The sequence below is a fragment of the Haliotis asinina genome, chromosome 13, assembly GCF_037392515.1.
Source record: "Haliotis asinina isolate JCU_RB_2024 chromosome 13, JCU_Hal_asi_v2, whole genome shotgun sequence".
NCBI classification, from domain to species: domain Eukaryota; kingdom Metazoa; phylum Mollusca; class Gastropoda; order Lepetellida; family Haliotidae; genus Haliotis; species Haliotis asinina.
In genome coordinates, this window is record NC_090292.1 from 17,608,204 (window position 1) to 17,680,292 (window position 72,089).

Consider the following 72,089-nt stretch of genomic DNA (forward strand, 5'->3'; position numbering starts at 1 on the left):
CTTGCCATAAAAGGTGAATCTGCTTGTCGTAAGAGGCGACTAACGGGATCGGGTGGTCAGACTCGCTGACTTGGTTGACACATGTCATCGGTTCCCAATTACGCAGATCGATGGTCATGTTGTTGATCACTGGATTGTCTGGTCCAGACTCGATTATTTACAGACCACCGCCATACAGCTGGAATATTGCTGAGTGCGGCGTAAAACTCAACTCACTCACTCACTCACTATTCACAGTCTATTCCATATGAACAGCTCAGGTCACTGTGCCCAGACCAGTTCTTGCGCCTTTAAAACTTCAGATTCATACTGAGCCGGTACACTTTTCAGACTCTGTTCCATCTGAACAGCTCATGTCACTGTGCAGGGGTCCTCAAACACAAACTAGTTCTTGGGCCATTGACACTTGAAATTCATATACATCTCCTCAGACATCAGATCCTGCCTCTCATTAGGTATCTATGAGGAATGTTTGCTTGCAGATAAATCGGACAATTACATATCATAACTGGATATTAAGCATATTGACAACACCATGAATGTCGATCCGATTTTTTGTAGAATTTGATTCAAGCCAAAAAAGAAACATGAGTCCAAGCACAAGGTGATGAATCACAGTGAAGACAGCACGTGATGATCACAGTGAAGACAGCAAGTGATGACTCACAGTGGGGACACAAGGTGATGAATCACAGTTGGGACACAAGGTGATGACGCACAGCGGGGGCACCAGGTGATGACTGACAGTGGAGACACAAGGTGATGAATCACAGTGGGGACACCAGATGATGAATCATAGTGAAGTCACCAGGTGATGAATCACAGTGAAGACAGCAGATGACGACTCACAGTGGGGACACAAGGTGATGAATCACAGTGAGGACAGCACGTGATGATCACAGTGAAGACGGCAAGTGATGACTCACAGTGGGGACACAAGGTGATGAATCACAGTGAAGACAGCACGTGATGATCACAGTGAAGACAGCAAGTGATGACTCACAGTGGGGACACAAGGTGATGAATCACAGTTGGGACACAAGGGGATGACGCACAGCGGGGGCACCAGGTGATGACTGACAGTGGAGACACAAGGTGATGAATCACAGTGGGGACACCAGATGATGAATCATAGTGAAGTCACCAGGTGATGAATCAAAGTGAAGACAGCAGATGACGACTCACAGTGGGGACACAAGGTGATGAATCACAGTGAGGACAGCACGTGATGATCACAGTGAAGACAGCAGATGACGACTCACAGTGGGGACACAAGGTGATGAATCACAGTGAGGACAGCACGTGATGATCACAGTGAAGACGGCAAGTGATGACTCACAGTGGGGACACAAGGTGATGAATCACAGTGAAGACAGCACGTGATGATCACAGTGAAGACAGCAAGTGATGACTCACAGTGGGGACACAAGGTGATGAATCACAGTTGGGACACAAGGGGATGACGCACAGCGGGGGCACCAGGTGATGACTGACAGTGGAGACACAAGGTGATGAATCACAGTGGGGACACCAGATGATGAATCATAGTGAAGTCACCAGGTGATGAATCACAGTGAAGACAGCAGATGACGACTCACAGTGGGGACACAAGGTGATGAATCACAGTGAGGACAGCACGTGATGATCACAGTGAAGACAGCAAGTGATGACTCACAGTGGGGACACAAGGTGATGAATCACAGTGAAGACAGCACGTGATGATCACAGTGAAGACAGCAAGTGATGACTCACAGTGGGGACACAAGGTGATGAATCACAGTGAAGACAGCAGGTCACCATTATGACACCAGGTGATGAATCACAGTGAAGACAGCGGGTGATGGATCACTGTGATGACAGCAGGTGGTGAAGCACAGTGATTACAGCAGGTCACAGTTATGACACCAGGTGATGAATCACAGTGAAGACAGCAGGTCACAGTTATGACAACAGGTGATAAATCACAGTGATGACAGCTGGTGATGAATCACAGAGATAACAACAGGTCATGAATCACAGTTATGACACCAGGTCTTACCCACTTTGTTTGTAACACTAACATACTGTAAACATATAGGATCACTCACTTCTTTATCGCTGCATTACTTACGTAATTTGTAACACTAACATACTGATGCGCTCAAATAGAATTACTCATGTACTTACAACAAAGTACCACTTACTCTCTTACTTTCGCGCAGTTGAAATAAAACTTAACTCACTAACCCAGTGTTCACTTACTAATGGCCATGCAATACTGAACGAAAATATCTAATTAAGTTAAAACAGTACCACCCTCTCACTTCCCCGGCGCTGCACTTTTCTCTTCATAAAAAATCTCTTTCACTTCTTCACAGCTTCATTGCTCACTTACTTAAAACACAGCGCTATTCTGTTACCTCAAGCGGTATTTTACACTTAATGCTGCTTTACTCAATTACGCTCATTTAAACATACATTACACTTTTAAACCACAATATGACCCCATCACTTCACTCAACAAAACACACTCACAATGCTCAACATGACCCACTCACAATGTTCAAGAATCCTCCCTGACTTCGGAATTTACGTTTTCACCAGAGAATTCAGGTAAGAAAGTAAAGCACCAGACAGGGTGCTTCAAAGACTGTATTGTAGACTGAAATTAGCAGCAGAAACTGCACCGTGCCAAGTTACATGTTGTAAGAACATGTTATTGTGCATTCGCGCTGTTTTTTACGATACGTTTTAAAGATCAGATGCGCCACGTTACACGTTCTTACATATTTGTGTTGGCAAATTGCGGGTTTCTCTCACCTTGAGTTTCGACCTTGACAGGCCAAATTGTATCAGGCGTCTTTATGCGTTGTAGCATTTTCTCGGCTTCTATGTCAGAATGCAACATTCTTTAGACAAAACATAACTGATTTTACTATTTTATTGTGTCCAGTATACTTCAGCAATATTAAAGATGCGCCAGTATGAGAAGAAAGCAGAAATGTTGATAAGTACCATTGTTGTTCTGCGTGATTTTACATCAGTCATGGCGTCACGCTGCACGGAAACTTTGACAATTTCATATGAATTATCAAATCATTGTATTGTATCTATATTTTGATTTCCTAGCTACTATAATCTCGCCATGCATAATCGAAAGGTATTGAGCCATTACAAGCAACGATGTCGGAAAATTTCAGAAAATGGAACGAACTGTGAAATCGAATTTTTCTTTGTTTACATTTCAAACAAGCACATCCTTTCGAGCGCAGCGTTCGTTTTCACACACAATATCTTTCGTTTCATTTTATCTAGACAGTTGGTATTGGTGACAAAGACCTTTCGTAATTTGATTCTAAAGTATATGGGGGATTCATTTGAATAGCTGAATATGATAGATCTATATATGTGATGTAAATTGGCGTCTAAATACCGGCCTCCGCTAAACGTCAATTCATAAGGACGATCCAGCATGGCGGAAAGCGCATCTGGGCATTCATTTAAGTGTTTTTTCAAAAACATCCCAACCAATTCTGTGTTCAGAAACGTTTCAGGACCATCATTGGTGATTTCATGACAACCTAACATAAGTCATCATTAATGTGCCATTTTTTAAATTGAATATTTTGAGTAATAATCTGATTTTCACATTTAAAATCACACAACAAATAATGCTGTGAATAACGATTTCGTATTGTGTAAAAGATGGCGACATTTACTATGAAGGCTATTTTGGAAAGGTTATTTTTAGCACTTTAACTTTGCCTGAGTATCAAGAAACGTGGGAATTCCGCCAGAATTCAAAACCATGAAGCATATTTGCGTGCGTGATATGTTTAGAACTTTACTGGATGAAATGAGGGTTGAAGGGGAAGGATCTCTCTCTCTCTCTCTCTCTCTCTCTCTCTGTGTGTGTGTGTGACCCACATTTTCGTAGCTCTCTCACCCCTAAGAAGTGAATGTATGTCTCTCAGTCGTAAGTGAATGTTAATGTATAGTTAAGATCGTGCGCAGTTCACTATCCGAATAGTCTAGAATGTTTAAATCATAAGCACCATATACTTCCTCTTGTCCTTGGTTCTTGACGGTACGATGAACGCGGCGTTCGGTTGAATGACCAATGCCATTTAGCCGATGTAAACAACACGGTTAACTAAACTGCCAGGCAAAAGAAAGGTTTCACCCTAGTTTTTCCATAAAAATGGTTATAAGGGCTGATCCGGGTTTGATTCTTAGCAGGAATTTTTGGACTGTAGCACAGCTTTCGTAAACAGAAAACATTGTCTCAAATGCAGCAAATTGAATTATGCATTTGCAAGCACATGCAAAACGACCTTTTGAGGCATTGCTCGTGATGCACGTGCAGTACGGTTGCATATATACACCTGTTGGAAAGAGCAGACATTCAGCAGACAAAAAAACCCACACCAACAGTATGCCAAGACTTAGACAAGAGCAACGTGACCAAGCCATCGGTATGTCCACTATGGGGGCTTCTCAACGCCAAATTGCCAGAACCTTCAACTGCAGCCAAACCACCATCAGGAAGTTGCTGATACGGTACCAGCAGACAGGCCAGACAAAAGACAGACCAAGATCGGGAAGACCGAGGGTCAACAGCGGCGACGGCACTCGGCCATGCTGTGCGTTGCACGGCCGAGACTTTATTCACACAACTCCATCATATATTCGTTACATACGTCTGATCACAACATCTTGCTGCTGCCCGCCACGTAAAACCAGAGGAAAACAACTCTCTTGGAGAAAATACTCTGGAACCGTGTTCCCTCAACGAATGCAAACAGCAACTACCGGAGGGTTTACAGTATACATGTGATCTAAAAAAAAGGATTTCTACACATCAATGTCTTATGCACATTACACAAGTGACTACCATAGTGTACTAAACAAGTATATTTAAAAAAGCTACATCACTTAATCACATCACTGTTTGAACTGACAACAACATCCTTATTTAACAGCCTCCAGTCCAAATAATATATACTGACTGCACCTAAATGCCCTTCAAAGACTTGCACCTACAGCAGTTCACATTAGTATTATAACGGCTCTTCAGCCCAGACGACATACATCATCAATGACTGCACATACGGCAGTTTGCATTAGTATTATAACGGCTCTTCAGCCCAGACGACATACATCATCAATGACTGCACATACGGCAGTTTGCATTAGTATTATAACGGCTCTTCAGCCCAGACGACATACATCATCAATGACTGCACATACGGCAGTTTGCATTAGTATTATAACGGCTCTTCAGCCCAGACGACATACATCATCAATGACTGCACATACGGCAGTTTGCATTAGTATTATAACGGCTCTTCAGCCCAGACGACACATCATCAATGATTGCACATACAGCAGTTTTGCATTAGTACTATAAAGGCTCTTCAGCCCAGACAAAATACTTTATCGAATGACTGCACACACAGCAGTTTTGCATTTGTATTATAGCTGCTCTTCACCCCAAAGCAAGATACATTGTATGTCTGCAAATACTGCAGTTCACATTACACTTGCTCTTAACCTAGCGACAGCAACACGCCAGAGAATACAGCGGCTCTTAGTCCCACACTCACAAATCTGAAACATACAAAACAATGTTAAATACTGAAAACTACATAGTTACATAAGAATATGACGTGTTGGTCGTGCTTGCACTAGAGCGAGAATGAACAATTCAAATCTAAATCCCTTTCAATACCCCTGTCTAGCGCCACCTACCGGCGCAGACTACTCTACTTACAAAGCTCCACACCACTAGGAGAAATAAATTTCCTTCTTATTCATCCTTCAAACGAGAGAAATTACATTTCTCCTGTACCCAACCGTTACGCAACACAATAACACATTTGACAGTGGGACACGCTGTGCGTTGCACGGCCGAGAACTACAAAGAAAGTCAAAGTCCAAGAGCAAGAGAAACTCTCATTCTGTTCTCGATATTATGTTTAATATAACCGTCCTCAGCGTTCTCACTTTTCCATCTTCCGTGTCTCTTAAACATACGGTCTGGTATTCCATTGTTTGCTGCAGCTGTAGCACCACCACTACGCAGACTATGCAGTCCGTAACTGTTTAAATTTTCAACGAATGGAGACAATGCATCCAAGAACAGTTCCCTTAACCTTGTGTAAGATAGAGGATTGTTGCCTTTTCTTAACACATATCCAGATGCACATTTGCTGAGACTTCTGAAAACATACTGATCCGAATCTGATGGAATGCTTGCAAGTTTTAGATATCTTTCCAAGCAATCCACCGGACACAGTTTTGATTGAGTTCTGCTTATAATAAGCCAAGCTCCGTCTCTGTATACATCTGTTTTAGACTTTTCAATGAAAACAGCCATATGAGTTTTATGAAAAATTAAATCAGAACGAGAAATTTTAATCAACTCAGACGATCTTAAAAATCCAGCATAAGCCAACAAACACATAGCTAGTATTCTCAAATCAGACAAGGATGCATTTACAATTCTAGAATCATACAACTTCTCAAGAATAGCTACAGTAACTGGGTCCTTCTTAACCACTGGCTTTGCTAGTTTCCATTTAGCTGCTTCCAACACATTTTTTACAAGACTGTTTTCAGTCGGACTCTCAACTCCTACACTGCAATGTGCATGCCTTATACTATAGAAGGCTGAAAAGACAGGTGACACTGAATCACTCTGTTGGACAACAGATAAAAGATAAATGGCACAATGTAAGGGTGAAATAGGTAACACATCAGGCATATTATTTATTTTAGCCCACCTCTGCCAGGCAGCAAAACCGTAGACATACTTCCTCAAAGTGGACTCGGCTCTCGACTCCGACAATAAATCTGACAGACTACTAGCCAACTGGCGTACGGAAACAGGTAGTTGATCAAGTTCTTTCTTATATGTACACAGGAACACATCTGTAACAATGAAAACCTCAATCAGCGAAAATCAACAAGAAGAGCATGCATGTTGAAGTGCAGATCAGTTTCTCCAAACATTCCTCCTGGAATCCTACTTGCCGTATACGACTCTCTTGTGGGATAAACATTGAATTTGAACTTAATAAAGGCCAGAAGCAAGCAGAATGCCACTCAGGGACAACAAGCGTTCCAAACGCACCACACTGTACCAAATGCTTGATCGTCTGTGGAATCAGACATACAGGGGGAACAATCCAGTTCATTGTTCCTTTCCAGTTCACAGTGAAGCAGTCAACAGCTGCACAACCGGGATTGCTATAACGAGAGTTAAATACCTCTAATTTGGTATTGTAATACGTTGCAAAACTATCAACTTCATGAGGACCCCACTTGGCGTTTACATTGTCAAAGATGTTTTTAGCAATACCCCAATCATCATAGTCAACCATACGACTTAAGTAATCTGCTTTCTGGTTCTCGTAACGAGGGATCCACTGTAATTGTAGGTCAATCCCATTCTTCACACATAAGTCAAATATTTCCAAAACTAGGGACTGTAAGTGGTCCTTCATGCTACCTTTCTCAATAATCGTAGCAACATTTTTGTTGTCTGTAAACCACTTAATGCTCTGGTGTGATAGACTAGTCACAAAACTTTGCAAAACCATAAGCACTCCTTTCAGCTCCCGCCACGTCGAGCTGCACAATGCCTCATCCCTTGACCATTGTCCATGTGAAGGGACATTATCCAGGTCCACACAGTAACCACCGAATCCAGTATCACTGGCATCTGAATATACAAGTCTCTTCGCAAATGTTCTTTGAACTAGATACCTGGAACAATACTTATTTGTGCAGACTGACCAAAACTTCAGTTGTTTGATGCTCGAATCTGACAACTCAATAGAGCTCTGCCATGACGGGGCTGCAACCACGTCAATACTCAAAGATCTTGTCATCAGCTGGGAAACTGGACCCATCACAAGTTTCATAGATATTATCTGACCAACAACAGAAGCTATGTATTTGACAGGAAAACGCATATGCTTAGATTGCAATAATACAGTAATGTCCTTCAATACCTTATCCCTTTTTCTGTCTGGAACACTCATGGTCATGGCTACTGTATCAATACTAAAACCTAACCACTCAACTGACTGAGACGGCAACCAAAGAGACTTTTCAACCTTGGGAACAAAAACCTGATCTAAGTAAGTCCTGTTTAACAGGTGCACCTGACATTTGAGCTTCGTCCTGAGTAGAACCTGAAAGAATACCATCATCTAAGAAAGTTACTATTCTGTACCCCTCATATCTCCATTTCTTAACCAACTGTCTTGTAACTTTGGTGAACACATATGGAGCCGATGTTAACCCAGATGGGAGAACAAGGAATTTGTAGTAGCGAACGACTCCTGTATGATCAAACCATGAGAATCCGAGATAATCTGTGTGAGGGTAGAAAATATCTATGTGGTGATAAGCCGAATGGATATCAAATTTTATAAGCCAATCATTATTTCTGATGTAATTCAAAGCTGTATGCCAATCCTTGTATTTTACGCTCTGTTTGTACACATAGCAGTTAATTCTTTGAAGATCTATGATCAATCTCTTCTTCCCAGAAGACTGGACTGAAACAGACAATGGGCTGACAACAGTGGGAGGGGTATCACACTCACATATCAGACTTTTCTTCTTTAGTTCATCAGTCGCTTGAGTTACAAATGTTTTGTGTTTAAAAGCTGATTGATTGTTTCTTACAAACATTGGAGATGGCTGAAAGCAGAATGGGATTTTATAACCATTGGCAATCAAATCTACAACGAATTGTGAAGAACCAATGTCTATCCACAATTGCAAACTGTTTTTGAGGCGCCCTCTAACAATAATTTCAGAAGTACCCTGTTCATACTCATAATAATCATCTGTTAGAGTCTTGGAGAAACACAAATCATCAACAACATCATCATAATTACACTCAACTGACAAGCCTTGAGAACTATTGGTTCCCTTGTGTTGATTCTCCAACTGCAAACGTCGACACTCGCTGGGTTGACATATTTTGTGGACAGTCTCTCCTGAAGTGACTGAAGTCACCGCATGTGAAACACGCTCCTGTCTTCTGACCTTTGGCTCGAAAAAGCTGATTGGTGATTGGTTGAATATGCTGAACAGAAGCAGGTAAAACAGCAGCTTGCACGGGACGGGTGTAGGTTGCTGATCGTCTAGCTGGCCTATTTCCATAGGGCGTTTGACGTGCACGTTTCTGGCGTAATTTACGCACCGCCTTGCTGTCGGCCCTCGCAATTTTCCGATCATCATCGGAATCATCAGCCAGTTCGTTGGAAACATAGTTACGCACTGTTTCCCAGCCTCCCTCAGACGAGTCTGCTAATTTTATCAGTTTATTGCGTTTTTGAAGCCTTGTGATTTCCGACGTGACTAACGTTTCGCAGTCCTCGAATCGTTGATTTTGAATAGCTACCAGAATTTGATTTAGTGAATCTAATGTCTCTTCATTGAAATTATGTTGGATTTTGTTGCCCTCTCGACTCCAAGCATAGTTTTTTCAGCACGCAGTTTCTTTACCTCTTTGGTAGTCTGCTGAAATTCTTCTCTCAAAGCTCCAATGCGGTCATTAAGCGACAGTTCGAATTGTGCTTTGTTTGATTCCAGCTGCTGAAGTATGGCATCAAGTTTGGCGTTCGTGTCCATGATAATATGACGTGTTGGCCGTGCTTGCACTAGAGCGAGAATGAACATTTCAAATCTAAATCCCTTTCAATACCCCTGTCTAGCGCCACCTACCGGCGCAGACTACTCTACTTACAAAGCTCCACACCACTAGGAGAAATAAATTTCCTTCTTATTCATCCTTCAAACGAAAGAAATTACATTTCAGTACGTCGGTGGCAGCGACGTGATTGGTCGAGAGTGCTGTTCACAGACGAGAGCAGGTTTTGTCTCTTCAGGAATGATGGCCGAGTTCGAGTTTATCGACGAAGTGGCGAACGTCTCGCGCCAAACTGCATTAGAGAGGTTCATCCGTTTGGAGGCGGAGGCATCATGGTTTGGGGCGGGATCTGAGCCAAACAACGACCCAGCTGATCGTATTGCGAGGTAATCTGACTGCCCAGCTATACATTGATGAGGTACTGAGACCATTCGTTGTTCCTTTCCCCCAACGACAGCCAGTAGGATCGATATTGCAACATAACAATGCAAGACCCCATGTTGCCAGACTTACAAGAAACTACCTCGAGAACGCTAACGTCACTGTCTTGCCAGGGCCAGCCGACTCTCCAGACATGAACCCCATTAAACACCTTTGGGATCACCTTGACCGCCATTTGAGACAGCTGGTGCCACCTCCAGGTAACCAACAGGAACTTGAACAAGCTCTGATCAACATTTGGAACGGGATCCCTTCTGACATCGTCCGGCGCCTGACGACATCAATGCGGAGGCGTGTTCTTGCGTGCATTGATGCCCAGGGTGGTCACACTCGCTATCAATGACTCTACTCTGTGAATTCTGGGGTTATTGTGACATTCCATGGACATGCTAGTTGACTCTATATTTGAGCAATTTTTTATTTTGACCCCCTCTCTCTTAAATTGTCTTTTGTGGACAACAGAGTGCCGATATTTTGATGTTTATTTCAACAGAATATTGGAAAATGATTTCTGTTTATAAACCAACTATCAGAATTCTCATATTTGTGTTTGTTTTTATTTTATTGACTCGAGAATTGGGTGAAACCTTTCTTTTGCCTGTTAGTTTATTTAGCGGCGATCCGTAAATGTGTTAACTCTGACGCCAAGATAACGGCATGTAAAAGATAACCGGGTTTTGAGAAACGCTTTTAACACTTGGTTAACGTTAGCTTCAAGAGGATTTAACCTGTGGTTGAAATATAACCGAGTTTTGAACAACCGGGCCCTGATTTACAATACTTGAAGGTGACATATCAATGTTCAGGTTGACATGTGAACTGTTTAACAATACTAGAAGTTGTTGTGTCAGTCTTGAGATTGAAATTGTGTTTAGCACTGACTGACATGCAGGTCTTGACATTGAGATGGATACTTACTATTATGTCAGTCTTGATGTTGAAACTTAACTGAAGTTGACAGACACGTCTAAGTTGTCTAAATGAATAATAACAACATGAGATAAACTGTTTATTGATACCAGTTCTGAGACGTCAGGTAAACTGTCTAACTGTCTAATGTAACATTTCTGAGACGTCAGGTAAACTGTCTAACTGTCTAATGTAACATTTCTGAGACGTCAGGTAAACTGTCTAATGTAACATTTCTGAGACGTCAGGTAAACTGTCTAACTGTCTAATGTAACCTTTCTGAGACGTCAGGTAAACTGTCTAACTGTCTAATGATAACAGGTCTGAGACGTCAGGTAAACTAAATAACTGTCTACTAACAACAGTTCTGAGACGTCAGGTAAACTAAATAACTGTCTACTAACAACAGTTCTGAGACGTCAGGTAAACTGTCTAACTGTCTAATGTAACATTTCTGAGACGTCAGGTAAACTGTCTAAAAGCACTATGGACAGATTCAGTGGCAGGTCGTCAAACAGATTTATCTCACGATTATAAGCTAGATTGGCATAGTGGGAATGTTGACGTACTGGGAATCAAATTAAATGCTCATTTCGAAAACCTATGGGTAATCAATACAAAGAAGAGACTCGAGAATGTAAAAAGAATTTTTTGAAACTGGAGAAGGCGTAATTTAACGTTGATTTGAAAAATAACCGTCGTTAAAACTTTAGCTTTATCCACGATGGTCCACATCTTCTCATCTCTCCCTAATCCCCCAAAATAATTTATTACTGAATTAAACACATTATTTTTCAAGTTTATATGGAATGACAAAACTGACAAAATAAAACGAACTAATTTAGCGCGAACGTATGAAGAAGGTTGCTTTAGAATGGTCGATGTGAAAACCTTTGTCGACTCATTAAAACTGTCATGCATGAAGAGAAACATCTCTTATTCTAAGAACTATGATCTTGCCGGTTTTCCTTTGCAAAACCTTCTTTTCCTTGGAGCCAATATTTCTACACACTATAAAGTCAAAAATCCTTTTTGGAAGGACTCTCTTGATGCTTGGCATAGATATGTTAAAAGATATGCGTGTAATAAAAAAAATGTTAATGAAATACTCATGCAACCACTATGGATAAATCAGCAGTGTAACCATTCAAGCTTGATCATTCATAACTGGTTTAAATCTGGAGTAGTTTACATTGAAGATATTTGTAATGACCACGGTTTTCTATCTTTTGCAGGACTTAAAAGAAAATCTGGCATCAAAGGTACTGTGTTTGACTTTAATCGTGTTATCCTTAGTATACCCGAATAGTGGAAATACGTTATACGGACAAAAAACAAGTTGAATATACTGAAGTTGTCTGTGTGTTCTCCTTGGAACGATTTGATTAAACCTAGTAAAGGCTCAAGGATATTTTACGATAATTTCATATCTGACTATAGCATTCCGAACGTGTGTCTCAAATGGAGCGAGGAACTAAGTGAGTTGATGAATTGGAAAAACATATTTTCACAGTATAGACAATCCACTTAAGATAGGAAACTCTTAGATTTTCAATATAAATTTTTACACAGAGCCATTTAGAGTAAGCGAGAGCTACTAAGAATGAAATTGGTAGATAACGATCTATGTACATCATGTGGGTCAGTTAGCGAGGATATTTACCATGTATATCTTGATTGCAATCGTCAAAATGTTCTGGGCAGAATTTAACAATTTCATAACCCAGTTTCTTGGTAAAACGTACGAAACGTCTAACCACGATGTTCTATTGAATCTCTTGCATTCGCTGTATCATCTATGTATTAGCTGTACTGTTTAATCCAGACATTTCCAGTACGAAATATATCGTACTGTCTGCCTTCCAACTATGCAATTTTTTTTGTTATATTCTACTGTACCTATATATCCTGTTGAACTGTAACCAAGTAAAGTGACCAAAATTTACTAAAAAATTAAAAAAAGAAAACAAAAAACAAAAACACCCCCCCCCCCAAAAACAAAAACCCAAACAAAACAAAACAAAAAAACAACAACAAAAAACTGTTTAACTATCTAGTGATAACAGTCCTGAGAAGTCAGGTAAGCTGTCTGTGTAATGTTAACAGACTCAAGCAAACTAACTGTCTATTGATAGTTCTGAGACGTCAGTCTAAACAGTGACTTATTTGTCTATCCTGATGAGGGGCGGTTTGGTAGCCTAGTGGTTAAAGCGTTCGCGCCGGGTTCTATTCCCCACATGGGTATAATGTGTGAAATCCATTTCCGGTGCCACTCCGCCGTGATACTGCTGGAATATTGCGAAAATACTCAGTCACCATCCTGATGATGAAACTGAACGTGAGAGATGTGATCTGTCAGTCATGAAGTTGAAATATAAACCACGTAAAACTGAATGTCATCAATGTTTTGGCCTGATTCTGGTCAATAATTACATGGCGTCACGTCACGGGGAGCCCTTCAACTATTTCGCCACTACGTCAAGAACATGCCATGACTTCTCCATGGCACTTCTTGGATCACGTGTCAGTGGTTCGGTTGTTACTCAATCAACGGTTTATTGTGTTTCTTATGTTCCAGGCGAACTATATAAAGGTCCCAAAGCAAATGAAGATGTCATGTTTCTTCCCCGAACGGATCAGCCCATCTTCCATGTGACTAAATGTGTAAGAAGACGATCCGTCGGCCTTCACCTTTAATGGTTGTCCATACGACCTATGCTGTGTCTGAGTGGGGTATTCATGCTTAATTGAATGTATGCAATGTTCATCTGGTATCAAATAAACTGAATGTATGCACTATGTACATGATATGAAGTTAATTGAATGTATGCAGTTAGCTGGTTAACTGAATTTATAACCCACGTGGTCAACGTACGGTAGTTGCACACTAATCGTGACATGCATCGTGATGTCGGTTACCAAGGCAGCAGACGTAGTGACGTCATGCAAAAGTATAGAACTGTACTACATTCTTTCGCAACGTTTTTTTTCTGAAACCAGGTTTCGGTTTGACACATAAAGATAAAAAATATGCTCTTTTGTCATTTTAGTGCATGTAGAACGAGGGTAATAAATAAAACACCACATTCGTCTTATACGAATTACACGAAGCTGTTGACCTTCGTATGTAATAAGATCTCGTGTAGTATTCTCTATGCATGCAATGTGTCGCTGGTATCAACTTAAATGAATGCATGCAGTATGTATGTAGTATTAGTAACAAAACTTTACTGAATGTATGCAACGTGCAGCTGGTATCAACTTAAATGAATGAAGGCAATGTGTAGCTGGTATCAACTTACATGAATGAATGCAGTATGTATGTAGTATCTGTAACAAAACGTAACTGACTGTATTCAATGTGTAGCTGGTAACAACTTAACTGAATGAAGGCAATGTGTAGCTGGTACCAGCTTACCTGATCATATGCAGTGTGCAGCTGGTATCAACCCTACTGAAATTAGCCATTATGTACTAGGTGTCATTGTAACTGAATGTATGGATATGTAGCTGGTAACAACGTATATGACTCTAACAGATATGTAGCTTGAATGAACTAACTGAATGTGTGCAATAAGACGCTTGAATCAAGAAACTGAATGTATGCACTATGTAGCTGGTATCAAATAAACTGAATAAGTCCAAAATGTAGCTGGTTTGAAATAAACTGAATGTGTGCAGTATGTAACTGACATCAATTAAACTGAATGTGTGCAATATATAGCTGGTATCAAGTACACTGAATGTCTCCAGAATATAACTGTTGTCAAATCAACTGAATGTATGCAGTGTGTAGGTGGCTTCAAATGAACTGAATGTATGCAATATGTAGCTTGTATCAACTTAACTGAATGTATCCAATACTTTAACTGAATGTTTGCAATCTGTAGCAACATACAGCTGGTACTAACTTAGCTGAAAGTGTGCAATATATAGTTTTATTAACGTTACTGTATTGCTGGTGAAGAAGTTATGTTTGTGTTTGAAACTGAGGAGATAGTGACGCCTCATCTTGTTTCAGTGGACGTGAAGAAACCGGAGGAGGTTGAACAGATTCCTTTTAATGACATGTTCTACAACAACGTGATCGGCCTACAGTGTATATTTATTATGTTTTATATTGCGGTTCATAATAAACATACACCAATGCTTCTAGGTGGGATGCCTAGTCAGAACAGTTTGGTCACTTTTGTTGCGGAGTATGTTCGATCACAGGTCATCTCTACTTCAGGGTGTAGTTGGAATATTGTACACCACGGCGTAAAGAAACCAGTGAGTGAGTGAGTTTAGGTTTACACCACTTTTAGCAAAGTGCAGCAATATCATGGTGGTGTTCAAACATTGTACCCATGTGGGGAATCAAACTGGGTCCCTCGGTGTGATGAGAGAACACTTTAACCATTTGGTTACCCAACCGCCCCTGCCTCACTGGTCGCCTTATTATCAGTCTTAACCCGCTGGGTAACAGATACATCCTTGTGCTACCTCTATCAAACCTCACAGTCCAATATGCTTCAACCAAAAAGTATGATAACACCCTAAATTCGTTATGATCATACAGACAACTTAAACGTGGAGAGGCCATTTATACCACACGATAATGCAACGTTTTGTGTGCTTAATGTTATAACATACAGTGGAACAACTGATTCAGTATTCGATGAGGTTGAGTGAAACGAAACATTCTTTGAGATTGAGTGAAATGAAATATTCGTTGAGGTTGACTGAAATGAAACATTCGGTGAGGCAGAGTGAAATGAAACATTCCTTGGGGCTCAGTGAAAAGAAACATTCGTTGAGGTTGACTGAAATGAAACATTCGTTGAGGTTGAGTAAAATGAAACATTCGTTGAGGTTGAGTGAAATGAAACATTCGATGAGGTTGAGTAAAATGAAATATTCGGTGAGGTTGAGTGAAATGAAACATTCGTTGAGGTTGAGTGAAATGAAACATTCCTTTAGGTTGAGTGAAATGAAGAATTCGATAATGTTGAGTGAAATGAAATATTCGGTGACGCTGAGTGAAATGAAGAATTCGTTGAGATTGAGTGAAATGAAACATTCCTTTAGTTTGAGTGAAATGAAACATTCAGTGAGGTTGGGTCAAATGAAACAGTGTCAAAAACAGTGAAAACCATGGGTGCTGAAAGACAAAAGCATCATTTTTTATTCCAACTTCCAAACATTACAAACCAGTGACCGAATTTCCACGCAGAGTGACGCCTTAACTGACACAGAGACGCTGAATGACGATGGTAATTATTTCAGGCTTCCTCTCTTACTTAAATGAAACCGACTAAAACATAAAGCTATACACAGATAGTGAGGGTCATTCTGATAAGCTACATCTCATAATTATGTCTCTTAATTGTGGGAAGAGTCCTCGCAAAATCCTGTTTACATTTGTCAGCGAATCCGCCATCTTGTAATAAAACGTAAAACAGCGTTCTGAAGTGATGTCATACGTCAACATTGTTGCACAAAGCCAGCCCCAAGTTACGTGCGTTGTCCTACTTGATCACAGTGTTTCATTTAGTGTGGATATCCCCTTGTAATGCAAACAAATGACGCGATTTCGAACTATGACCTTTTGTTAAACAACTACTATTAAGTTGACTAAAATTCTGAGTTTTAAATGTTCAGTTGGGAAAGAAAAATTATGAGGATTCGCCACCTTAATCTCACTTTATTCGATTTACACTTTTGTTTACGTGAAATTCATCGGTACGTTTTTACTGCAAACATAAAAGAGTTTGAAAGAACAAAGTTTGTGGTCCATGACAGTATTTCACTGTCGGCCTTTAGTCCAGGTCTGCTTGTCTCACACAATACAAACACTTAAATACAGTATTAAGTGGAATGATATGTATTTGTACACCATATATGTCATTTGTTTAATGTTTCCAATCTACTTTATTGACATGCTGACACCCATTGACAAACCCGTCAGTTGCTATAACTCAAAATCTGTGCGTTATATATTGATGCACATTCAGTGATAAAACTACAAGACAAGTTGAGTACGTATAGGTGAGAGTGACCCAGGGTATAAATAGCATAGAGACTGGCATTGCTCACATGGAATCTGCAATACTACACGAGAGAGAACGCGTGATCGGCCTGGAAAATGTTCAAGAAGTGCACCAAAAGAACCGTTTTTGTCAGCGCACTAGATAAATTATACAGTCGGCTCTCGTCTATCCGACACTCAATAATCCAAGAATCACGTTAATCCAAGCAGAAATAAGAGATCCATTTACAACAGTGATAATCACTCTCGTTAATTCGACATTCTCTCATTAAGACTCCGACATTCAATCTAGATATATTTCAAAATACATTGTAAAAACATTCTGTAATCCGGCAATCAACACAGCCAGTGAGATATACCGACTGTGGTAATTAACGTGTGCCTTACTAGTTGCTTGACACTGACGTCGGTGATGCATACTTTAGTACGAATGTGATCTCAGATATATCGTTTGCTATTACTTTGTTAAAACTCCCCCCGTGCCACGAATGCAGCTACAACACTTGGCACATTCATACGGCTTTATTTCCACAAATATGAATGAGTTATGATCTGCAGCCATGGTAGTAAGTAGTGATGATGATCTGCAGTCATGATAGTAAATAGTGGTGATAATTATCTGCAGGCATGGAGTAAGTAGTGATAATGATGTACAGTCATGGTAGTAAATAGTGATGATGATCTGCAGTCATGGTGGTAAGTAGTGGTGATGATGATCTCCTGTCATGGTAGTAAGTAGTGATGATGATCTGAAGTAATGTAGTAAGCAGTGATGATGATCTACAGTCATGGTGGTAAGTAGTGATGATGGAATGTGGATGTGAATGAGTGAGTGAGTGAGTGAGTTGGCCTTTACCACGTGTTTAAACAAAGTCAGGGCAGGGGACACCACAGATCGACTTCACACATTGTACTCGGCTGGGAAATCAAACCCAGGTGGTCGACGTGACGAGGAAACGTTTGAACCAGGGCTGTCATAACACCTAGTGATGATAACATGCATCATTCTGTGTGCCGTTGATGGCGTGATATAGTAACGTAGGTATGTGAGAATGATATGAAATGATGATGGCATTTAGTGATGGTGGCGTGTAGTGGTGACTGCAAGTAGTGATTATATGCAGTGATTACGGTATGTTTTGTGATAAATGTTTGTAGTGATAATGGTATGTAGTGATCACGGTATGTAGTTATGACGCTATGTAGTGATGACAGTATTTAGTAATGGTGGTGTGTAGTGATGACTGCAAGTAGTGATTATATGCAGTGATTACAGTGACAATGGTATGTTGTGATGATGGTATTTCGTGATGATGGTGTGTAGTGATGACTGCAAGTAGTGATTATATGCAGTGATTACGGTATGTTCTGTCATAAAGCTTTGTAGTGATAACGGTATGTAGTGATGACGCAATGTAGTGATGACAGTATTTAGTAATGGTGGTGTGGTGATGACTGCAAGTAGTGACTATATGCAGTGATTACGGTATGTTCTGTGATAAAGCTTTGTAGTGATAACGGTATGTAGTGATGACGCAATGTAGTGATGACAGTATTTAGTAATGGTGGTGTGTAGTGATGACTGCAAGTAGTGACTATATGCAGTGATTACGGTATGTTCTGTGATAACGCTTTGTAGTGATAACGGTATGTAGTGATGACGCTATGTAGTGATGACAGTATTTAGTAATGGTGGTGTGTAGTGATGACTGCAAGTAGTGACTATATGCAGTGATTACGGTATGTGGTGATGATGGTATACACTGATGATAGAATATATTGATGATAGTATGTAGTGATGATAGTATATAGACAAGATTATATGTAGTGATGATTGTTTGTAGAGACGATGGTATGAAGCGATGATGGTATGTAGTGATCATAGTATAATCATAATAATATGTAGAGATGATAGTATGTTCTGTGCTGATCGTATGTAATGATGCTGGTATGTAGTAAAGAAAATATACACTGTCATGATCGGCTGTATACGTAGTGATGATGGTTTGTAGCGATTATGGAATATGGTGATGGTGGTATGTTGTGATGATAGCATACTCTGTGATGATGGTATATAGTGATGATGGTATTTAGTGATGGCTTTATGTAGAGTTGCTGATATGTAGTGATTATACCCATATCACTTGTTGACTGTACATCGGAGACTGAGAACATCAGGTCCACGGAGTCAGACGCACAAGCGGGCATAGTAAAGGCAAAACAGGTTTTAGTTCTTCTTCAGTTTCGCTCATCTCGACATCCAGATTAATACCGTAGATAACCCCTTGGGACCTCATGATTGATTCAGACTCGTAAGTGGTAGCACAATGTTCACCAAGCGCTGGAATTTGCATAATTTTGGGAGCAACCTCAACGTTTTTTGTTGTAGCACTAACATCTACACTGACCATGCTCTTAACACTGACTATTTCAGTAGTAACCTTAGCCAATGCCCTCGCCAAGGCCCCCTGGGTCATCAGTTGACAAAGAGTTGTAGAAACGTCATCATCAACATCTGCCTTAATGATGACAGTGGTTCACTTTACCCGAACTGCCTCATCTTAAATATGGGTAAGATCAGACCATGCAGGATTAGCAGCAGGTGGTTGCTTCACAACACAACCTTTCTTAGAAGTACCAACTAGAATGCGGCCTATTCGCTTGATCCCAGAGATACCACTTTGAAGTCACCTTTACAGTTCATGCTGTTTTCAGCAATTGCCGAGGAAAAACCCACGAAAATGAATTCAAGTAAAGTTTCAATACAATTGCGTGGAGAAATACGTGTAAACTAAAAAACAAAAGGAAAACCATAAACAACAAGTATGCTAGGATACTGTTCAGTTTGCGCACAAGCAAAGCATGTCCGCACTTGACGGCAGTCAAGCAGACAATCCTCCCTCGTGATTTGTTCTTAGGAACCTGACACTTTGGAATGTTTACCAAACCCTTTAAGATGACCATAGCTTTTACCACTCGCCAATCCACGCACATGCACAACACAACTGTAGATCGGTTCTTCTTGTTCCCTGTATGTGCTGCAGCGCCTTGAGCATGCACTAGTGCGTGGATATGTGCGCTATATAAATATCCAATCTATCTGAGAGCGTTTATGCCAGTCATGTCCATAAAGCATGGCGTTTCGTCCATGCTGAAGATGACATTCCTGAACAATCCAAGAGAGAGTTGCTCACAACTGCGCATCGGCCTTTTAGCCAATAACCAGGGTTTCTGGAAGTGCAAATGATTTGGGTATACACTCATCAGCTATGTTATTGAGTTCATCAAGAACCTCTACACAGAATTGAGGTTTATGTCTGTTATAACATAAGAGCTGACTTTTTTAGCCAAGAAGATGGGGTAATATCAATAGGGTTCACAGGCTCAATGCTGATGGGAAATGACCGACTGCACAGAGGTCAAAGTGGACTAACCAATCCAATTAATTGAATTGGTGTGAGTCTGTAATTGATAAATCAAGTGCTCAATAAGTTCCTATGGCAGGATGTAAATACGTCGTGGAACCGTCATTGTACATGCATAAATCACCCCCGACCCCCACTCCCACCCCATAATAATGGTGAGGTTTGGTAGGTGGACACAAAAAGTTTTAGCATCAGTCTTCTGGAAGGTTGAAAATGGTGCCATATGCAGTGTGCACCTGATATCAACTTTACGGAAATTATATTTTATGTACGAGGTGTCAACTTAACTGAATGTATGCAATATGGATTAAGTGTCAATAACAACACTTAACCGAATGTATGCAACATATAGCTTGTAACAGCTTAACTGAATGTATGCAACATATAGCTTGTAACAGCTTAACTGAATGTATGCAACATATAGCTTGTAACAGCTTAACTGAATGTATGCAACATATAGCTTGTAACAGCTTAACTGAATGTATGCAACATATAGCTTGTAACAGCTTAACTGAATGTATGCAACATATAGCTTGTAACAGCTTAACTGAATGTATGCAACATATAGCTTGTAACAGCTTAACTGACTGTACGAAATATGTAGCTGATATCAATGAATAAATGGATGAATGGAATCTGTAGCTGGTTTCAGCTTACATGAAAATATGCAATACATAGCTGCCATTTACTTCACTGGTTGCATTAAATGTGTAGCTCGTATCAACGTCAATACATGTATGCGACATGCAGTTCATGTCAACTTAACTGAATGTATGGATATGTAGCTGGTAACAACGTATATGAATCTAACAGATATGTAGCTTGAATGAACTAACTGAATGTGTGCAATAAGACGCTTGAATCAAGAAACTGAATGTATGCACTATGTAGCTGGTATCAAATAAACTGAATAAGTCCAAAATGTAGCTTCTATACATGTATGCAATATGCAACTGGTAACAACTTAACTGAATGTATGGAATGTGTTGCTGGTAACAACTTAACTGAAAGGTCACAACCAAAAAATCAAAGATAATTAAAACACATTTATCACTTATTCATGACATATAATATACATTGCTGCTTTAAAAAAACACAAATATACAAAAGTATAAGCGTACAATCGCGATTCAAAAGTGCAATATTTTGTACTTGGGCTTACTTCCCCCGAAACGAAGCCCTCGGGAGACCGAACCCAGTCATAGCGGATGGATATGCACTCAAGTGTAACGACGGCTTCCGATTGGCTGTTTCATTTGCTCATATGCTGAGGGTTCATTGTGTGTACACAAAGATGATCTGTTTGATGGGCATTTTAGAAGTATAGCCATTCACAAGAAAGTAAGATTCTTTATGGATAACAACTTCTTTTTGTGTATTTGATGCGTCGTTTCAGTATGGATTCATATACTGTTGTCAAACAAAATCATATACACTGAAAGAAGTCGTTATCCATGAAGAATGTACATAGAGATGTTTGGTTTTGAAAATACATGTTCTCTGAATTTGCGTTCGATCCAATACGAAATCATGTCAGTAGAGATGGTAAACTACTGCGTGGCTGGAATCTGTCATTCGTCCAAGTACAAAGTAGGACTTAAAGCTGACAGGAGTTTGCACCAGTTTTCGTCAGATCCAGTCATGCAAGAAAAATGAATGTAGTATGTTTGCAACCCACAGACATAAAAACATGTCATGTGTATCACACGTGCCTAATTACATAATGTGGTAGACACGGGACTCGGGTGCACGAGTCATAAATCAACGTATTTTATTTATGTCGTATAGTCTGATAGGTGTCAAGTTCAAATTGCACGTGGTCAATGATTGAAGCTGTGTATTGCATGTTGTCTTTAGCAGACAGGCAGGCAGACACATAGGTGTGAATAAACCAGACACTGGGCTTTCTCTGTGACAGAGCCTGCTTACTACAATCAACAAGTTTTTTACGTAACGAGTAGATTATTTACTTGTTTGTGTTCACAACCAAGATTTGACTACTGCTCACGACCTCAGACGCTGGGCATGCATACTGTTTCAAGCTCCGCGAACCTATTCACTGCACATGCGTAATGGACGCAGCGCAGCACAGCTGTTGAAACCAGTTTTTCCCCCAGCGCTTTTGGGGGGGGGGGGGGGGGGGGGATTTTGTGAAACGTTTGAACTCCGATTTCGCGGGCTTTTTTTCATGGCGTTTTTTTCAACTTTATAGGTTGAATTGGCATAATTTATGATTTGTTTCGATAACTGCATTCCGAAAGGTACCAGCATTCGCAAAGTTGCATGTGACCTTTAACTGAATGTATGGAATGTGTAGCTGGTAACAACTCATCTGAATCTAACGAATATGTAGCTTGAATCAACGTACTGAATGTATGCAATAAGTAGCTTGAATCAAGAAACTGAATGTATGGAATATGTAGCTAGTTAGGTATAAACTGAATGCCGACAGCATGCAGCTAGTATCAGCTCAACTGAATGTATGCAATAAGTAGCTTGAATCAAGAAACTGAATGTATGGAATATGTAGCTAGTTAGGTATAAACTGAATGCCGACAGCATGCAGATAGTATCAGCTCAACTGAATGTATGCAATAAGTAGCTTGAATCAAGAAACTGAATGTATGGAATGTGTAGCTAGTTAGGTATAAACTGAATGCCGACAGCATGCAGATAGTATCAGCTCAACTGAATGTATGCAATAAGTAGCTTGAATCAAGAAACTGAATGTATGGAATATGCAGCTAGTTAGGTATAAACTGAATGCCGACAGCATGCAGATAGTATCAGCTCAACTGAATGTATGCACTATGTAGCTGGTACCAAGTAAACGGGATGTGTACAATATATACCTGATATCTCATAAACTGAATGTATGCAATATGTAGCTGGTATTAAGTAGACTGAATGTATGCGATATGCAGCGTGTACTAACTGTACTGAATGCATGCAGTATGCAGATCCATTAAGTTAACTGAATGGTTACAATCTGTAGCTGATATCAACTTAACTGTATGTATGCTACATGCAGCTGGTAGTGTATTGCTGTTGAAGAAGTTATGTTTGCGTTTGAAACTGAGGAGATAGTGACGCCTCATCTTGTTTCAGTGGACGTGAAGGAACCGGAGGAAGTTGAGCAGATTCCTTTTAATGACATGTTCCACAACAACGTGATCGGCCTACATTGTATATTTATCATATTTTATATTGAGGTTCATAATAAACTTACACCAATGGTTCTAGGTGGGATGGTTAGTCGGGTCCGTGTGGTGAGTTTTGGTACGGTGTATGTTCGATCATAGCTCATCTCTACTACAGGGTGTAGTTGGAATGTTATACACCACGGCGTAAATGAACCAGTGAGTGAGTGAGTTTAATTTTACACCACTCTTAGCATGATCGCAGCAATATCATAGAATATGGGCTCCAAACATTGTACCCATGTGAGGAATAAAACAGGGGCCTTTGGTGTGATGAGTGAACACTTTAACCACTGGACTACCCAACCGTCCCTGACTCACTGTTTGGCGTATTACGGGTCTTAACGCCCTTTGTGCCAGATGGACAGATACATGTTTGTCCCACCCCTTCAACCCTCACTTCGAAGTCCAATAAAATGTTAAATGTGCTACAACGAAAATGTATGATAACAACCAATGCAACTTTTTATGTGCTTAATGGACACTTTAAACGCCGTGTTAGAACATACAGAGAAGCAACCGATTCAATATACGTTGAGGGTGAGTGAAATGAAATATTCGGTCAGGTTGAGTGATATGAAACATTCGTTGAGGGTAAGTGAACTGAAATATTTGTTGAGGATGAGTGAAATGTAACATTCGTTGATGTTGAGTGAAATGAAACATTCATTGATGTAGAGTGAAATGAAACATTTGTTGAGGGTGAGTGAAATGAAACATTCGTTGAGGGTGAGTGAAATGAAACATTCAGTGAGGTTGAGTCAAATGAAACAGTGTCAAAACAGCGAAAACCAAGAGTGCTGAAAGACAAGAGCACCAATTTTGCTTCCAACTTCCAAAGAGAACAAACCAGTTCCCGAATTTCCACGCAGAGTGCCGCCTTGACTGACACAAAGCCGCTGAACGACGATGGTAATTATTTCTGGCTTCCCCTCTTACTTAAATGAAAACGACTAAAACATATAACTATACACAGCTAGTGAGGGTCATTCTGATAAGCTACATCTCATAATTATGTAGAAACAGTCTCTGAATTGTGGGAAGAGTCCTCGCAAAATCATGTTTACCCTTGTCAGTGACGCCGTCATTATGTAAGAAAACGGCTATCTGAAGTGATGTGATATGTCAACATTGTTGTACATGAAAGGCAATTTTTCCCCGCAACACCTCACCACCCCAACCCCACCACCCAAGAAAAAAAGTATGTATGACGCTGCGCTGACATTTGTTTTCCCACATGATAATGTTCCTTGAAGACACTAGAGTATGAGTTCAGTGACACTCATCAGTACCGAATAGACCCGCCACGTACCCGGATGACACATACCACCCTACGTCTTATGCATCAAATGGCACATAGGGTCTGTTCACGGGTCAATAACAACCACTCAGCAGGTAGAAGTCCCTCCAGACGATATAAATTCCGTTCAGGAGAGCTCCGGATTCGGAACCTGGATTCGCCGCCCTATAATGTCCAGAAGGTTCAGATCTGGGCCTAACGCTGGCCAAGGTAGAGCTGTCACTGCTTTGATCCACATGTAAGCCACTACGGCACGTGATCCAAGAGGCCTGGCTTTGTCGTCCATGTTCTGACGTCTTGTATCAGGTGGATATTTTTCATTGGTTTGTATTACAAGGGCGTAAGAGCAGTAATTGGAACAGTGAAGCAAATGTACATGCGGCGCCCTACTTCTCAGTGTTTCATTTAGTGTTCATACCCCCTTGTAATACAAACAAATGACGTGACTTGAAACTGTGACCGTTTGTTAAACAACTATTACCCTAAGTTGACTAAAATTCTCAGGTTTAATGTTCAGCTGGCAAAGACAAATTATGAAGATTCGCCACCTTATCTTCACTTTATTCGATTTACCTTTTTGTTTAAGAGAAATTTATCTATACGTTTTCACTGCAAACATAAAAGGCTATAAAAGAATAAAATTTGTGGTCCATGACGACAGTATTTCACTGTCGGCTTTTTAGTCCCAGATCTGCTTATCTCACAGAATACAAACACTTAAACACTGCAATACGTGGAATGATATGCATTTGTATCCCATATATGTCATGTGTTAAAATGTTTCCAGTGTACTTTATGGACATTCAGTTTCACTGATCTGTTAACTATGACACCTGAGACATCAGTAAAACAGATCAACTATGGGAGGCACTTATCTCGTTTGAAATTGTCGTGTTTAAATTGTCCAGATCTTGATTTGATAAAACTTTCAAACCTGTTCAAAGCAAAACAGCTTCGAAATGAAGAGTATCGCACAGGCTACTGACACCTCTGACAAACCTGTCAGTTGCTATAACTCAACATCTGTACTTTATATATATTGATGCACATTCAGTGAAATCTACAAGACAAGCTGTTAGTTGAGTGTGTACAGGTGGGAGTGACCCAGGGTATAAATAGCATAGAAACTGGCATTGCTCACATGGAACCTGCACGAGAGATCGGCCTGGAAAATGTCCAAGGACAAATGCCGAAAGAGCCAAGATGTAAATCATCCGTTTTTGTCAGCACACTAGAAAAAGGATTTGCTATTACAGTCTTAAAACTCCCCCATGCCCCCCCATCCCCGCACTCCCCACCCCATCTAGTATTAAACACTTCAGTAAAATTAACTGTGACAGTGAAACAATTGCAACACATTATGATAATGATGATGACGATGATCTGCAGTCATGGTAGTAAGTAGTGTTGATGATCTACAGTCATGGTAGTAAGCAGTGTTGATGATCTACAGTCATGGTAGTAGTGAGTGAGATTTTACGCCGCACTCAGCAATATTCCAGCTATATGGCGGCGGCCTGTAAATAATCGAGTCTGGACCGGACAATCCAGTGATCAACAACATGAGCATCAATCTGCACAATTGAGACAAGCCACCCAGCCTGACCACCCGATCCCGTTAGTCACCTCTTACAACAAGCATAGTCACCTTTCATGGCAGGCATGGGCTGCTGAAGGCCTATTCCACCCCGGGACCTTCACGGGTCAGTCGTGGTTGTAAGTAGTGATGATAAAATATGGATGTCAGTGAGTGAATGAGTTGTGAATTGCGCCGAGGCTAGGGACACCACAGATCGAGTTCACACATCGACGTGACGAGGACATGTTTGAATCAAGGCTACAGCATGGCCCCTTGACATATGTAATAGCGATTATAAGTGTGACAGTGGAATATGGCTGTGATAACACGTAGTGATGATAGCATGCAGTGATAATGGTGTGTGCCTTTGATAGTGTGATACTATAACGTAGGTATGTGATAATGATATTAAAAGATGATGGTATTTAGTGATGATGGTGTGTAGTGCTGACGATAACTACTGATGATGGTATGCAGTGCTGACGATAACTATGACGATTGCATGTAGTGACGATGATATTGTAGCAATGACGGTATGTTGTCATTATGGTATGTATGCAAGACAGTATGTTGTGATGACAGTATGCTCTGTGTATGTAGTGATAATGGCATGTAGTGATGATGGTATGTAGTGATGGTGGTATGTAGTGATGACGGCACATACTTGTCTTAGTAGTCGGCGATAATAACGTTTATATATTATATGTAATTGTGATGTGTTATTCTATATAGTGTGTTGGCCTTTGACGAGCAACCTCCTTTTGGTATGTTCTGGGTATGTATGTTGAATGTAGATCGGATACACAGACTGAGATACCACTGAAACCCGCACAAAAGTGACTTGTTGAATGTATATCAGATACACAGACTGAGATACCGCTGAAACCCGTACCAGAGTCCCTTGTTGAATGTACATCGGTTAAACAGACCAAAATACCGCTGAAGCCAGTACTAGAGTCACTTGTTGAATGTACATCGGATACATAGACTGAGATAGCACTGAAGCCAGTACCAGAGTCACTTGTTGAATGTACATCGGATACATAGACTGAGATACCACTGAAGCCCGTGCCAGAGTCACTTGTTGAATGTACATCAGATACATAGACTGAGATACCACTGAAGCCCGTACCAGAGTCACTTGTTGAATGTACATCGGATATATAGACTGAGATGCCACTGAAGCCAGTACCAGAGTCACTTGTTGATTGTACATCAGATACACTGACTGAGATAGCACTGAAGCCTGTACTAGAGTCACTTGTTGAATGTCAATCGGATATATAGACTGAGATACCACTGAAGCCTGTACTAGAGTCACTTGTTGATTGTACATCAGATACACTGACTGAGATATCACTGAAGCCCGTACCAGAGTCACTTGTTAAATGTACATCGGAATGAGCGTTGAATGTCACAACCATGACCACCCCGAGAACACAATAAAACTGTGGAAGACTTAGCGAGAAATGAAAGAAAGTCATTGAAAAACAAGGAATCAAAATCATCGAAACATGCTCAGGTGCCACCGCCATTACCAGTCGGCGTGGAGCTTTATTATCCATCTGAACCTTTGCCAGTGGAAGACATTCCGCAAAATAGTGGGTCGAGTATAAACGCTCCCAGATTTTCTGTCCAACCGCCATTAGTTCTTAGTTGAATTGCAGAGGGCAGAAAAATACATTTAATGAAGTATAATTACTAAAACAAGATTTTCGACAGTTAGCATTGTGTCTTCACGGGGGGCATACAGAAAAGATAAAGCAAGTGCAGGTGTTTCTATTTTGGTACGGCAGGGTATTACACACAACCATGTTTCCCTTCATACCAGTCTCCAGGCTGTAGCTGTTCGTCTGTCCTTGCGCATTGCGTCAACACTGTGCAATTCACCTTCGACAAACGGTATAACACGAAAAAGGCAGACACGTTCATTCCGTGAAATTCTGTAATATCTGCCCGTTTCTATTAGAGGATGGTGATTAGATCCAAGAAAATTTAAAATATTAATTCGAAATTATTTTACATAATTTTAATACTGAGAATGACAACAAAGAACGGTTCAGGTTTAGAGCAAGACTGAACATTTTCATGACAGATTTGAATCTCGGTGTCTACAAATTTTTGCCTAAATTTGTGTAAGAATAAATCAGACAATCCAACACTCTGTTGAATCCAAACGTAAACGTAACGTTGTGAACCTGTAAGAAAACAACAATGATTTAACCTTGAGTGCCCGTTGTCTGTCCTTTTGTATTGAAAAGTAAAGGCCTTCTTCAGTATCAAGTTGTTTCCTAGAGTTAATAATCTGTGGTAAAATTTTACGATTTTTAAATAATGAGATACTTTGACAGAATTTCTAGACAAGACAGTTTTTTTTACAAAACTATTTATAGTATTTCTACTCAAAGTACAAGTTAATTTACAGAAGTTAGTGGATATATTTTTGATATCCGTCGATGAATGGAATCCCAAAACTTCTGATTCATGAGTCAAGATTGGCAATACTTTAACATCAAAAACTTTACAAACATCTGGAGGCAGAGATGTAAATGATGATATCCTACCTAGACTGGAGTATTTGAATAACTTCCCAAGCTTGGTGGGCTAATGCGTTTTGTCTTAAATACCAAAAACCAGTGGAAGATAACTGGACACCAAAATATACATTGTATATAAATGGATACTGTTGCAACATCATAATTACCAATTTTAAACTTTTCCTGCTGTCTTAGCGTATCGTCATTTCAAAACTTTTCTCAATATTAATAGTAAGTTTCCATCACAACATACAGACAATGTCTCAAATCGCTTTAGTAGACCAACAACAGACACGCCAACTACGATGGTACCATCAGCAATCAACAAGATAAACAATTCTAAAGCATGAAATGTAACACCACGATCTTCACACTCCAACGCCTGCACAATGTCATTAATAAGAATTGAAAAGAGAAATGGTGACAAGTGACATCCCTGTCTTACGCTTGAGAGACACTGGAAATAATCTGTAAGATCACAATCAGGCGAGACACAAGAGTTGACAGATCTGTCCATGTTAGTCCCTTGACACCACCTTTCCATAGTCTAAGAAATACATTATTTCTGTACACAGTCAAGAACCTTCTTTTAAAGTGATAAAAGTACAGTATAACCGACTTCTCCTGTAGGAAAGATATTACTGTCCACAAAAATGTTATCCGTAGTTAGAAAGCCCTTCCTAAAGCCAGATTGTTCACCAATTATACAACTTCCTTGAGCCGCCCAGTTATTTAACCTGCTGCAGACAATTTCGCAAGATTTTACCTGATACATTCAAAGTGTGATTCAAAGTTTAACTATGGACGATAGAGACTACTTAATTGCTCAATACACAGATGATACAGAACTTCTTTTGGATGGCTCTAAGAGATCCTTCGTGGCTACCATAGACACTCTTTACATTATTGCTAATATTTCTGTATTACGAATACATTTTGATAAGTTACAAGTTACATGGATAGGATAAAAAAGCTTGTAACGTCAAACTCACTTGCACTATCAACAGTTCCATCAATCATTTCAGCTGATATACAGGTAACAATATTAAAAAAATTCTTTACATTCTCTATCACCCTGAAAGAAAGTTTCAAATTATCATATCCATTCATCAGGTTTAATATCTTTTGAGATCACATATGACTTATTATTTGAAAACCACAAAAGCCTCGGCTATCATTAGTGTTCAAACAAGTTATCAAAGTATCCACAGAGCTGTTCTGATAGCTGTTCTTTGTGTGAGCGCAAGTGTTTATACTCCTTCCACACATATGTATACTTCAGTCGGTCTGCTTGGTCATCAGAATCATGAAATGCACGAAGCCATCGTCACGCATTTGCACGTGCTGTCTGACATTCATGATCGAACCAGTTACGTCCCTTGTTTAACAGACTGTCCCTTGAGGTTGGCACCATGTTTACAACCTTGAGGTTGGCCCCATGTTTACAATATCTAATTCTGGACTAGTACCATTGCTAAATATTGCTAAAATCCCCAAATTATGTAACCAAACCACATGAGACTTTTTTGTTATTATTTATCATTGAACTGCATTCTTGATGTTTGTCGTTACCACAGCTTACAGTGTCTTGTCATCTACCTTATTCTTCTTTGTCAGTTCCATTAATAACACTATATGACAGTTAAGGCCTTTATTGGCGATCCCCTTTGGCTGTGTCTCTCATCACATCAACTGTGCTATTATTTCTGTGTTTGGGCATAGCTGAATCTTTACATTTGCAAACAGAGCAGTTGCATTGACCACATTGTTCTTGGATATAACATCGTCAAATGCTGAAATGTCCTTTGTCGATTGATTGTTCCTGTTGTCAGTATGCGTCGATTTACGTTCCTCTTTCCATCAGTATCTAGTTTTACTGGACAGAGGGTCAGTAAAGGTTATCCTGAGTGAGTGAGTGAGTGAGTGAGTTTAGTTTTACGTCGCACTTAGCAATATTCCAGGTATATGGCGACGGTCTGTAAATAATCGAGTCTGGACCAGACAATCCAGTGATCAACAACATGAGCATCGATCTGCGCATTAGGGAACCGATGACATGTGTCAACCAAGTCAGCTAGTCTGACCACCCGATCCCGTTAGTCGCCTCTTACGACAAGCATTATCCTGGGCGAGATAGTGGTATTAACAGAGAAAACAGAGAATGTTACTGTCAGGTGGGTAGATTCACCATGATCTCCTACTTTGAAGGAAGAGATCAACGGACATAACCTTTCATGTCAGAACGTAGTCAGTGACACTCTGGCCGTTGTTAGCAAAACAAGCGTTCATGTCTACTCCAGCATCGTTACCCATACGATGTGATTCCAGATTCTGAGACCATTAGTTGTACAGAAATCAAGTAAGTATTGTCCTCTACTGTTTATGACGTTGTCTTGTGAGTCTCTTTGGATGAAATTATTATCCTCTACATAGTCTATATCCTCATCTACAGGTAAGTGGGTCGTGTCATCATTTTGAATATAATCCTGTGCACAACCTGTCCGACCGATGGAGTCACCAATGATAAAAAACTTAAGAATTTGGAAAATCAGTTTTATAATTATTCACATCATTTTCGAGGATTTCTAAGACATCTTCCTGACAATATACATTAGAGTTGTGTTCAGAATAATTTATCAAAAAGGGTAATACAGCTTGTTTCAGAATACTGAATACTAACACTGTAATTTCTGTTCTAGAGTCTCTGGGATGGGTGATAGATTATGACAAATGTTCTCTCACTCCTAGTACTTGGTATACTTAATGACGTATTTTAATAACAATGTTTGCATACCAAATTAAACGTAAGACCGGTTTGGTCAATGACAAGTAATTGGATTCAGATCTAGATTCAATTTCAGTGAAAAGCTAAACTATACAGAAACTTCCCAGACAATGTAAGAAAAAAATCAATAAAAACAGCTTGGTGTGAACATTATTATAGCGCAGACAAATCAATCTGCAACCAAACCAGGGCCTTTCAGCAAAGCAACTCCTCCAGTATCGTCATGAAATATGCACCCAATGCAATCCAAACTATCACCAGTCAATGATATATCAATACTGTGATAAAAGAAATCATTCAAAGTTCAAGACAACAGCAGTACCTTAACTCAGATCAGTGATTCTTATCTGCCGCCTTAACTCACATTAACTTCGTTCTGTTCTGTCATAACTGTGTAGGACAGGATTCACCTTACGTGACTGGATTCACTGGATCGTCTTTGAAAATGCCGGTTGATAAAACTTCATGTCCTTTATCTTGATTACTAGCATTTCAACAACTTTCAGTTTACAAGAATTGAATTTCAAAAAGACAAAAAGTAGAGCTCCTGCTGTGTTACATGACACTCAACATCTTCAGATCCAGAAAGTCTTTGGACTAACAACATGTGCCTTTCTGTGCTTACGCCTGTCATGCCAAGGGTTCCAGTATTCAGACACAAGCCGCTTGTGCATCACACGAAACCCAGAGGCAATATCTGGCAGTGTCATTAACCCAGGCAGTGGTTTGTTTGACACTAACAACGTCACGCAACAAAGTGAGTGAGTGATTGCGTGAAAAATTATAGTTATATAGGCAATATGTCAGCCATGTGGTGACTGAAAACGTTATGAATTGATGATAAAAGTTATGAATTGAGGATAAAAGTTATTTTTAATGATAAAAGTTATGAACTGATGATTAGTCAACAAGGTAGGTTATAACATCACGTGCGAGAAAACATTTTATTTCCTTTTCTTATTTGTTAATGAAATAAGAAAACCTAAACGGCAAAATTAATGGTTTACATAAGTCAAAGGAATATAACACTTGATTGGTAAAAAGCTTGGCATTATCTCTAGTAAATTGATGATAAAAGTTATGTTTCAATGATAAAAGTTATGAATTGATGATAACATCACGTGCGAGAAAACATTGTATTTCCTTTTCGCATTTGATAATGAAATAGGAAAACCTAAAAGGCAAAATTAATCGTTCACATACATCTCTCGTGACATTGTGTCAAAGACATGTGACATATATCATTGTATTGCTCAGGTATTTATTCTTCATTCCCTGCTACTAACCTGCACAACAACGATTTACAGCTACTGGTTGAAATAACCCAACATCTTTACCCCACTAAGAGCTGGAGGGTCACTACCTACTACATGAGACTTTCAAACTTCATTTGATATTCAAATATTAAGCCAAGTTCATGAAATGTCACCAGTGGCTGACGGCAGGTAGCAGAAGTACCACGTACCGCAAGTCCTTATCGTCCTCAGTATGGTGATTTACCTTTGATACATAATTCAGTTTTGCAATGTTATCAACTATGTTTAAATGCAGAGATAATTTAGTTGTAATGATGTTAAAGTTTCACAGGCTTTTATGATGTAAAATAAGACAACTATGTAACAACACAACTAGTACCAGTTATACATTCCTGACCACTAACCACTGTGAAAACTAAATATTTTGATCACGAACTGATTTCATGATAAGCAATATGATGCAATATGTTACATTGTCATTTATAGTTAAAACCTCTATACCTTAGTGATACACAAGCTCTTCTTACTGACATTGCTGAAGTCGTACCACATTCTTTATAGGGTATAAAGGGCTTTAGTAGAGATAACATGTAATTAATATAATAGTAGAAACAACTTATAATTACGAAAATGATTTTGGTTGTTTTTATTATTAGTTTCGTAGGTCCATGGACGTTTGAATCAAACTGAAGAGGCGAAACCCATGGTATTTCCTTTGGGGCGTTTGGAATCTATTTGCAAAGGGTTGTTTTATAAGCTCCCTGGTGGGACACAGTACTTTGTTTATGTATGGTTTTCTTTATTACTGGTATCGTAACAGATCCTACGACATGTGCTGAGATCAAGAAGGACAACTCAGACGCTCACAGTGGAGAGTATACCATCGTGCCTTCAGCTCCTCAGTTCAGGGGAATGTCTGTGAAGGTGTTCTGCCTAATGAATGACACACACCAGCTGGAGTATGTCACTCTGCCAAATGAGAACGTAGGAAACTATCCTAAAAGGTCGAATGAGAACTGTGGACATGAAGTGCTATATTTACCAGCAGATGGGGCTGGCAAAGATGGAGTAACAGTGTATTGGAAGATCAGAATTTTGCCGTCGGTAGGTGACTATAACACTTTAGCTCTCAACGAGTCAAGTATGTGTTATGGTTAAAAAAATTGCTGTGACAAAAGGCGGTAAGAAATCCCCTCACAACCAGCAAAATGCAACACTGACATGTCTAAAATTTTCAGTATTATGTTTTAAGCAGTCAAATAGCAGGACACAAAGATTCACAATAGAGGATTCATGTACAATGCAACTGAGTCAAACTTAAAGTAATGGGTCACACATATAATATCAACTCACCAAAGTCTTGGTTTGAGATTGAGACTGAGAAACAGTTATACTGAATGTAACACGGCAAAAGGTCAGGCAGCGGTTTTGTAGGTCAAGTAGGTAATCATTCCTGGAATTTGACTAGTTCCTTTGTGACAAACTTGCTATCCTGACTGACCCAGGGATTATAGCAGGAACATGTGGGACATCCGCTCAGCGTGACACGAGTACTTTGCCCTGCTTTTGCCTCCTGGTTCGTCAGTACAATACCCATTTCACCAAACCTACAAACATGCATAACTTTCAATTTCCCTCCAGTTTTCTTGGCATGATCTTCTAAAAGAGTAAAGAAACGGCGACCTAAGAAGTACTTGTGTTGGTTGTGTCGCTTGGTGACAATCACACGACTACCTGGTCTGGACACGATTTGTTTACAATTAACATCCTTTAGCTGTACGTAATACTGTTGAAATTAGCATATCGTCATGATATGGTCACAATTGTGCATGCGAATCAGTTATTGGTTTCCTGTGCAAAGGCTTCCCATGAATGCGTCTATTGCATATATTGATGATAACTGTTATCTTCGACTCCCCACAGTTAACAAGAAACCTGAAAAACAAATAGTTGTTACTGCCCTTAGACATTTGGCATTAATGCTGCATAGTAAATATTATGGTATTACTAAGGGGGAGGGCTGGGGGACATTTTTTTTCTTTTTTTACATGAGAAAGGGATGGGTGCACGCTATTAAGAAAAGGAGTTGGTGGGGTGGGGTGAGGGGTGGTGTGACTTTCAATGGTCATTTAACTAAATTTCAGGACGAAAGGGTACAAGTTTGTACACATCCCCCTAACCTCGCTGCAATTCTACATATATATATACATATATATATATATATATCTCGAACACGCAAAGCAGTGCATGTATGTCATCACTATCGGTAAATTCGCTTGTTTGTTTTGGGGTTCTGTTTTGTTTATGTTTAGCATGTTTATTTCCACAGTGTTATATATGGAGAATGCATTTCATAAATATACTAAATTAGTTAATTGTTTAGGGTATGCAAATACATTTTCTCTTGAAAAAGTGGAAGGCAAAAAGATTCCTATGCAATTTTCTCCACCACTTCAAAATGTACAGTTTGTTTGTTAGTGAAGTTTCTGAAGAAATGGTAATAAATTCTCGTTTTAGACAATGACTGTTGTAAGAACTGACACTAGCTTCACCAGCGGGACCAAGACGAAGCCACATGAGTTTGGTACAGCAGAAGATTGTTACTCATATGGTAGAAACTGCAAAAGAATAGGAACCTTTCACATCAATACACTGGGCACTGGGATGAAGTTCGCAACTGATGTAAGTTGTTCACGCTGGCAAGCATTTAATCGTATGTGCCTGTGTGTATGCATGCGTGACAAACTGTTTATCTGTATGTATGATTGCATGTCTTTCAAGTATCACTAACGATTCAAGTTTTAGCCTTTGGTGTCCTTCTGTAGTAAGCACGATAATATGTTAATGGAACACACACACACGCACAGACGCACACACACACATGGTTGATGCTCTAAGTTGAACTTTTGGTATTATTCAGTTGAGTACAGAAATGGGTTAAATCGAGGGGCGCCACAAGACAATCGATCAAGTCATCTATATTCTGCGTATCAGATGTTTCAGTGATATATATATACATATTTCAAGGTAGAACAAAATCGTTATCAAAATCATGAATGTTGTGTTCATAAAGTTTAACTTGATCGTGACATATTCATGCTTATCAGATTACAGCAATCATCAGAAATGTTATTTTGTACCGTTTTAGCTTAAATGAACTGGAGTAGGGTATGCGTCCAAAGTGCACAGTGCTACCCGGACACAAGATGGCGCCGTCATTGATCTGGTTTGTGGAGGCTGGTGTGGAGGATGTGGTCCTATTGGAGATATGATCCTCTACCCAAACAGTCAGGATATTCAGTTATAAGTTATGTTTGGATGAGGAAGGTGTTGCTGCTGATGACGAGGATGCTTGTGGTGGTGTGATACTGTCACAAATATGACCGAAAACACCAAAATCCACCGATACAGTCTGGATATTCACCTTACGTCATACACGAGAGACTTATTATGCCTCTAACAGTGGATACTGAAACAAGTGGACAGGCGATGATCTTCAACCCGAACATGGGGTTGAGGACCTTCCACATGTAGAACCTTTGCCATTTGTCCCGTCATCTCCTGCTCCACAAATTTAACCTTGATCTACGAAAGTTTGACCTTGGCCTTTGAAATGTTAACCATATCACAATTATGAACTGTGGGCAAAAATATTGATCGGCTTTCTTCTTTCAGATATCAGCATTGATCAGCAATGTCAGGACATCCACGTTAGAGTGAGTGAGTGTGATAAAATGTTTCAAGGTAATTGATTTAAAGGACAGTAACACCCACTAGTCTACGTTGTTCCATATTACAGTTTTATTACTGCTCGACAGCTAACATAAAGAATACATTCCACATTACTGTATCACAACGGCTCGACAGTCAACATGTAGAATACATTGCACATTACTGTATCACAACGTCTCAACATCCGACACATGAAATACTTTCCATATTACCATATTATAATGGCTCGACAGCCATAAAACATCAGGGTGAAAAAAACTCATACACAAACGATGATCATAAGCGTCTGAAACATACACAAAATGCAACATTAGAATGCAAATAGGAACATGTTAAATGCTAAAAGGTCGGGAGTAGACCAATCGAGAATGCCAAATTCAAAAATCAAAAATCTATATAATCCCTCCTATTGGACAGAAAACTCTTGTGAACGCGTCATACTTTTCAGGAGAGCCATATTGTTATTTGTAGTCTCGAGAGGGGTTGAAGTGACGTGAAATAAATGAAAGTTCTATAGTTTGAGTATCTTCAGGATTCTTAATGCAGTATATCCATATGTCTTTTTTATTTTATTTTAGTTTTTAATAATTTGATTAAATTTAACCATTTTCGTCAATGTCTAAAACGAATGTTGTAAATGCAGGCAGTTACCTGTATGGTCATCTCCCTTTAGTTATTCCTTATGATTTATCGTTGTTTGGATTAATATTGATTTGGCAATTGCCATCACCTACCTTTTTAAGTTGCATATGTGATATTCTATTTACTGTCCATCAGTGACAGGCTTCATATTCAACCTCTCTCTAGGATATATGTTTGAACAGGGATACTCTACAACAGGGATAGGTCACTCGCTTGCTTTCTTTACCATTTGTACTAATTAACGTGTGCCTCGTCATGCTCCAACGCACACAGTGACTTGGCACGTTCCCAGTGCAACTGCAGTTGTGTTTAACCAGGGAGACAATATAGAGTATATACATGTACGTTTAGATTATCCCTGGTTTAACAGAACTTCAGCTAGTTTCTTGTATCAGTCGGAATTTTACAATGAATGAATAAATGAATTATAGTAAGAATTAAGAGCAAAAATTATGTGAATGAATGAAAGAAATAAAGAAAAAGAATAAAAGAAAGAAGTCCATATGTGAAAGAATGCAAGAATAAATGATAAACCGCGGTCTTCCCTCCCAAAACATGTTAAAGAAGGTAAAAGTATCTCGAGAGCACGTGTTAACATCAGCTGTCCTTTCAAAAAAATCTACTTTGAAACATTATCTGTTTACAGTAATAATTAATTCAGATATCTTATTGCATGTGGGGAATGGAATGGACATTAACAAAATGTTAACTGACTCTGTCACAATGTCCTCAAGAATAAAGTGGAAAAGTGTCGCAAAACTTTCTAAAACACCTCTCCAGTTTTGTCAAATAATAAGATGAACAAGAAAGAAGGACGTTATAGAACTATTACCCTCAAGCGTCAATGGCGAATCAGATCAGATCGGCAATATGTCATATTTTTCACACACCTCAAATACACCCTAACATTTTCTTTTAGATTTTGGAACTGTCACTATTACTTGTAAACACATTTCACCTGATAGTATATTCCCCCCAAAGGAATATTAAAGGTGTTTGTGAAAGATGTATTTGAAGTAATAACTAGAAACACTCAAACAATGGCGTATAGTATTTCATTGGCGGATCAGAGCAGATCGGCAATATGTCACATTTTTTTCACACACCTCAAATACACCCTGACATTTTTTTTTAAATTATGAAACTATCACTATTACTTGCAAACACATTTCACCTGATAGTATATTCCCCTCATATGAATTAAAGGTGTATGTGGAAGATGTTTTTGAGGAAGTAACTAGGAATACTAAAACAACGGCGTATAGCATTTCAATGGCGAAATGTCATATTTTTCACACAACTCAATTACACCCTAACAATTTTTAAGTCATAAAATTGTCACTATTACTTGCGAATACATTTCAACTAAAGGTATGTTCTCCTTCTAAATATTAAACGAATGTGTGAAAGAAGTTTTTATCGGCACAATTCCTCACGGTGAATCGAGAATAGAAGTCAGTGAGCTATAAGTTATCGACTTGAAACTTTACTACAAATCTACTGTCCTAATACGGACACTATTACCAATTATTTGACTTTAACTGAAGTGACAAAATAGTTAACATATCTTCTACATGTTGGATTTCAGTTGTTATAACATTCAGCGAACGTAATCAGCTGATGAAAATGACCCGGGCTCAATCTTAGATACTACGCTGCCACCATATTGGCTACACTGGTTACGTAACGACCCGAGACATACGTTCAGCGGCTTTTCGAGGAGTTTCTTCTCCCCCTCTATAGAGGCTCCCTGGTTTATATATTCGTTACAATATGGCTGACATATTGTCGTTTCATTTGAAGTCACTCATTCACCTATTCACTATTGGTGTGGCACATGTAGCACAGGCCAAGCATGAAATGTGGCGCCATGAATTACACTGACCACTTGTTAGACAGTTTCAGTGTTGATATATCCATGTGAACTACAAAAACGTGACATATGTTCTCTAAGTTGTACGAGAAGGGAGACTTTCTCTAACATTAGATTGTGTAGCCCATTTTCTGGTGTCCCCCGCCGTGATATTGCTGGAATGTTGCTAAAAAGCAGCATAAAACTAAACTCACTCACTCACTCTAACATTAGACAAGTTCAACAACCATTAATCAGGTCCTGGCCTTCCACACGGCTAACAGAGTTTATTCACTTCGTTGTGTGAACTCTGACATAGTAGCAAAGCTCTTTCACTCCATATCCATTCAGTAGTGTATTGCCAGTCGACTGTATGCCACCTATAAAAGGAAATCATTTTGAAAATCAATCATGACAAAAAACAGAGGTTGTCATCTTAAAAAGACTTTTTCCTCTGAAACTTTTCTCTGTGAAGATTCCTTTAATATGTTGTTTCTACGCATCAGATACACGGATCCGCAATTCTGTAAGAATTGATCTCTATGGACATATTCTTTTACTCACCACGTCACTGTTACAGCTGTTTACATGAAGCTGGATTATGTTTACCACCACATTGTTTTACTCACCATGTCTCTGTTACAGCTGGTTACATGAAGCTGGATTATGTTTACCACCACATTGTTTTACTCACCATGTCTCTGTCACAGCTGGTTACATGAAGCTGGATTATGTTTACCACCACATTGGTTTACTCACCATGTCTCTGTCACAGCTGGTTACATGGAGCTGGATTATGTTTACCACCACATTGTTTTACTCACCATGTCTCTGTCACAGCTGGTTACATGAAACTGGATTATGTTTACCACCACATTGTTTTACTCACCATGTCTCTGTCACAGCTGGTTACATGAAGCTGGATTATGTTTACCACCACATTGTTTTACCCACCATGTCTCTGTTACAGCTGGTTACATGAAGCTGGATTATGTTTACCACCACATTGTTTTACTCACCATGTATCTGTCACAGCTGGTTACATGAAGCTGGATTATGTTTACCACCACATTGTTTTACTCACCATGTCTCTGTCACAGCTGGTTACATGAAGCTGGATTATGTTTACCACCACATTGTTTTACTCACCATGTCTCTGTCACAGCTGGTTACATGAAACTGGATTATGTTTACCACCACATTGTTTTACTCACCATGTCTCTGTCACAGCTGGTTACATGAAGCTGGATTATGTTTACCACCACATTGTTTTATTCACCATGTCTCTGTCACAGCTGGTTACATGAAGCTGGATTATGTTTACGGCCATTACAGCTGGTTACATGAAGCTGGATTATGTTTACGAAACTGGACATAAGGGATAAGTGTTTTACAGTTAAAAGCATTAATGACCTTTACACACAGTTAGCTCTCATTTAATTACTATGTTTTTAAAGGAAATTGACTTTTGTTGAATCATGACTAATATGTTCTGTAAATGGATGTATTTTAATGATTGGTAGTGAGTAGTAACTTGAATTGTTAGTGGCTGTACCCTCAAAGGGGGGTGAAATATTGTAAAATTATTGTCCTCCTGAGATGGTACGTTAGTCCAAACAACATTCAAGTCTATGTGAAGTCACCAGGCTTTTTAAAAGTAGCATTCTTGTTCGTTTCTTTTAAATTTTGGCTAACTTTTCCTACACTCGCCAGCAGCTGAAGGGATGGTGTAAATCCAACTGGGATCCATGTAGGTAGCAAAGGTACCTCAAGTCCCTATGGTCCCTAGTATGCTGATATACCTTCGGGTGTAGGCGATCTATTGTCTGTTTTTATATTGTATTGTCTAAACAGTGATATCAGCTTTAACTTCCAATGCTAGTTTTAATTCAAATTGTGATATTCTAGTTGTTTTATTGTCGTTCGTTGACAGATTTTTACAACATGCATGGATTTCATTTAAATGTTAAATGTTCCCGTCACGATATGGCTGAGATATTGCCGATGTGACGTTAAACATTAACTCACTCACTCACTCACTCACTCACTCACTCACATGAAGCTGTATTATGTGTACGACCACATTATTTTACTCACCACGTCACTGTTACGATCATTGACGAGTTTAACCCAAAACTACAATGACGATCGAATGTGCCACATCTGAAAACGCGACTTAAAAGGCGGGAGTGTTGTGTTGACAAACACACATGTACGGGCTTAAATCTCTTTGTATTTAAAAAAAAGGAAGAGGGGATTTTTTTTTTGATAGAGAACTTCTTTATTTCGGTTTGAATGCCATGTTTACCAATCCACTGAGTTGAGTCATCTTGCAAATTACGGAAAGGAACGAGTGGTGACAGTTTTACTTCACTAAAGTCATCTTGCATATTACGGAAAGGAACGAGTGGTGACGGTTTTACTTCACTAAAGAGGAATGTGTTGCGCCCCGAGCGCGTATCGTAAGTTCAGTTTTAATGGAGGCATGTGACAGCAGTGATTTAAGAAATACAGTCCCGTTCTACCAAAATGTATAGTGCAATAAAGCACACTTTCGCCCTGAACTATTATAATTAAAAGCACGAGGACGCTTGCGTAATGCAGAAGTGACGTTAAGTATCTCTGAGGTGTGTCTCTGAGCTCCATTGGTCTTTCTCAACACAATGACACTTAATGATATAACTGACATAAGGTTTAAAGAAACTACAGTGCTGAAACATATTCTTTGCTTGGCGCTGTGCAGCCCTGTCATCCTCTTGTGCAGTACCCCTGTCCGTCTGGTTGACCTGAAACACAACAATATGATTCATAACGTCTCTGGCTGCAGATGAGCATGAAGCCACAAAGCCAAGCCAGAAGATATACGAAACCATAGATCTAGGACCATATATGGTGGTTGGTTGGTTTGTCGTTTAACAAACATTGTAAACCAAAAGTCACTGTGTTCTGTAATCTGATTGGTTGAAAACATGATCAAATGGTATTAGATTCCACAGCAAGACCATTCACTGCGTATTGACACGTAGGAACACCGCACACAATTGTTTTGTTGTGTCATCAACAGTGAGGACGTCATTGAAATCATATTGTGACGTAAAGTTAGAATGACGTCACAAATGAGCAACTCCAGATGCTACCATGGAAACCAGCTTAAACGGCCAGTTGATGACACTTCACTGCTGTACCAGCACCCGATGTAAACGAGTGCAGACAGTAAAACCCTTTGGTTTACTTTTGTGTTTACAATGTCGATAAACATAATGTGTTGGACAATTACTGGGTGTTATTGAGTGTTTGAAGCACGGGAACATTTCATTTGAAACCTCCGGCTGACGCCGTCGGTTCCAAATGCATTCCCGTGTCAAATACTCAATAACACCCGGAAATTGGCCAACACATGATGTTTATCTCCTAAATATTTCTTCTGTATGGCGGCGGTCTGTAAATACATGTAATCAAGTCTCGACCAGGCAATACAGTAATGAACAACATGATCATCTGTCTGTGTATTTGGGATGTGATGATATATGTCCAGCTTTGTCACCTGATAGAGTGACTTCCTTTTTATCAGAAGAACGCGTTGAACATATACAAGATATAGGTATGAACATAATTATTGCATACCGATATTGGTATGAATGCATCTGTTTACTGAATAAACATTGGTATGAATGCGTCTGTTTACTGAATAAACATTGGTATGAATGCATCTGTTTACTGAATAAACATTGGTATGAATGCGTCTGTTTACTGAATAAACATTGATATGAATGCGTCTGTTTACTGAATAAACATTGGTATGAATGCGTCTGTTTACTGAATAAACATTGGTATGAATGCATCTGTTTACTGAATAAACATTGGTATGAATGCGTCTGTTTACTGAATAAACATTGGTATGAATGCATCTGTTTACTGAATAAACATTGATATGAATGCGTCTGTTTACTGAATAAACATTGGTATGAATGCGTCTGTTTACTGAATAAACATTGGTATGAATGCATCTGTTTACTGAATAAACATTGGTATGAATGCATCTGTTTACTGAAGAAACATTGGTATGAATGCGTCTGTTTACTGAATAAACATTGGTGTGAATGCATCTGTTTACTGAATAAACATTGGTATGAATGCATCTGTTTACTGAATAAACATTGGTATGAATGCATCTGTTTACTCATACATCAACGCATTAACACGAGCATATGGGAATGGACATATTTTGTGAATGTGTAAACATGAATAAACATGAATAAACATGCTGATATGAGTATTTCAGCGTGACGTAATTGATATGATAGCGTGAACGTGAAGAGATAGGTTTCCTTTCGTAATGAACCTACAGATATGAAAGTACTGCCATTTATCTATTGATGTGAACATGAGCCTACATCCCAGCTCTCTTCAGTATCTCTCTTGAGTTTGTTCAAAAATGCTTCTGTTCATCCGGAAGAAAATGGGTACACGGTGGGATAAGTCATCTAACCATTAACCTTCTAGCAGGGTAATAATAATCGGAATTGTTTTAGCGTCTGGGGCATGAATTGTGCATATGCAATTGTGCTTGAATGTTTTTCTAATTATGTTCCCTGTGCGGTTCTGGACATTCATGGTTTTTCTGAAACTAGTTAGCAAGATACGGTGACAACAAGAAAAGCTTCACACTGAAGGATCACACACTGGGAAATTCTGGAAGCCTTCCACGTTCATGCATGTGGCTATGCATAGTACTTGGTATGTGTTCTTTGTAACTGTGTTCGTTAAAGAAACCAGTGAGCAGCATACGATGATGACAAGCACAACATCATCATCAGGGAGAATTCCTGAATGTAATTAGCAGTATCTGAAGCCTTCAACGTTACACGTGATCTTTGTATGAGTTATACATGTATAGTATATATTTATAACACTTGATAAGTTGAGTGTTGTTCGTATCAGTGGTCCTCATTCAGTAATAACATTTTCAATGTTTGGAAATGGGAAGTTGAGATTTGATCAATATTGACGTGGTCACCATGGGGCTAAAACTGCATATGGAAACTAAAAAATATTTTTCTTATAGGTATAACTGGACGGGGGTAAGGTTGGGTTCTTATGGCAAATAGCTGTAAAGGTGCCAAAACAGGCACAGCTTGGTGTGACTATTGACATTTAGTTACGACGTTTTGGAGATCTTCACTGGAGAAGTTACTTGTATAGTACCTGAAGGAATCATGGGTAGAATCATGTTGATGAAGACACATTCGTGATGGATTACACCGTGTCCTGTTGATAAGTTACTGCCAACGTCCAGGACCATATATGAGAGTTCAGTGTTGTCAGACACCGGCCAGCTCACCTTGACGGGGACGGGAGCGTTGGGGTCACTGGGAAAAGATACAAAAACTGCAACAGAACGGTACCACTTCTATGAACACCTCACTCACTCGGTGCCAATGTTAATATGAAAGCTTCAAGAAGTCTGACCGCTCTGTTTGCTACAATTAATGATGGTTCAATAATGTGTTTAGTCTATTTTACCACTATTTCAAGAACATCTCACTCGCTCACTCAACCGCCCCAACTGACTCTGACTTGCACTCACTCACCCTGACTTGGCGAAGTTGGTCCAGTAGGTCATGATGGTCTTGCTTAGTTCCATCTCCTCCTCTGAATATCCCAGAGACGTTTCAAGGACCCAACCAAATACAAAGTCAAGCTCGTACCCGTGGGCTGCTCCTATCCACTGTGGATATGCACTTCTCGATAGTCGATGATTGAAACTGTAGACATAGGTAGGGTTAGTTGGAGAGTACAATCTGTCAAACTCAAGATGAGGACACTTGAAATCCCTATCTGAAGTCATGCGAATCATGACATCCAAATAGTGAGTGTCTGTCAAAGGGGCTTTCTGACTTTCGTAAAACAGACGAATTGGTTCCTCTATTCCTCTACCAGCAACAAAATCAAAAGAGACAAGACTTTGATACTCTTGCTGACTTAAAATCAAAGTTTCGGGGACTGTGGACACGTTTCTCATTTGCTTCAACTTCACTGCCAAAAACGGTGTTATCTCGTCTTCATTAAATCCATGCAATACACTGGTCTGCTTGATGGATCCGCTGGTCAGTAGAGCTTTTGGGTCTTCGGGGAGGAAGTACCCATCCACAACTGGAACAAATGTAAGCCCTTCACTGAACAAATCACTAACCTGAAGGTCTGCCATCGTTTGGGCATCTGCTGTCTTCAAGCAGTCATAAATATCTGCATCAGTTGACGATGAAGGACATTCAAGATGATCAGCAAACTCTTTTATTTTCACTTTTGCTGTTTTAGGTACTGTGTATGCCCAAGGGCAACTGAGAGTCCCACTCTGCATGATGGCTCTATCAAACAGGTCACGTGACAATGGTGACACCAGATGGTGACCCACGCTGACACCACCAGCACTTTCCCCAAATATGGTCACCCGAGATGGATCTCCACCAAAGTTGGCAATATTGTCCTTCACCCAGTGTAAGGCTAATCTTTGATCCATCAAGCCCATATTACCAGGAATGGTATTTGGACCAAGATAACTGAACCCGAATGGCCCCAATCTGTAATTCATTGAAACAACGATGACGTCATTCTCTGCTGCAATATAGTTGCCCTCATACTGTGGCACTCGTGAAGATCCACTATAAAAACCTCCGCCGTGGATCCAGACCATCACAGCTAGATTACCAGTATTGTCTGATGGGACCCACACTGTAAGATGAAGGCAGTCTTCACTGTAATCATCGGGCACCTGCTTGTGCTTCTCTGCAGAGGTAAGAGCATCATTAACTTGAAAGCAAGATGGCGTCGGTTTTCGTGCATCTCTAACTTCCGGTCCCCATGACTCTGAAGGCTGAGGATGCTTGAAGCGTAGATCACCTACAGGAGGCTTGGCATATGGGATTCCGTAGAATACGTCAAGAGACTTGCCCAACACTGACATACGCTGTCCCAGAAGGGGGCCATTTTGAGTTGACACTTTCTGAGTCTTAGCAATATGTAACAGTGAAAACGAGGCCAGAAACGCCAGTTTCATTCTTGTCCACATTCTGAAAGAACAAAACGACATTACTGGTAATGTTTTCGGAATGTATACCGTTAAAAGTAGTGGAAATTGGATTTGCAAGAATGATGCAATGCAAATCGATGAAGCCAAGGTGTTTTATTGTAGAAACTTTCTCACCGTGCAAGTCTACCTGAAAGCCCTTGAAATGCTGAAACAGTCTTTAAATGAAACAGGCGTGACTAAACAATGTTTGTGCAGCATTCAGAAATACCATGATGAGCATCTGGCTTAGAAATAGTGCCATTATATATGCACACATATGCACATTGAAAACTTGAGCCCATTGACTTCTCAAATTATCAGATTAATTGATTAAGCATATAACGAACTGTGTACTGATAATGCGGACGGAGCCTCTTCACTGTAGATGTTTACATTGGGATTACACTTTCTTCATAAAATACAAATTCCCATCCGGGATTCGAACCCACACACTAAAACTCGGGCATCTAATCAGAAGCACACAGACACCCAGCACGCTCATCCACCGGGACTTCCACAGTCAGCTGCACATTTGCGTGGCTCTAGTCTATTGCAAACATATCTTTGAAACTCTAGGAGATAAGATACATGACGATCCGGGGTAGAACAGGTCTTCAGCAACCTATTCTTGCCACGAAAGGCGACTGTGCTTGCCGTAAGAGTCGATTAACGGGATTGATTGGTCACGCTCGCGGACTTGGTTGACACACGTCATCGCAGATGGATGCTTAGGCTTGTGGTCACTGAATTTTCTGGGTTAGACTCGATTATTTACAAGCTTCCTCCATGTAGCTGAAATATTGCTGAGTGATGCGTAAAACTATACTATACTATACTATACTATACTATACTATACTATACTATACTATACTATACTATACTATACTATACTCATTAAGTCACGTAGATTAGCAAGCGCCTAGTCATCTCATCCTACCACATACCCATCCAGTGATGTGTGAATATCCCTAGTTAAAGCGTTTTGAACTGGTAATAAAGGCATGGGCAAATTTAATAATGTCATGATTTATAGCACCAGATAACTCCATATAGGGCGTCATTTATGTCATAACCATGTTTGAAATAGAATAAATTCTTTCTCATGGCATCATAATTTGGACATGCAAAAAGATAATGAGGGGAGGCAGGACCACATGTACATCACAGGTTATCAGATATAAATCTACTGACTCAATGGGCATATAAAATCGCTGCATTCCAGTCGGAGTCTACAATGAATTATTTGACAGAACCTGTTTCCAATATTGATGTAAAACCCGAATGAAGTACTACAATATGGTGTGATTTTGTTTTTGAAATCGCTTGATGATTGTATTAGTCTGAGTTCTTCGGAAAAGGTCTTCCAAAGCTCAATGGAACTGGATAAAAATATTTTAGCACATGAAGTCGTTCTTATTGGGAGTTTTTGCAAATTTGAAGAGTTTCTTAAGTTACATGGATTTGCAGCATAGAAAGATTCTGGCACGAGATTATTTAGGTAGCCTGGGGTTATGTTATGTATGATTTTATGGAAAAAGAGTTAATTTCTGGACGCGCCTTCTTTCTACAAGAGGCAGGAGATTAGTTTCTGCATATGATTTATTATGACTTTTTCCCCTTACAGCCCCACATATTGTTCTCAGTGCATATTGTTTTCAAGAATTGATGCATGGTTAACTGTACAATTATCCCATATACAATCACAATAATCAAATAATGCGAGGATACAGCATTTATACATAATACATAATGTTTTCTTGATAATCGATATTTAGAACTCCTTAAACAATTTATCATTGGTGAAATTATATCAAATAGAGAATTTATCTATATGGTCCAGTTTGCATCCTTTTGAAACCAGAGGCCTAGATGTTTGTGCACGGAAACTTCATTTATTGGGATATTTTGCATAAATAATCTCGGACTAGTCACTGTGGAACGTCTTTTACTAAACAGTATGGTTTCTGTTTTTAATGGATTGCATTTGACCTGCCACCTTACTGCCCATTGAGAAACCCTTTCTAGATCTTTATTGAGGCGCTTAGCATCTTCAGTAGGATCTTCTATTATGACATGCAGTGTCATCAGCAAAGAGTCTTATATAGCAATCTATGTTTTCAACAAGCTCGTTTATATGCACAAGAAATAATAATGGCCCAAGCACAGATCCTTGGGGGACACCAGCTAATACTGATCTATACTCGGAATTGTAACCATTTATTACAACTTTCTGGACTCTTTCATGGGGATACCTATCGAACCAACCAATTAACTTACCACATATTCCATACGATTGTAATTTATGTAGAAATCCCTTATGCCACACTTTATCAAAGGCCTTGCTTATATCACAAAAGACTGTCCTTACTTCTTTACCTTTATCCACGGCACTTGAAATGAAGTTATACAAATCTAATAGTTGATAGGTTGTTGAATCGTGGGGACTAAAACCTATAATATATTTATGATACCACTGTCTTTAAAAAAAAATTAAGAAAATATTTGTGAGCACATATCTCAACTTTAGATAAACAGCAAGTGAGAAACACTGGCCTGTAGTTGCTACACTGATTGACACATTCTTTCTTATGAATAGGTATTACAGAAGCACGTTTCCGTGAAAACGTGATGAATCTAAAAACTTATTTAATATTAAAGTTAGGGGATAAGACAGCACTATGACAGTAATCCTTAGGAATCTGCTGCTAATACCGTCAGGGTCCGTTGCTTTGCGAGTATCCAGGAAAAGAAGTATATCTTCTACATCTCTCAGGGTTAATGTAATGTTTACTAAACAGATAGACGATGTGCTACATAAAGGTGGGAAGGAACCGTCTGGATCGTCAACCGTGGACTGAGCAACGAAAAAATCATTTAAAATATTTGCCATTGTTGTAGGATCATCATAAATTACATTATCATGTGAGATAGAAGGAAATGATGCTGATCTCTCTTTTTTCTTTAGATAGCTTTTAATTAACTGTCACCACTCATTATGACATTGTTCATTTATGATGCTATCTAATTTTGAAAAATACTCTTCTTCCGCTTTTCTGATTTCTGACACTACCTTTTCCGTTTGGTATCCTTCTCCTTCTCACTAACATTATCTATTCTTTTTAACAAATCGCTTCAAACATCAGTTTTCCCAGACATATGGAAAGAATCATCAGTCACACCAATCCACAAGAAAAGTAATATTAACGACTGTTCCAAATACAGACCAGTGGCCTTAACATCTTGTTTATCCAAGGTCTTTGAAAAATGAAGTTTTGAATATGTTTTTAACGTCATGAGAGATAATAATTGCCAACCAGACGGATTAACATCTTATTTATCCAAGGCCTTTTTTAAAATGATTTTTTTAAGAATCGGTGTTTAACTTCATGAGAGATACTAATTTTTGCCACCCAGTTGGCTTAACATCTTGTTTACCAAAGGTCTTTGAGAGATGACTTTTTAAATTATGTGTTTAACTTCAAGAGAGATAATAATTGCCAACCAGTTAGCTTAACCTCGTCTTTACCCAAGGTCCTTGAAAAAGTAATTTTTAAATATGTTTTTAACGTCATGAGAGATACTAATTGCCAACCAGACGGATTAACATCTTGTTTATCCAAGGTCTTTGTAAAATGATTTTTTTTTTAAATTTGTGTTTAACTTCATGAGAGATACTAATTTTTGCCAACCAGTTGGCTTAACATCTTGTTTATCCAAGGTCTTTGAGAAATGATTTTTTGAATATGTCTTTAACTTCATGAGAGATAATAATTGCCAACCAGATGGCTTAACATCGTCTTTACCCAAGGTCTTTGAAAACTAAAATTTTAAATATGTGTTTAACTTCGTGAGAGATAATAATTTAAAATCTGGATTCATGGCAGGATATTCAACAGCGTACCAACGCATGCATTTGTATAATTTTATTGCTACCTCTTTAGACAATGGAAAAGAAGTCTGAGCTGTATTCTGCGATATAAGCAAGACATTTGATAAAGTTTGGCACAGAGGGATTATCAATAAACTTAAATCATGTGGGATAGATGGGAGCTTATTGAAATAGTTTAGTGAAAGTTATTTGCAAAATAGGAAACAAAGAGTACCAGTAGTTACAAATCAGAACTGAAACCGATAACAGCCGGGGTGCCCCAAGGATCAGTTCTAGGACCACTTTTATTCTGAGTATATGTAAACGACATAGTTGATGAAATCGGAAGTAATATACGTCCTTCCACAGATGCTATATCACTCTCGATGACCCTCGTGCGAGTGCATTTACTCTTGACTCAGATTTAGATAAAATATCTAAATAGGCGGAAACCTGGCAAGCAAAATTTAATCCAAACACATCTGAAAGTATAAAATTTTCACACAAAACCAAACCTCTTTTGAAACCTCCTCTCTCGGTGAACGGTAGTCGTATGAACGAAGTGCATATTCATAAACGCGTAGGCATTAGGAAAAACCTCTTTCTGGCATTCTCACATTAATGAAATGATAATGAAAATCAGTCCTACAGACTTTCAAGCAAAACTCTGAAACAACGAAATATCCTGTATGTTACCTATGTTTCACTTTAGCTATCACATCAGGGACAATTGTACAAACGAAGAGTCTTTGTTACTAGAACACCTTCCCTTAAATGCCTCACGCACAATGTGCGCACAATGTGTTATACCAGCCACACAAAACTATATCATGAGACAAAACTGACATCCTTAGCGAAATTTATAAATTAACATTATTATGCAAAATGGTAAACCATATGGCTCCTGACTATCTTTGTGATCTTGCTCCAGGGAATGTTTCCGATAACAGTAACTACAATCTTCGGAATGATGACAACTATCAGATTACAGAATGTATAAGATGCAAATCTACTAACTATGCATGCCAAATCGTTTTTGCCCGATACAACTAAACTGTGGAACGAACTACCTATAAATGAGACAAACGCTTCCTCTGTTGGGCTGTTTAAGAATCTAATCAGACCACCACGTAATACCAACATAATGTTCAATCTAAATACTGGTTGTCGATTCTGTCAAAAAATACATTTAAATACATACAAGATTGGGATGTAGTGACGACAAGGTGACAGGCATAATCGTTTCACCTCTGATAATGCTTCTTGCTCCTGCTCACAAAATTATGAAAATGTACTCCACTATTTTCACATGTGTCCTAAATGTGATAGCATTAGAAACAATTCATATGTTTATGTTAAACGTTTCTCTCTGTGGCATGTGCTAAGTGGTGATAATTCAGTATCACATCAGACGAATATGGGTATTCTACGCTCTGTCCAGGGATTCACTATTGCATCAAAACGATTTCACATATAAGGTTGTGCAGTTTATATTATTTTCTTATTTGTATCAACTGGCCACGAAACAAGACCAAGATAAATTGTTGACAATGATGTTTGATATTATTCAGAGATAGCTTGTTATAACTATATATCACGTTCATGTGCAACATTGTGCCTAAATGTAAACCTGCACATGTATTACGGAGCGGCATTAATATGAGGCAATTAGTCTTGTTGGCCAATCCCGTTCTTCTTGAATGGAATAAATTATGTTTATACAACATGTGCAGCAGAATGCCATTTGTATAACACACCTACCTTGTACCTGACTCTCCAAGAGTGCTCTGGACACAGCTAGTGTACAAGCTCTCGTAAACAACGAACACTTGCTTGGCAACAATCTGAAGGCCTCCGTGTAGTGTAGGTAATTGACTGGCCTGTTTGCAGGCACGTGTAGCCTCCGTCCTCAATTCAGGATATACGATATGGTCAGCAAGACATGGGGATTGGGGGTAGGGGAGTATGTTCCTGACCAGCCTGTCTCCGGACATATGCAACTTCCGTCCTAAAGGTTACACGTTATAATCTGTCGTAACAACACTGTTGTCCACTGTTATCCATAGTCGTGGGTAATTCTGCTGATACTCGCTTCCTTTGACGGTTTGATACCCACAAAATGTCATTTTGCATCAATTAAATACCTTACCTCGCTGATGTGCTCTAAGCACTATGTGTGTACACTTCGACATGCTGTTTAACCAGTAATGCATGAATGATGAAGGCTCAAGCTACACGCACTTTGCCCGACCTCCGATGTGATTGTAACAGATTAGTATTCTTGGAGCGCCGACTGGACCGCTATTAGGGAGAAACACTCACTTCATGACCCCTGTATGACCCCTGAGCTTTATTCTCCAGTCAGGTAAGCGCTTGCCACAAATTGATCTGTGTAGAAGTTCGTAAACTGTATTTCAACGCTCTAGCAAGCTATACATATGTGACAGTAGAAGTCAGGCAATGGGGTACTGACATTTCTTCTTGTAGTTATCAGCAACGATCGCCATGTGTAAAGGATAAGCAATAGGACATTGTAGGAATAGCAGAGACACATTTAAAAGGTCACGCTGACCTGACATTGTCAGGCTGTACATGGTATGGACAGAACAGAAAACTAGTTCACCGGTCGGACAAGACTGGATCCGGGGATGTTGGATTCTTTATAAAGAATGAACTTTTGCATGCTTTTAATATCGATGTGCTTATTGATGCGTACGAAGGTATTTTATGGATAAAACTTGTGCACAAATTGTCGTCTGCTATAATGTCTGTGTTTGTTACTTACTTCCAGAGAACTCTTCTAGAGCGTGTAATGTGAATGATTTTTATGATACGCTAGCTACTGATGTTTTTTACTCTCCAGAAAACCAGGACAATTGTACTGTGTGGTGATTTTAACAGTCGTGTCGGTAATCAGGGTGATTCATAGCAGGTATTGATAGTGTTCCAGAAAACGGAACAATTGTTCTGTGTGGTGATTTTAACAGTCATGTTGGAAATCAGTGTGATTTCCTATCAGGTATTGATAGTGTTCCAGAAAGGGACGTGGTACATTAAACTGAGGACAGATAAGGTGCCCTATTATGTGATTTCCTGATTAGAAGGAACAGGTGTATTCTGAATGGAAGGAATAATGGTATCAATGGCTTTACATCAGTATCTACCCGTGGACGTGCTGTTGTGGATTGCTGTCTTATCCCATACGAAGATCTGCTCCTATATTCTAACTTCAGTGTAGAAGAGGTTAGCTCAGTGGGGACGCGTTCATGTGCTGGAGTGGACCCCCCAGCTGTACCAGACCACTCACAGTCAACCTGGACTCTGGACATACAGAACACTGTCAACATATCTCAGCAGAGCGAGACACTCGGACAGTTCACCAGGTACAACGTGGAAAACATCCCGGCTGAGTTTATGACCAGTGAACACAATGGTCAGGCCCTGGAGTCACTTATTACAAACTAGGATCGGGTATTAAATCACAAGAAAACATAGTTGAATGGATTTTGCGTATGTGGTAAACAGGTAATGTCAGAGAAACTGCCAATTAATCAGGTTAAGATTAAACAAGATTATGTTTGATTTAAACATATTTATTCGTGAAAAACGAATGGATTGGCAAACAAGCTAAAAGCTTATGTTAATGCCTTTCCAATGCATTTTACAAAAGTAAATAACCAAAGTTCTAATAGAGGATAGTCACATGACAAACTAGTTAATGGTTGATGTTTCAAAAACAACCAATATATTTCTTAGAGCTAGTATTTCTCAACCACATTTAGTATCATATCTACGAGAATCAATGACGAAGAGGTAGACAGATTTTAAGATGGCTAGATTATCAAGACCAGATAGTTCACTATTTCCATATAAGATTGTTTTTAAGCTGTATCCATGTTTGTAATATTCTGCATCATTTCTTAGTACAGTGTAATTAGGACAGACAAGCAGATAGTGTTGGGTAACTTCACTGTAATTTTTCTAAAGCGGTATTCTGAGCAGAGGTGCAGTTGTCCCAGACGTGACTGCAATAGTCAAATAACGGCAGAATGAAAGACTGGTACATAATCTGAAGTGACCTACGTGATAAACGATATTTCAAACTTCTCAAGCAGTTTATCATAGGAGTAACTCTATCTACAATATTATTAATATTGAGCAGCCCAATTAGCATCCTTTTGAAATATAAGACCTAAGTGTTTATGTTCATCAACTTCATTTATAGGAATCCCTTGCATAAGTAAAGAGGGTCTGTAACTGGCAATCCGTTTTCTGCTAAACTGAATTGTTTACGTTTTCTAGGGGTTGAATTTCACTTGCCATTTATTCGCTCAAGTTGATATTTTTTTTGTAAATCGTCATTAAGACTGTTTGCTGTTAAAACAGGATCTTCTATTATTACGTACAAAGATGTGTCATCAGCAAAAAGACAACATGTTACAATCAATATTGTCTACAAGGTCATTAATATATGTTAAGAATAATAGAGACCCTAGAACTGAACCCTGATGAACTCCCGCCAACACAGGAATATATTTTGAGTTATATCCATTTATAAGTACCTTCTGGACTCTGTTACTTAAACAACTACTTAGCCATACTATCACTTTACCACTGATTACAAATGTCTGTAATTTGTTTAAAAGTCCCCTATGCCATACTTTGTCAAATGCTTTACTTACATCACAGAACACTGCTCTTACTTCTTTACCTTCATCCAAAGCAATAAAATTGTACACATCCATTAACTGATAAGCCGTAGAATCACCAGGAATAAATCCAGATTGCATTGTACTAATGATAGTATTATCTCTAAAATAATTAAACAAGTATTTATGGACACACTTTTCGAAAACTTTAGATACGCAACTGGAAAGGGCAACAGGTCTGTAGTTGCCACATTCATTTACTGAACCCTTCTTGTGTAGCGGAATTACCGATACCTTTGTCCATATCTTAGGAAAAACCGCTGCGTGAACAGATTTGTTAAAAATCTCACACAGGGGAAATGATAATTTAATTATAGCACTGAGCTTAAGAAAGGTATTTCCAATTCCATCTGGGCCTGTAGCTTTTCTAGTGTTTAGAGAAAGCAATATGTCTTGGACATCTCGCTGTGATAACTCAATACAGTCTAATCTACCTCATGTTTCAAGAGAAAGATACACAATGATTCATTATTTGACTTAGATGGATTATTCTCTTATTTCGATCAGATTAATTGGTAAAATATGTTGGATATAACCGATATCGATTCTTTAGTGAACAGGTTTACAGATTTGTTTATTACATACTTGCGATAGATTTAATCCAAATAAGACTGTAACAGTTAGAAATATTTTCAGAAATTAGAGAATATTATCAATAATAATTGTGATAGTAAGACATGGTGGCGTCTGATAAAATCGTATCTTAGAAGAAAGGAAACATGTATATCATTTCCACCTATATCACACGAAAATGTAACATACGAGGATCCAGAATCAATAGCAAACATCTTAAATAATTTTTTTGCGAGTCAATCTACTGTCCCAGATCCGGATCGCCCGCTTCCTCCCCCAGTTATGATAACACAAGATTAAGTTTGCTGTTGATAACAAGAAACGTCGAGTGGTAGATGATCTTGTTGTTCCGACCGAAAGTGAAGCGGACCTTCAAGCCTTACTGGATGTTCGTGGTACAGTGACAACCAGCTGAACATTAATACGTACAAGTCCAAGATTATGCATTTCCGTGTCCCATTAACCCAGTTTCAGTTTTTATGTGGTGACGTCACACTGAGTACTGCGGACAGGTACTGTTATCTAGGGCTCGTGCTTCATGAACACCAGGATCTTTATGTGTCACCAAAAGTAGGAGTTCAGTCTGCGAGCCGTGCACTGGGACTTTTAATTGCAAAAAGCAAGCAGCTTGGAGGCATGAATTACAAGGTTCTTACAAAGTTATACGACAATGTGGTCAAACCTGTCATCACTTAACGCAGACTACAAGACTATCCATATATAAAAGCTATACAACACAGGGCTGGACGTTTCTTTTTAGGCGCTGGGAAGTGCACTCCTACAGATGCAGTGTTAGGAGATTTAGCGTGGAAACCTGTATCTATCGACCAGAAGGAAGCGGCCCTAAGACAGTGGAAGAGGTTTGTCACAATGAGCAACTTGCGATTAAATCAAAAAAGTATTCCTATGGAGCGAGATGTGTATGGCTCGTAATTGCAAGAACTGGAACTTCAAGATTCATAAACTGTTTCAAGATAATGGGTGTAGACATCTTTGCAATACACAGTCTATATTGCGATAGAAATGATATCACATAACCTTTTTACTTCTTTTGAAGCTGAGTGGGAACAACGTGTTAAAAACAATGCCGGCAAAAAACTAACTTACATGCTCTTTAAACAAGACAACAGAGTTGAACACTATGTGCAGCTAGCGTTACAGACCTATCATCGCAGTGCACTGGCCAAGTTCAGAAGTGGAGTGGCTCCTGTCAGGATAGAGGCAAGTAGATACGAACCTGCAACCTGTGTCATAATCAAGTCGGTGAAGATGAAGCACATGTTATTTTAAACTGCCCCGTGTACGATTACTTACGTTATAATTTGTTAAAGGAGGCATCGGTTACTGATAAGGATTTTAATACGTTGTGCGACATGGATAAATGTGCGGGGGGGTACTCCTTTAAGAAGAAAGATTATATTTTATGTGCCAAAACCTGCAATAGTATTTTAAGGAGAAGAAAATATATGTTTTATCACTAGCCTGTATAACGCATACCGTTTTAAGTCCTTTTAATGCAATCATAGTCTCTCATAACTCCAAAAGGAGTGGTTTGTTTATATTTTATTTCATATTTTATGTGAATGTATATGCTTTTATATATTGTATTTTATTGTATACGCAAAGTGAGACTTTAATAAATTATCTATCTGTCTGTCTGCGATACCTGAGTACTACACATCTTATGAAGTCCGTCACACCTCACTTTGCCGGACAGCTGATGTGATGATAACGGATTAAGATCAGCGATGATTAGTTGTCACCCATAGTTTCATTTGGGGACATCAGCGTTTGGCAGGCTGAGTTCAAAGTCACAGACTACGCCGGGCAGTCCAGCTGCCACACTGAGCAAGGCCCCACCCTGTGAAACTGGACGGAAAACATTTCTGAAAGAGCGCCTCTAAAATCACCTCAACCTGTTTACGCACACTGCAATACATTATTAGATTTCCCTGTATCCATATGAAGCATTGGATAGGGTATCAGATCAGCCACCCTGTGTGAATCAAACGATTCCAATCTTGCATCTTGCTGTTTTTTCTCTTAGGTATTGTCTTAGTGAAGTCGCCGCGATGTAATCCCCATTCTTAATATTCACAGGGACTACATTTGAACGTTTTATCAAAATTTAATTTACTTATTGGAAAAAGAGTCAAATATTTTCGTAACCATTTCTGGATTTTGCAGATGACACAAGGAAATAGATCTAGTGTCATCACCCTTCAATCGATGTCCATTCGCAAAACGCCGATAGTTTCCGTGTATCATTCGTCATTTAATGTTATTCAAGATAAAACGGTAACTGCAACGAAGTACCGAATGAGTTGCCATTGGAAGCGGGGTGTAATGCCATGTACCTCTCTTGTACACGGGTTGCATTGAAAATAATAGAAGAGCTCTTAGCCAATCAAACATCGACATTTATGTGTGAGGTAGGACAACATTCTATGATAGTTGTTATTACAATGAACATACCCTTTGTCACTGAATGTTGAGGGACAGATGTAAGCTGTGAAATGACTGCAATTAATTGAATATTTTGAAAAGTTCAAGGACATTCCATATGCGCCAGATCAATCACCTTTGCGATAGGAAGCATTTGGCTTGTCTGAGTAGGTAACTGGTGTATTCACTTTAATTGAAAATCTATGTTTTTGTTGACTAGGCTGAGTGCATTGTGTGCAAACGTCTACAAGTAAATGGCGCATATGCCACCTGGATAGTCCAAGCAGACGATGTATCTGTCAGTTTCTTTCCCTGACGTGATATAGTGTATCTATTAGTTGACCTGCCTGACCTGATATAGTGTATCTATTAGTTGACTTGCCTGACCTGTTAATGCATCTACAACTTAACTTACCCGAGTTATATCTACAAGTTGACTTACCTGAGCTGACTGTGTATCTAAGAGCTGAGTTGCCTAAGTTGATTGTGTATCTAAGAGTTGTGTTGGATATTTTGTGAATGATTTTGCTAGGCTATGAAGAGATCTGTTTATTTGTTGTGGTACGCTATGATCATTTTAGAAAGGGTTATCCCCCTTGAGACATCTGTGCCCTTTTGAAAATTACAACGAAAAACAGCTGGCTGGCAAGGAAGGAATACATCGTGACGTTTTGACTGTGAATGTGAGTGAAGTTAACGCAGATTAGCACATCATCGTGTCAGGATGTCAGTAGTGTATTTCTTGTGTATCAGTCGCCAAAATAAACCCTAATTCACAGCCGCATTTCTGAATTCGTCACATTCTCTCACGAACAAGTAGATTTGCCTATGCTAATAACGTATCTAAGAGATTCACAGCACAGTGTGCCAATGTAACCTTAATATGGAAACGTTAGGAACGGCAGAATACAGGTTATCTGTTTATTGAGAGGTGTGTAGAGTGTGGTGAAAATGATAGCTCTTGTTACTAATAAATCAACAATATAGTGACCCGTAAGGATCCGGGTTGGAATTGGTCTTCAGTAACTCATGATGGTTGAAATAAGCGACTAACGGAATCGGGTGGTCAGGCTCACAGACTTACTTGACACATCGTCATTGTATCCCAGATCGTAGATCGATCACCTGTAGGTGATCACTGGATTGTCTGTACCCGACCCGATTACCTACAGATCACAGCCATATTGATGGAATGTTGCTGAGTGCGGCGTTAAACAACAAACTGACAAACAACACGGTAAAGGGTGTCGCAACATTCATGCGGTGTGACGAGTTCACTTTCATCCCTTCTGTGCAGTGCTCCTGCCCGTCCGCTCGGTCTGAAACACATTAGTGTGACTCATGATTTACCTGACTGCAGTTCACATGCATCCCCGCAGAGACAAAATATCAAAGCTGTACGAACATAAATGTATGACTGCAGAAATGATATATCAGCCTGGCGATATCAGGATGGACGTATCAACATATCGATATGTATATATTAAGATAAACATAAGCAATGAATGTAGTGATATGAATATGTAAACTTGAACATACAGGTATGACCATATTGGTATGTAAGTGTCAGAATGAATTGATATCGATGGCTCTGTCACATATGACCATACCTGTATGCCCACATTGATAGAAATGTGTAAATAGGACCGTATAGATATAAAATAATTGATAAAACTGACGTTTTTGATATCACTCTATCACATGGCCATACATGTATTCCCACATTGATAGGAATGTGTAAATAGGACCGTATAGATATGAACAAATTGATAAGAAGTGACGTTATTGATATCACCCTATCACATGACCATACATGTATGGTCACATTGATATGAATGTATAAATAGGACCGTATAGATATGAGCTAATTTATAAAACTGACGTTTTTGATATCACTCTATCACATGACCATACCTGTATGGTCACATTGATAGGAATGTATAAATAGGACCGTATAGATATGAGCTAATTTATAAAACTGACGTTTTTGATATCACCCTATCACATGACCATACCTGTATGGTCACATTGATATGACTGTATAAATAGGACCGTATAGATATGAGCTAACTGATAAAACTGACGTTTTTGATATCATATGATCATAAAGGTATGAACATGTCGATATGGGATGCCACCATGAAGATACTGATATGAATACCATAACCATTTAGGTGTAAGTGAATGAGTGAGTGAGTATGGTGTCATTCTGTTTTAAGCAGTATTCCGGCAATACCAGAAACGGCCTCCACACCTTGTACAAGGATTGTCAGCGTGACGAGTGGTCACTTTAACCAATAGGCTACCCCACTGAACCACAGATATATGTGTAGGCATATTGATATGGCTGTGCCACTAAGACCAAACAGGATGAATATGCATGTGCCAGCACCGTTGACATGACAGCAAAGCTTATGTCCATGTATCTCGGCCCTTGATCTAGGTTCACGAGATGACACAAATCATGTTCCAGTCTTTTGAAGGTTTGATTTCAAACAAGAAGGCTCCAATTATTTACAAGCCCACGATCACTGGGAAGAAGTGACAATGAAACAATTGCCTGGTCAAGATAAGTATGAAAGGAAGAAAACAGTGTGGTGTTTGAATCTATGTATAAAGAGTTTAACATATATTTGATGGTTAAGGATGCAGTTGATCTCCTAATGTCGTCATTCCAATAACATTTGTGAAACTGGGAGACAGTTGAGCATGCCAGATGGAATCAGAACCCAGATATCACCATATCAGTTCTAATTTCTCCTCCAAGCAGAAAACCCTCCTTCTTTATCTCCCAATATCAACAAAGCTGACTGTGGCGTGATCATCAACCTATTAACCCTATCATATAAGCTGGGGAACAATAAATCAACACGTTAACAAATAATAAATCGCCTGGACCCGATGGAGTTGTCATAGAATATCATAAAATTATAGAGTATTATTTTAGCCACAATTGCTGCCATTTTCAAGCAGATATTTGACAGTGGTGTATGTCCTACTGCTTGCAATAAAATAGTTTTCTCTATAACGTTTTCAGATGATGTGTCATCTGTAGTTTATTCAGCTGTTCAACTCAAAAAGAAAATAGATGGTTTGAAATTATGTTGCTTAGAAACGGGAGTGAAAGTGCCAACAACAGTGATGGTCTTTTAAAAAGTTATGAAAAGTGGACCTACGGTGGTGAAAACACTAAAGTTGTACACTTCCACAGATATATGGGCATTATGTTTACACCCAAATTGACATGAATATATGCCCAAAATGTTCCAGTGCTCTAAAGCTGTTATGGCTATAAAACATATCAAAGGACACTTACTGATATTCCATGTAAAGATTTACTATCTGAACTCATCACTTTCACTTGGAAAGGATTTTTATCATACTTCAGATGCAGTAACTTTAGAAGAGCTATTGACACTTGGAAGACATCAAGCTGCATTATATGAAGAAAGACTGTGTAGTACATATTGATGTTAATATATTCATAGAGCCAGGTTCTTTATTCTGGAGCTTCTCTCCAAGGCGACAACCGAGCAGGAACAACCAACTTCAAAATATTCTAGTGGCTTATTTGTTAACATCAAACGTTTATAATGTCAACACATGTACTTAGTGAACGTACAGTAAGTAATCCTGAACCTCTTGGGGTGTAATGACCTATGGACAAGCCACGTGTGTCCGTTCTCCAAACAACCCCGTATCACCAAACAACCCCATGTCCAAATGTGTGCTGCATCCATCAAATGTCCAGATCGTCACTGTTTCGCTGGATCGTGTTTAGATGTCATCAACCCTCCTTGATTATTCAACCCGAGTGACCATATTATTAAGCCATGATCAACAGTTTGTCCCTTTGCCAGTGCCTGTGTACAAGGTCCGTACCTCGCTGTCTTGCCACGTAGCCTTAGTAATCCTATACTACATTCATCCTACAATAGAACTGTCCCTTGTTACATGGTCTTAGTTCATTCTAACCTCTGACCGTTCAATCTCGCACCCCCAACCCCACCCTCACCTCCCACCTCCCCCACCCTCCAAGTCAAGTCGGTGCGTTCTGTCTTGATATTTACATTGACCCAAAACTCACTTACACTCCAAATACACTGCTCGGTGTCATTTGGTTTTGGACAACACTGCTACAAATGATAAATACATACAAAATGCTATTTATTCATTACTAAAACATATCTGTATCATTATTAAATAAAACCGGGAGCGTTAGAACATGCATTTATAAACATGGACTTTTCAATAGAAACATGCTGATATGGCTCTATCGAGGTCAACATACTGTGTAGTATTCATCATTTCAGTTGTCGATCTTCTTTTGTTGTCTGTCCTTTTTCAGTTAAATAAAAGAAGTATCAAAGTCACTTCTGAAACTATTAGAATGTACATTCCATCATAAACATTACCTTTTGAAATCATAGGTCGAATCCTGTTCATGAAGACACATTCGTGGTTGACTACCCCGTGTCGTGCTGCTAACTTGCTGCCCACGTCCAGAACCATATAGGAGAGATCAGTGTTGTCAGAGGCTGGCCAGTTCACCTTGACGGGGACAGGAGCGTTTGGGTCGCTGCAGAAACATGAACATTTAAAGACAGAAAGTATTGACCAGTATGTGGGAAAAAACGAACAGGTAATCTTGAAAGCTGTGTGTGATACGTGTGTTAAAGGACAACGTACACCAACGGTACATTTCTATGAAAATTAACTTATGAGAATACATTGTGTGGATACAAATTGTGTCATAATGTAAATTTCAGTCCGTGTGGAGGATCTTTCACTCAGTAAATCACTGATCAAATGGAATACAGTATGTCACGCATACAGTCTCAGACACACTGTATGATTCACTCACCCTGACTTGGCAAAGTTGGTCCAGTACGTCATGATGGTCCTGCTGAGTTCCATCTCCTCCTCTGTACATCCAAGAGACTTTTCCAGAACCCAGCCAAACACAAAGTCAAGCTCGTACGAATGGGGTGCTCCAATCCACTGTGGATATGGACTAATTGATAGTCGGTGATTAAAACTGTACACGTAGGTGGGGTTGTCAGGAGTGTACAATCTGTCAAACTCAAGATGAGGACACTTGTAATGACTATCTGTAGTCATACGAATCATGACATCAAGATAATCAGTGTCTTTTAGGGGCGCTTTCTGACTTTCATAAAACACGCGAACAGACTCTTCAATTTTCTTACCAGTAATAATGTCAGCCGAAAGAAGACTTTCATACTCTGACTGGCTTAAAATCAATGTTTCCGGTAGTGTGGTTACGTTTCTCATGTGCGGCAACATCATTGCCAAAAACAGTGCTGTCTCGTCTTCAGTAAACCCGTGCAATACACTGGTCTGCTTGATGGATCCACTGGACAGAAGAGACTTTGGCTCATCGGGGAGGAAGTGCCCATCCACAACTGGAACAAATGTAAGCCCTTCACCTAACAAACTAAGCTGAATATCTGCCATAGTTTGGGCATCTGCTGTCTTCATGCAGTCATAGATGTCTGCATCAGTTGAAGACGAAGGGCATTCAAGATGATTAGCAAACTTCTTTATTTTCTCTTTTGCTGTTTTAGGTACTGTGTATCCCCAACGGCAACTGAAGGTCCCACTCTGCGTGATCGCTCTGTCAAACACGTCACGAGACAGAGGTGACACCAGGTGATGACCCACGCTGACACCTCCAGCACTTTCTCCAAATATGGTCACTCGGGTTGGATCTCCACCAAAGTTGGCAATGTTGCCTTTCACCCATTGTAAGGCCAGTCGTTGATCCATCAAGCCCATATTCCCAGGGATCGTGTCTGGTCCAAGGTAGCTGAACCCTAGAGGTCCCAACCTGTAATTCATTGAAACAAAGATGACGTCATACTCTGCTGCAAGGTATTTTCCTTCATAAAGTGGCATTCGTGTAGATCCACTATTAAAAGATCCACCATAGATCCAGACCATCACTGTCAGATTGCCAGCATTATCTGATGGCGCCCACACTGTAAGATGAAGGCAGTCTTCACTGTAATCGTCTGGTATCTTTTTGTGCTCCTCAACTGCGCCATCAGCATCTTTAATTTGGATGCAGGATGGTGTTTGTTTTCGTGCATCTCTAACTTCCGGTCCCCATGGATCTGACGGTTCTGGGTATTTGAAGCGGAGATCACCCACAGGAGGCTTGGCGTATGGGATTCCATAGAATACGTCAAGAGACTTGCCCAACATTGACACTCGTTGTCCTAGAAGTGGGCCATTTAGAGTCGAAACTTTCTGTGTTTGCACAGTAGGCAACACTAGCAACAACGTCACAACCGTGGCAAGTGCAAGCCTCATCCCAGGACCCATTCTGAAACGACATAACAATTTCGCAAGTCAGCATATTTTGTTTCTGAATCACTTTCTAATCCAATATCTGAAGGGTTGGTGTGAATCCAACTGAGGTCCAACACGTAGCAAAGGCATTGTAAGTCCTCATGGTCCCTAGTATGGTGATCTATCGTCAGTTGTTGGCCATCTATAGTGTTAGTAAATAAAACAGTTTTAGATTTACATGCTAGTTTCAGACAAAATCTGTGATACTCGAGTTATTTTACAGTTTTTCGATGACTTATAATTTAACAACTTATCGTCACTATGTGGCTGAAATGTTGACGAGATGACGTAACATTGGAGCTCATCACTACTTGTGAATACATGACGCGTTTTATCAACTATACGGCGTCTCCTTGTAGGATCTAATATGTTTAGCAGAGACCATGAAACACGCTAGAATGAATGGTTCCACTGAGTTCAACCCAAACCCAAGACACTATGTGTGGTGTAGCTATAAATGCTATATATAATTTCTACGTTAATGGTATGGATCATCAATCAATACCAAGACTAAAAGCAAAGTGGATACAAATCGTGTGTAAAAATAAAAATACTTGTACCTGTTTATCGCGCAGGTAAAACGAAGTCTATTGGGAGTTAATAGATCAATCAATATGTAGTGCCATGGCCTTCAATGTGTCAACCACTATAGCGGCTGACTTTAAGCTTGATATCCTAAATGAAAATAATCATAAAATCGATACCTTGATGGTAATGTATGGGCTGAAACAGCTCTTTACCGAACCTACTAGGATCACACCCACTTTTAGAACATTGATTAATTTGTTGTTTCCATCAAATATTAACACCTCGTTATGTTATGTATGATCCAATACGTAGCCATAATTGTCCTACATTCGTAACTTTTAAGGACAATATTTCAAACAGTATTACTTTTATAAGGGCAATTAAAAGCTACAAAAAAATGATAAAGAGAGTTTCAGTTCCTTGGCAAGATACCATGTCATCTGACACAACTGATGAAGCCGCTGTCTCGTCCTCTGAGTCTTTCTTAGACATTCGTGATAAGCATATCCCAAACAAAATAAAAATACCTAATAGTCTATTGTGGATGGCAGGCGAAGTGCAGCGTTTCAAACGAAAACGTAACCGTGAACAGAAATAAATGGCATCAGAAATGATTCATTATTTCCTCCAATTAAACATGAGATTTTAGCGTACAATGATGAAGATAATATCATAACAAACATGGAGAACCTACCAGAGTTTAAGATAAAAACGGACGAGGGATTATCCTCCATCCCACTGATTTCCGATAAAGATATTTTACCTTCCATTGATGTCATTAAAGTAACCTGTCATGACGGTATCGGTAATCGAGTACTGAAACACAAGTTCTCTGGCAATTTCTGAACACAAGTTGCAAGGCAAATCTGTCAAGATGCCCTAGGCTGTTGTGTTCATTCGTTTAAATCAAACATGTTGCTGGTGTGTTTCATTACCATTGTTTTTCGCTGTTCTTTACAATGTTTCAGCTCACTCAAACTCAACCACCAGAGAATCAGTTGCTTCACTTCATGTTCCAACATATCGTTTGAAGCGACTTTGCATTTACAAAATTTACAAAAGTTGCATTTACCTGATAATATATGTCCTCACCAGATTTACGCCTATACATGACTATCAAATTTCAAGGTGTTCCCATATATTTTGTTTGAAGTATATGTATGTAATTAACTCAGAGACGGTAACGTATTGCGAAAATCTTCAGTCAGGATTTACAGCCAGATATTTACCATATTACCAACTGTAACTGATTTTATTGTTAAAGAATTACATAAAGAGTTTCGAAGGAAATAGGAGTGTTGTTTTTGTAACACAAGCCAGGCGTTCGATAAAATGTGGCACAGAGGAATCACGCAGAAATTCAAAGCTTATGCTTACGGGATTTGTGGCAAATTACTTTTATGGTTTAAAAGTTACCTGAAAGATGGAAGACAGCGTGTCTTAATCAGCGACTTCAATTCCGAATTAAAACCACAAGGTTCAGTCTTATTTTACTTAGTTTACATAGACGAGATTGTCGATGACAGTAAGAGTAATATAGGGTTATTTGCTGATGGCACTTAGCTCTAAGATAGCAGCACATGTCTGAATAATTATCTATCTGGTAGTGTCAGACAAGGCTAAAAAATGGCAAGTTGATTTGAATCTAAATGAAACGATCTCATTCATTTTAAGTATTTTACGAAACGGATAACAAATTATTTCCAGATTATTTATATAGTTTAGTTCCAGAAAACGTATCATCTGTAAGTGGATATAATTTCAGAAATAGTTCGGACCTACAAAATACTAAATGAGAAAAACTACTTTGAGCTCCAGATCGTTTATTCCTGACACGGTAAACATCTGCACCTTTCTCTCTCCCCAAACGCAGAATTTATTACACCAAACACCCCAATGTTAATTTTGAACTGTTTGAAGTATGGGTATCGGATGAAATGAATAAATATGTTTAAATCACGAGGATGTAGGTGCAAAACAGCATGCAAGTACGGAGACAAATGCGTAGGAGACATACCAGCCACCGGGAAATGGGTGAGCCTCAGCCATCACACACTGGAGGACCATCAGTCTGAAGGGCTCGTCTATGGATCCACTGGATCTCTACACTAAAGGTTGTACAACATGATGTTCATGAGTATACGGTGTGTGACGTCTCAGTGTGAGACGTCCCAACAGAGGAGCACAACACTAAAGGTTGTACAGCTTGATGCTCATGAACATACAGTGTGTAACGTCTCAGTGCATAACAGAGACGCGCCAACGGTGGATCACTACAATAAAGGTTGTACAACATGATGCTCATGAACATACAGTGTGTGACGTCTCAGTGCATAACATAGACGGACTAACAGTGGATCTGTACACCAAAGGGTTGTACAGCATGGTGCTCATGAGCATACAGTGTGTGACGTCTCAGTGCATAACAGAGACGCGCCATAGCATAACAGAGATGCCATAACAGTGGATCTGTACACTAAGGTTGTACAACATGATACTCATGAGCATACAGTGTGTGACGTCTCAGTGCATAACAGAGACGCGCCATAGCATAACAGATATGCCATAACAGTGGATCTGTACACTAAGGTTGTACAACATGATGCTCATGAGCAGACGGTGTGTGACTTCACAGTGCATAACAGAGACGCCCCAACAGTGGAGGAATAAAAGTTGGTATCCATAAAACCTGTCATGTTTTCTAAATGCCTGTCAAAAGCTTCGTACTTGGTACACGCCCTCGTAAACTCCAAACACCTACTGGCAACAGCCTGAAGGCCTCCGTGTGGAGTAGGTATTAGACGAACGTATTTGTCTGCAGGCATATGCAGTCTCAGTCCTCGAGGATGCGTGGTATAGTCTACAGTAGCAACACTGCTATCCTGTACGTATCTATATTGCAGGCAATTGCTTTGCAACAGCACAAACCTCCCGCGTTTGATAGACTATTGATCGGCCTACCAAGCGATAACTTCTGGATGGTTTTGAAATTCACCAGATTACCCTGTGTATTCTCGTATATCGTACCTGATCCCACATGAAAAATATGGACATGTTACGCACATACATTGTTAAACCGATGATGCATGGCACATTGACCTCATTTGTGCAAAAGTCACTGACAGTCAATGACCCGGCGATCTTCACCTGACGAGTAAATGCTTCTTAAGAGAGTGAATGTGTGCAGAACTGAGTGCGCAAAATTGCTTTAACGTTACGTCATGGGAGGGCGTGACGCGAGAGTTTTACTCACTCAATAACTCACTCATCTACTCACCCACTCAATCATTCAACCACTCACCCATACACCCAATCAACAACTCTACCACTCAACCACTTAATCACTCAACCTCTCAATCACTCAACCACTCTACCACTCTACCACTCAGCCGCTCTACCACTCTACCCCTCTACAGCTCTACCACTCAACCGCTCTACCACTCAACTACTCACCCACTCACCCACTCAACCACTCAACCGCTCAACCACTCTACCACTCAACCACTCTACCACTCTACCCCTCTACCGCTAAACCACTCAACCACTCAACCACTCTACTACTCCTCCGCTCTACCGCTCAACCACTCAAGCACTCTACCACTCTACCCCTTTATCACTCAACCACTTAACCACTTTACCACTCTACCACCCTTTACCAATCTACACTTCTACCACTCTACCACTCAACCACTCTACCACTCTACCATTCAACCGCTCTACCACTCAACCACTCAACCACTCAACCATTCAACCACTCAACCTCTCAACCACTCAACCACTCAACCACTCAACCACTCTACCACTCTACCACTCTACCATTCAACCAATCAACCAATCAACCTCTCAACCATTCAACCACTGTACCGCTCTTCAACTCTACCAATCTACCACTCTACTACTCTACCACTCAATCACTCTACCACTCAACCACTCTACCACTCAAACACTCAAACACTCAACCACTCTACCGCTCTATCACTCAATCACTCTACCACTTAACATCTCTACCATTCTACCACTAAACCACTCAACCACTCTACCATTCAACCACTCTACCACTCTACCACTCAACCTCTCAACCACTCAACCGCTCTACCTCTCTACCACTCAACCTCTCAACCATTCAACCGCTCTACCACTCTTCCACTCTACCAATCTACAACTCTACTAATCTACCACTCAACCACTCTACCGCTCTATCACCCAACCACTCAACCACTCAACATCTCTACCATTCTAACACTAAACCACTCTACCCCTGAACCACTCAACCTCTCAACCACTCTACCACTGAACCACTCAACCTCTTCACCACTCAACCACTCTACCACTCTACCACTCTACCACTCAACCACTCTACCACTCAACTACTGAACCTCTCAACCATTCTACCACTCAACCTCGCAACCACTCAACCACTCAACCACTCAACCACTCTACCACTCTACCACGCTACTACGCAACCAATCTGCCACTCAACCTGTCTACCAGTCAAACACTCTACCACACAACTACTGAACCTCTCAACCACTCTACCACTCAACTACTGAACCTCTCAATCATTATACCACTCAACCTCGCAACCACTCAAACACTCAACCACTCTCCCACTCAACCACTCAACCTCTCAACCACACTACCACTCACCCACTCAACCACTCAACCGCTCAACCGCTCAACCGCTCTACCGCTCTACCACTCAACCCCTCTACCACTCAACCTCTCAACCACACTACCATTCTACTATTCTACCACTCAACCACTCTACCGCTCTTCCACTCCACCACTCAACCACTAAACCACTCAACCACTCAACCACTCTACCACTCTACCACTCTACCACTCAACCACCCTACCACTCTACCATACTACCACTCAAACACACTACCACTCAACCACTTGCTTACGCACTCTAAACAGATTATCTCGTCGGACCTGTGATACTTCAGTGATTTAGGACCATGTCAATAACTGCAGATTTCGCCTGTGGAGTCAGGTATGAGGTAAAACGTGGAAAAAGACATTTTGTGGAATTTCATAACCACACAAACAGGGATTACTCCAAGAAGTAGCCCATTTAGAGATGACACGTTCTATGCAAAACTAGCAGCAACGTCAGGAGCGTCGCAAGTACAGGGTTATTCCTGTCCACAATATGAGACAACATAATTATTTCGCAAGTCACCGTATTTTGTTTCTAAATCCCTTTCATATTTCCATAATTATGATCATGCCTCCTTGACACATGACACGTGAGACCGATGACCCAGATTATGTAAGTTAAATTTAGGTTATCCCGCGAATGTGTTTTGAGGATTGTTGATGTCGTGAAATAAACGAGCTTTGCCACACATCATCAATCTAAACTCCGTGGAATGTACACAGATATGTGTGTAGTAATACGTTACGTCACAACCTCGGTGACACAATTTTCTACTGATCACTCAGTTCACTGCGCCAGGACATCTAGTTCCCAGTAACATATTATGTAATGGTACGTAATGATGCCAGGAAATCATAGCTTACGTTTGAAGAGAACAACGAACAGGTGCGGAACTTCACACCTTCAATTAACCTTTTGAATATCATATGTTCGAGTGACATAGTTTTGCTGAATTCCTGTGTCGTCTGCTCGCTACAAATGACAGTCGACCGGGAAACTGATGTTGCTATTTCGTAACCCTATGAATTTCTCTCTTGGCTTCGTAATCGACTCCATCTGTAATTTCCTGACATTTCTTGAATGAAAGCACTGACAGTACCGTAACCACGCCCGTCAGTCCGGCCATGATCGCCGGTAGATGGGCGTGACGCCATGTTTGTGTACACTGTAAAAGTAGTCTCTAAAATGTGCAAATGACTTCTCTAATTTGCATCAATATCAGTACAAGGCAGGATCAGCTTTCTACGAAAATCATGTTTTTGGATCCAGTGGATCTGTGCTCTAAAGGTTACACAACACGATGCACATTGCTTACATTGCTTACATGGACCTACCGTGTGTTACATGACGTCAAAATATTTAATGGAGAAGCAACAGTGAAGTTCTAATTAAAATATAGTGGCACATTTGATGTGAATATCACATAAACAGGTAATAATGACGAATGAACATATAAATAATTGAACACGTCTCACTATTCTTTAAGTATGGCTGGTGTCCGTGCCGGGGTTCAACTCAGTTCAGGGAACTCATGCTTGTGAACCAAGTGAACTCTAAATTTTCATTACTTTGCGTCCGACGTCCGAGTGAACTGTTAACCCAGGTGTACATATCCCTGACTACGTGTGAGTCGGAAGAGGGCTAACAGCCACATGGCATATACTGCCTGGCACTGTTGTGTAACAGGGGAACATTCCCAGAATGTTTGCATATTAGATAACGTTGACCCAAACACTACAAACATCAAGTATATTCACGGGAATTTCTTCAACTTTCATTGTCTGAAGTAGCATCTCGGCTCTGTAGGCTGGTTTACATTTCGGACACATACAACAGATCGTCATGTTAATCACACCTACCTGGTGCCAGCCTCTTCAGGTGTGCTCTGAATCTGCTTGTGTACACGCTCCAGTGAGCAACGCTTGCTTGGCAACAAGGTAAAGTCTGCCATGTTGGTAGGTGATTGATCGACCTGTCTGTCTGCAGGCACGCGTATGTAGTCTCAGTGTGCAAGGAAAACGTTTGGTATGGCGTAAGCGTTGGCTCCGATGTGCTGTAACTAGAAGGAGCCAGGCACCGGGAATCTGGGGACGGTTGGGTTACCGAGACTGGCGCCAAGTCTCCGTCCCAACACACCTTATCCCAGGCTGTGACTGGAGGTAACTCTGCTCCCCCCTGCCTCAACAGCTGTCTACATAAATCTCACTCCGTCTTCTCATATGAACAGAAAGATACTTACAGCGTTCTTCACTCAATTAAATTCACATGGAGTGCTTGTCGGAATGTTTTACGTGAATCGTCCTCGTGTTTTAACTCTAATAGCTCAGGGCGAAAGCGTGTTTTGTTACCATACACGGTGGCTAAACGAAGGGCATTTCTTCATTAACTTTCAAATTATATGACAAAATATAGAATTTAATTTCAATAGTAAGGTTTAACTTTGAATGTGCCGTTTGCCTGAGAATGTTTAGTGAATATCGTATTCGTATCGTTAATATATTATTATTCTTTTTAAGTA

At 39.7% G+C, this 72,089-nt stretch overlaps 2 protein-coding genes and 2 pseudogenes across 2 annotated transcripts; 1 reads left to right on the plus strand and 3 right to left on the minus strand.

Annotated features, from left to right (window-relative positions):
• Positions 1-5,908: 5,908 nt before the first annotated feature.
• LOC137259381 (uncharacterized) lies at positions 5,909-8,033 on the minus strand (annotated as a pseudogene).
• Positions 8,034-9,895: 1,862 nt separating this feature from the next.
• LOC137259382 (A disintegrin and metalloproteinase with thrombospondin motifs 9-like) lies at positions 9,896-36,422 on the plus strand (annotated as a pseudogene).
• A 5,667-nt stretch (positions 36,423-42,089) lies between these two features.
• On the minus strand, positions 42,090-46,410 carry LOC137260201 (acetylcholinesterase-like). The gene is made up of 3 exons (XM_067797896.1): positions 44,933-46,410; positions 44,547-44,710; positions 42,090-42,127 (listed from the first exon to the last, which is right to left on the minus strand). The coding sequence occupies exons 1-3, from the start codon at positions 46,408-46,410 to the stop codon at positions 42,090-42,092; spliced, it is 1,680 nt and encodes a 559-aa protein (XP_067653997.1).
• Positions 46,411-58,912: 12,502 nt separating this feature from the next.
• Positions 58,913-71,810, minus strand: LOC137260002 (acetylcholinesterase-like). Its single transcript, XM_067797683.1, has 4 exons — positions 71,431-71,810; positions 62,870-64,354; positions 62,421-62,584; positions 58,913-59,324 (listed from the first exon to the last, which is right to left on the minus strand). Exons 1-4 carry the CDS (start codon positions 71,520-71,522, stop codon positions 59,179-59,181), a joined length of 1,887 nt encoding a protein of 628 aa, XP_067653784.1. The 5' UTR covers positions 71,523-71,810; the 3' UTR covers positions 58,913-59,178.
• Positions 71,811-72,089: the final 279 nt, after the last annotated feature.

Excerpts from the sequence above, each read along its gene's own strand:
- LOC137260201 (XM_067797896.1), bottom strand. The coding sequence starts at position 46,410 with ATGTGGACAAGAATGAAACTGGCGTTTCTGGCCTCGTTTTCACTGTTA. Across the intron at positions 44,711-44,932 it reads ACCAACTTCGCCAAGTCAGG|TGACCCCAACGCTCCCGTCC; the intron begins GTGAGTGAGTGC and ends ATCTTTTCCCAG. Across the intron at positions 42,128-44,546 it reads TCTACCCATGATTCCTTCAG|GTCAACCAGACGGACAGGGG; the intron begins GTACTATACAAG and ends GTTGTGTTTCAG.
- LOC137260002 (XM_067797683.1), bottom strand. The coding sequence starts at position 71,522 with ATGGCAGACTTTACCTTGTTGCCAAGCAAGCGTTGCTCACTGGAGCGT. Across the intron at positions 64,355-71,430 it reads CCTGAAGAGGCTGGCACCAG|AATGGGTCCTGGGATGAGGC; the intron begins GTAGGTGTGATT and ends ATGTCGTTTCAG. Across the intron at positions 62,585-62,869 it reads ACCAACTTTGCCAAGTCAGG|CGACCCAAACGCTCCTGTCC; the intron begins GTGAGTGAATCA and ends ATGTTTCTGCAG.